A 71,585-nucleotide genomic window follows, 5' to 3' on the forward strand; every position below is an offset into this window, starting at 1 on the left:
CTTCTTCAATTACCTCTGTTCTTGAAATAAGCTCTGCATTTAAAGTAGCTTCCAGAGAGGTATTTTGAAGTGACAATATAGGGGTGTTATCGTGTACTGGCACTTCATGTGAATATTCCCCCCCAATTGATGGTCTGATTTCACCATCAATTTGGTCTCTAAATTCATCCCTTGTAGGGTCCAAATTTTTTTTTTTTGACTTTTGACCATATAACGTGATGAGGAAGTTTTGTTCATTTTTGGTCCTTTTAAATGGGGTAGGAAATACGATTTGTTCCAAACACAGCCAACCAAACATTTTTAATTATTACTCCTTTAATCAGGAGTACAAGAGAGAGGATCACAAGAGACATTCCTTTTTGACAATACAACCACATCAACTGCGATTAGTAGAACAACATTCATCTTCACTGTTGTCTTCGTCAGTGTGTGGAGGAGATGGGCAGTACCCTGGTCCGGAATCTTCACTGTGCATGTTCGAGCTTGAGGACGAGTACGTTGCATTGAAGAACCTCGTGTAGTCCACAGGTGGACGGATGCGGGGATTCACCGGTGGAGGAGCAGATGGCAGAACGAGTTCTGGTGGTACTGGTGGTAGGTCAGGTTCTGCGGCCGGTGGTGCATCAAACTAAACTGGTGGCGCAAGAGGTTCATGAGAAATTCCTTCAAAGCCCGGTGGTGGCAATACTGGTCCGAATGTCAGCTGCTTCAGATAGTGGATGTACTCGGTGTTGCTCATGTTCATGATTTCCTGGTAGATGTCCGGTTGCACAACAGGTGAAAATTTCAGAAAAGGTCCTTCAGATTCTTTTGACTTCTGTGGTTTGGCTAAGCCTTGACACGGTGGTGGCAAGCTTTTCTCAGCATCTCCTTCTTCAGCATAGATAAACCCTGGTTCTCTTGGTGGTGAAACAGGTGTATATTGTTCAGGGCCTTTCTCTTCAGATACGACAAGAGGGTCGTTTGCAGTATCTCCAACCAGATGTCCTCCAGCCTTAGCCCTTCTGGCTCGCAATTTCTGGAGTCGCACTTGATTCCAGATTCTCTTTGATGTTCTTCTTTCTTCATTGTTCTTCTCCTTCGAAACCATTGTTCTTCCTGCAAAAAAAAAATAAAATGCACTGCTTGCACGGTTTTTGGATTGCCGATATATATAGGCGGAGAATCGTCTGAGATCTTCAGGGATTATGGTCGACAGTTGGGTTCTGAACAGGTATGATTGACATCCATTAAATTTGGATGAATCTCTATTGGTTGAGGAGGACGGTGCTAGGAGGAGATTAGACAAGTAACTACTAGTGTTTAAGAGAGGATTTTATCAGATTTGAGGCATGGGTGACGATCGGGTTCTTCGAGGGAGAGAGGGTGTCGATAAGGATTAATGAAGGGATCTGATTTTGTGAGAGAGTGAGATTTTTGTGGGATTTAATTTATGAGTGGGAGATCAAGAGGTGTAGATTTGAAAGGTGAAGAGTTTTAATGGGATTGGGTTTATGGGGTAGAGGTTTAAGGGGTGGAGGTTTCAATCCAATCTGATCTCTTCCTTTTTCATCTCAAAAATATATAAACGTTAGATGTATCATTTATAAAAATATAATCACATAAATATAATCACACACAAATTACATATAATCATACACAAATATTTCGGGTAACTCACACAAAATTTTGAAACATATATGAATATTAAAAGAAATTAAATCACATCCATATATAAACAAACATACATACGGTAAACTCCTAATCACAATAGACATAGATTTAGAAAATTAGACAAATTTAAATTAGACACCAAAATTAAACATACATATATACGGTAGTTTCTAAAACACAAATAATCAAATAATCAAATATTTAGAAACTAGTCAATTATTTTAGATACCAATTAACATAAACTAATTAAAAACATTTAGTAATTAAATCATAACATCACAAATAGGCACGGCATTTTTAACATAAACAAATAAATCATAAAACACGTATTATGCCATGACTACAATTAAAAACACATAGATATGCGATTAAAACAAATAAACACAAATTTTCGAAAAATGAATTGCATGGCACATATTTTCACGTTAAATTTTACATGCAATTTTATAAGTAGATACTAAACACATTGAACTAAATTATTCATGCAACTTTCGAATAAATATATAAACGTATATATTAAAAAAAAATTATATGAGCACAAGTATCAATTTAAATCATGAGATTAAGTCCAATGATACTTAGCTCATTTCAAGCATTCCCAACTCATGCCTTAAAGTAGAAAATCTCGTTTCGCATAAAGGCTTCGTGAGAATATCTGCAACTTGGTTCTCCGTAGGGATATACTCGATTTTTAGATCTTTCTTTTCAACATGATCCCTTATGAAATGATGTCGTATGTCGATATGTTTGGTTCTTGAATGAAGCACTGGATTGTGGGTGATAGCGATTGCACTTGTATTGTCACAAAATATGCTAACATCGTCGCAATTCACTCCATAATCCTTCAATTGTTGCTTCATCCACAAAATTTGAGCACAACAACTTCCTGCAGCAATGTATTCGGCCTCGGCGGTACTAGTTGCGATGGAATTTTGCTTTTTGCTAAACCAAGAAACAAGCCTTCCTCCCAAGAATTGACACGTTCCGGAGGTGCTTTTTCTGTCTATTTTACAACCTGCAAAATCCGCATCTGAAAAACCAGTTAGCGTAAAATCTGTACCTTTAGGATACCACAATCCAACATTGATTGTTCCCTTCAAGTATTTTATGATTTTCTTTGTTGCGGTGAGGTGGTTTTCTTTTGGATTTGCTTGGAATCTTGCACACACTCCCACAGCATAAGAAATGTCCGGCCTGCTTGCAGTGAGGTATAGTAGTGAACCAATCATTCCTCTATACTTCGTTTGTTCGACATCTTTTCCATCTTCGTCTTTGTCTAGCCTTATTGATGTACTCATAGGAATTTTGATCGATGATTTTCAATCAAGGCAAAACTTCTTTATCAAGTCGCGGGTGTACTTTGCTTGATTGATGAATATTCCTTCCTTCAATTGTTTGACTTGTAAGCCCAAGAAATAATTCAATTCACCCATCATGCTCATTTCAAATTTATTCTGCATAAGCTTCGAAAATTTCTCACACAAAGAATTGTTAGTGCTTCCAAAAATAATGTCATCAACATATATTTGCACTAATAAAATATGATCACCATCTTGAATTCTAAAGAGAGTTTTGTCAACAAGGCCTTTGGTGAATCCACAGCTTATCAAGAACATTGACAAGGTATCATACCAAGCTCTAGGTGCTTGTTTCAACCCATACAATGCCTTTTTAAGTTTGTAGACTTTATCACCTTCGCCTTTTACCTCAAAACCTGGGGGTTGTTCGACATAAACTTCTTCTTCGAGTAGTCCATTCAAGAATGCGCTTTTCACGTCCATTTGATAAACGGTGAAATCTTTGTGTGCGGCATAGGCTAGGAAAATCCTTATAGCTTCGAGTCTGGCTACCGGTGCAAAGGTTTCATCAAAATCTATTCCTTCTTCTTGAGAGTATCCTTTTGCAACGAGCCTAGCTTTATTCCTAACAATCACGCGTTCTTCGTTTGCTTTGTTCCGGAAGACCCATTTAGTTCCTACAACATTGTGGTTCATTGGTCTTGGAACAAGTTCCCAAACGTCATTTCTTTTGAATTGATCGAGTTCCTCTTGCATGGCGTCAATCCAACTTGGATCATTTAGAGCTTCGTCCACTTCTTTTGGTTCAATCTGAGATAGATAACATGTGAACAATGCTTCCATGGTAGATGATCTTGTTTTCACGCCATCTCGAACATTTCCGATCACTAATTCTGGTGGGTGATTTTTGAGCCATCTTAAGTCTGGTTCAAAAGGGTGCATGGTACTGGGTGGATTTACTGGCTGAGAAGAGGTAGTACTGGTTCGAATTTCTGCTTCATTTTCTAGATTTCCAACTTCTCCAGTAATTACATCCAAGGGCTGATTTGCAATTTCCACTTCAACTGCATCCCTGGGTTGATTAGCAATTTCAATACCAATTGCATCCCTGGGTTGATTTGCAATTTCAATACCAATTGCATCCCGCATTTCATTTCTTACTGGATGAGAGATGGGATTTTCTAGAGAATTAATTTCCAACTCATCCATTCCCTGCAAAATATTTTCTTCACACGTATCATCAGTATCACAAAAATCAATATGACACTTGTTACCATTTTGCTCAATATTTTTGCCATTTTCGTCCAGAGCATCAATATTGACGTGTGATTTTTCATCAAATACCACGTGTATGGATTCTTCAACCACCATTGTTCTTTTGTTCAACACTCTGAATGCTTTGCTGGTAGTCGAATATCCTAGAAAAATTCCTTCATCTGCACGCTCATCAAAAGCTTTTAGATGCAATTTATCATTAATATGAATAAAGCACTTGCATCCAAAAATATGAAAATAACCAATATTTGGTTTTCTCCCTTTATATAGCTCATATGGTGTCTTGCTATACTGCTTATGGATCATGCTTCGATTTTGAGTATAACAGGCAGTGTTGATAGCTTCCGCCCAATATCTTTTCGGGAGACCGGCTGCACTAATCATCACTCGTGCGGCTTCTTTAAGCGTCCGGTTTCTTCTTTCGGCAACACCGTTTTGTTGTGGTGTTCTAGCGGCAGATAATTGATGAGAAATTCCATGTGAATTGCAAAAAGCTTGTATAACTCCATTCACGAACTCGGTTCCACGATCGGTTCGGATTTTTGATGTTTGCAATTTTGTAGTTGCTTCAACAGCTTCGGCAACACTTGTTCAACTTCATTTTTCTTCTTGAGAAACACGGTCCAAGTGTACCTGGAAAAATCATCAACAACAACAGGAGTATATTTCTTACCACTTACACTTATTGGATCAACCGGTCCAAATAAGTCCATGTGTAGCAAGCTTAGCGGTCTTGATGTTGATTCGTGCGTCTTAGACTTGAATGATGATTTGATTTGCTTTCCGTGTTGGCATGCATCACACACTTGGTCCTTCTTGAAGATAATACTTGGTAGTCCTTCAACTAGATTTTTCTTTGCAAGCTGATTGATGGTCTTGAAGTTTAAATGGTTGAGCTTTCTGTGTCATTCCCAATTTGCTTCATTCGAATTTCTAGCCATTAAGCATACTGAATCTTTGCTTGTGCTCCAATCAACAACATACATGTTCTTTCGCCTTTTTCCAGTGAGCACAACTTCATTTGAGAGCTCATTTTTGATTTGGCAATTATCTTTGGAAAATTCCACAAGATAGCCTTTATCACAAAATTGACTAGTGCTCAACAAATTGAATTTTAGGCCTTCAACAAATGAAACATCTTCGATCTTCAAACCATTTCTTTCAATTGTACCAACTCCTTTTGTAGTTCCATAATTTTGATTTCCTCCAAATATAACTTTTGGTCCATCGATTTTCTTGAAATTCACTAGACAATATTTATAGCAAAGGATTTGGCAACGAATAAAACAACTCAACATGCGGAGTAGCAACAATAGGCATTGTCTCGGCTAAGCTCGGTACGGCAGTGTTGACATTGGTGTAGCAAATTAATAATGGTGTGGCATTTCTTCGGTTGTTGTTGTCAACTATGTCACATCTTGTTGGCAATGTGTTAGATTCATCCAAATTCAAGGACATTTGATTGCTAGGTATGCTCATATCTTCTTGAATGGATCCCGTAATCTCCGTAGCGGGATGAGGAAAACAAGAATAAAAACTCAAATTCTCATCACCAAAGGTAGCTGGGTACGGCTCCAACTCTGCCAAGCATGCATCATCTTCCCTTAAAATTGATATTTCACCGGGAGCTCTTCGGGTCTCATTCAAAGAATTGAGAGTGGCTCGGTGAACTTCATTTGGATCAAAATCTCCATGGGGTGCAACTGGTGCGGCCTCAGCAAGAACACTCTTTTCTGTCCTTCTTTTCTGCGCAACCTTAGTCAAAAAACAACTGTTAATAACAGATAATCTCGTGGCCTGCGCAAGGTCACGAGTTCCTAACCAACTTAGGACAAGCTCCTCCCTATGTAATGTGTTTGGCCCAATGGTATCGACCAATTTCTTGTGGTCAGACAATCCCCAAAGTCTCCAAGATTTTGCACGTTCGAATTCCTCAAGCAACGTACTATCCGCACCAATAGTGGGTACATCATCCACACTTCCAACCTCCACTCTATCAACCGACAAGGGTGGATCATTTGGGTATAAGGAATTTATGATGGGTGCGTGTAAGTTGGTTAAAGGGTGGCTAGATGCATCTTCATTTGATATTATGGCAGGGGTGTTAGATCCCTCATTACTCGCATCGCGAATAATGGGTCTAATAGCTAAGGTAGGGTTTGGAGGGTTGAGGTTTTTTCTTTTTCTGGAGGGTTTTGGTACGGTGGGGGCTTTGGGTTCGGATGAATTAGGCCTAAAAAGGTAGTTGTGGTTTTGGATTAGTTTGGCTTTGGATAAGGGTACATTTTTTTTTCTTAGAATCTCACCCACAGCAAAACCATAACCAATCTCCTGTTGAAACCATCCCTCCAACAAAAGGTTTGGCTTTCACAATATAATCACACAACTTCTCAAATAGAAACAATCCCCAATCAACACAAACATTGTTCGTAATCACACACATAATCATAAGCTTCTCCTTAGACAACTTATCACGGCAATTATATTTGGACTCAACACACTTGTGAATAATGTCCAACAAGAGTCCATATTCCCTTTTTAGATCAATCTTTTTGCCGTTTAACTTCGGAGTTAGCGGTGCGTCGGCACCGCGTACCTCGGCCCATATGGCATTCAAGTCAAAATCGTGAGTCTCAACTCTTAAGTTCGACTCTACGAGATTGAACACTCTCCGAAAATCATCAACATTAATTTCCACTTCTACACCTTTCACACTAGACTTGATCGAATTGTTCTCAATAGTTCCATGCAAATACAATTCGGTCACTTCATCCTTATAGAATCCAATATATCTAAAGGTGCAAAAATTTAACAACCCACAATTTTCTAGAGAGTTGATAATTTTTACCCGTAAATTTTTGTCTTGGACTTGATTGGAGAAGTTGGTGGTGTCGAGGATCATCCCACTTAGAACTCGGCTTGACCTCCTTGTTCCTCCGGCGGTGATTGTCTCAGTCTCCATTTGACCTAGATCAACCTCCATTGGCTTGAACTTGATTTGAGTGAAAATGGTGAGAATGATTTGGTTTTTGGCAGTGAAGGTCCGAAAAGTTGAGGGGTTTGGGTTTTGGGTTTTAGATGGTTTTTGGGTGTGATTGTAGTGTTGGGTAATGGGTATTTATGGGTAGAAATGTTTTGAGTAGAAGATTTAGGATGGGTGCAGAAGCATTTGAAGTATATTTGAATTCTACCTCCTTCTTGAAGTCGACCTGCGAAAATGGAGAAGAAGAAATGAGTTCAATCTTACAACTTTTTAGGTTTTCTTCTCCTACCCGTTAGAAATGGGGATAAAGCCTTGTGAATTTACAACCTTGCCCCTTAGTGGATGGAAAGAGACTATTGATCTCTTTGAGGATAAATTCGACCTTCTACACGATTTAAATCTGCCAACTCAGATTTAAATACTCCATTTGTAGGTACATGGCGCCAAAAATTGTGCTTCAAATAACCGCCAACCTGGAGAAATTCAAGAGAAAAAAAAATCTGGAAAATAATTTGTTAGTGTAATAAATATATTCCAGCTAAATATTATCACCTCGATTTCAGTTTTCAATAAAGCTGATAATTCCTCTGAATGTCATATATATGTCTAACAAACTGAAAAAGGGTCATTCTAATTTCCAAAAGAATTAAAATGAATTTGACTTTCTACATAATTGAACCTAACATTTCTCTTTGACTTTTGAGGGTTCAATCTTATGAAAAAGGTTTGGACAAATTTACAAGTAGAAAATTCATTAGAAAGTTCCCCCTAAATTATATGCTCATCTAAACATTAACCCAACCAAAATAAATTCCCCCTAAATTGCATACACTTAAAGACATAAAGCTTAATTAAATCATTCTCATTAATGCACACTTAGAGATAAAATAGCAATTAAATCATGCAAATTAATTATGCAAAATTCGTGACAATTAAGCAGGCATGTCCAACACAAATTTAAGACACATAAACACATGCTTTATGAAAACATGTACGCAAACTTTTTCATGCAATTAACCACATAACACACGTACACAAATTTCGTAAGACACAATTAACATAACTTGCATAGAATATAAGCATCTTAAAATTACTAAATCACTAAGATCACATAAGTAACACATTTCACATAAAGTACGTACACATTTCAAAAATTAAAAGTTTCGAAATACTTAGCTCATTTCGATCATTCACATTTCATTCTTTAGAGTTGCAAAGCGAGATTCACACAATGGTTTTGTGAGAATGTCGGCAATTTGATTTTTCGTGGGAACATGATCGATTTTTAAATCCTTCTTTTCGATGTGGTCTCGGATAAAATGGTGTCGATTATGATCGCACTAGTATTATCACATAAAATGCTAACAATTTTGCACTTAATCCCGTAGTCCAATAATTGTTGCTTCATCCACAAGATTTGTGCGCAACAACTCCCAGTTGCAATGTATTCGGCTTCGGCAGTGCTCGTTGTTATGGAGTTTTGCTTTTTGCTGAACCAAGAGACCAATCTTCCCCCTAAGAACTGGCATGTCCCTGATGTACTTTTTTGGTCTATTTTACAACCTGCAAAATCTGCATCTGAATAACTGGTTAGTGTAAAATTTCCTTATTTGGGATACCATAATCCCACATTGATTGTTCCTTTGAGATATCAAATTATCTTCTTGGTTGCGATCAGATGACTTTCTTTGGGCTTTGATTGGAATCTTGCACATATCCCAACTGAGTAGGATATGTCTGGTCTGCTTGCGATTAAGTATAGTAATGATCCAATCATCCCTCGATATATCGTTTGGTCGACATCTTTTCCTTCATCATCTTTATCCAATTTTTTAGATGTACTCATGGGAATTTTGACTGAAGATTTTCCATCTAAGTCAAATTTCTTGATAAGATCTCGTGTACTTGGCTTATTTATGAAAATTCCTTCATCAAGTTGCTTGATTGTAACCCCAAAAAGTAATTTAATTCTCACATCATACTCATCTCGAACCTGTTCTGCATGAGCTTAGAAACTTTCTCACATAAAGATTTATTAGTACTTCCAAAGATAATATCATCAACATAAATTTGTACTAATAAAATGTGATTATTTTCTTGAATACGAAAGAGGGTTTTATCGACTAGACCTTTGGTGAATCCACAACTATTTAAGAACATTGACAAGATTTCGTACCAAGCTCGCGGAGATTGTTTTAACCCATACAATGCCTTCTTTAATTTGTAGACTTGATCACCGAGGCCTTTTACCTCAAAGCCGGGCGGTTGTTCGACGTAAACTTCTTCTTCAAGTAAGCCATTGAGAAACGCACTCTTTACGTCCATTTGATATACAATGAAATTCTTGTAGGCTGCATATGCTAGGAATATTCGAATTGCTTCGAGTCGTGCGACGGGGGCGAATGTCTCATCAAAATCTATGTTTTTTTCTTGAGAATATCCCTTCGCGACTAATCTTGCTTTATTCCTAACAATGATGCCATCTTCGTTTGCTTTGTTCCTAAAGACCCATTTAGTGCCAATTACATTTTGGTGCGTTGGTCTCGGAACAAGTTCCCATACGTCATTGCGTTTGAATTGATCTAATTCATCTTGCATTGCATCTATCTAACTTGGATCGGCTAAAGCTTCGTCAATTTCTTTTGGTTCCAATTGCGATAGAAAACAAGAGAACATTGCATCCCATGTAGATGATCGTGTTCTAACTCCGTCTCTCGGATCTCCAATGACTAACTCATGTTGGTGATTTCCTAGCCACTTTCGATTTGGTTGAAAATTCGTTGGATTCTCAGAGTTTCTTTCTTATTGAAATACCACTTGTTGTGAATTGTTGATGGGTACATCTTTGGGTATTTCGACTTGAATTTCTTCCGTCGGTATTCCGGGTACAATTTCGATTGTGGATGTGGGTGATACTTCGGGTGTCACATTGGATATTGTCTTAATTTGCTGAGTACCCATATCACTTGATTCTTCCACCTCCTGCAACACATTATCTTCGAAAATATCGTTAGAATTTAAATCACGATTACCTCCATTATCTTGGCCATTTTTGTCGTGTTTTTCGTCGAACACAACATGAATTGACTCTTCTACCACCATGGTTGATTTGTTGAATATTCTGTACGCCTTGCTAGAAGATGAATATCCCAAGAATGTTCCTTCGTCTGCTCGCTCGTCAAAAGTCTTTAAATGAGACTTTCCATTAACAAGTACAAAACATTTACAACCAAATGTATGAAAATAGGTGAGATTGGGTTTTCTCCCTTTCCATAACTCATATGGTGTTTTGTTATAGGACTTGTGGATTAGACTACAATTTTGAGTGTAGCACGCCGTATTGATTGCTTCTGCCCAAAATCTTTTTGGTAGTCCGGCGGTTGATATCATGACTCGTGCGGCTTCCTTGAGTGTTCTTTTAAGACCCCTGAATTTTGAAATAATTAAAACTTATAAAATAAAGGCAAATCCATTGATCAAATCCCAAACAGGGCATAGAGCTAACCATAAGTGTAGGGGTGCTATGCCACACCTAGGTTTGAGAACCTAGGTGCACAGGCTGAGTTAACTAAACATCATAAAATCTTAATTCAATACTCAAATACAATCCCAAGGAACGCAAGCCAACTATTGAGCTAAGGATAATTAATCTAAGTCCAGGGCTCTGACTAGCGCGCTCCGAAGCTAATGCTCATTACCTGAAAAACATTCGGTGTAACAACCATCAGCGAATAATGCTGGTAACCCACTCCAACGCGTTAAGTACAATATAGGTAGATATAAGAAACTCATTTTGAAAATGGAATACATATATACTTACGAGACTCTAATTTAAATCCAAGATCAAGACTCAAGACACGTTAACAGACTCAACAGTATAAAATAATCATAAATACTAACATGCATCCTAAGAATGCAATACAAGGCATACCAGGCAGATAAGCATATAAAAATAGCAATTAGAGGCAACGAAGGCATTCAAGACAATCAATTAACAAGTAGTCATCAAAGCACACAATTCATCCTCCAACCTTATACCAAGTTCCAACCTTGTAGCTCCCCGGCCTCCGTCCTTATATCAGTTCCAACCTGTTGGTCCCGAAAGGGTGGCGAGAAGTCTAGAGGGGGGGGGGGGGTGAATAGACTTCTCTAACTTTTTCAAACTTCTTCTGCAAACAACACTTTGTAACTTCAACTCTAAGTAACAAGCATAAACAAGTATAACAACTTAGAGTGTGCATAGCAGAAAATGTAACGGCAAAGTGTTGTGCTTTAAATTGTGTCGTGCTCAAGAGAGATTCTATACATGCATCACGTTAGAAACACTTGATATAGATGTAGGATGATGTATATAAAATTTTACTTGCATGCAAACGAGGGAACTATCAAACCCAGACAGATAAAGATACGCAATAAACCGTAACGGGTTAGTTCACAGATAATATAAGCATGCACGAAATATATATGAGCAGTAAGTAAATAGAGAGAGAGATTTATAGTGGTTCAGAGGTGGTGTAATCCTCCTAGTCCACTCTTCTCTTTTCACTTCAAGGAGGAAATTCACTATTCTTCGATCACCCAGATACAATAGTGAATAAGTGCCCAACGACACTTCTCCGAGTGCTTCGCACAAAGCTACACTCCACCAAGGTTTTTCGCAAGCTCCTCTTGTTACTCCGCCTTCCTGAGTACTTCGCACAAAGCTGTACTCCTACACCACGAGAACTACGCACAAAGCTACGCTCTCACCGGGTTTTCACAAGCTCCCCTTGTTACTCTGCCCGTTACAACCGAGTGCTACGCACAAAGCAACACTCCAACTGGGTTTTTCACTCTCTCCAGTTACTCTAACCCTTTTCTACACTCAGTAGAAGATTTACAAAGAAATACAATTTTTCTCTCACTCAGACTTGAATTTAATCGTGTATAGCTCAATATATCACTTGATGATTGATTGGATAATTTTCTTCGTTGTTCAAGTGTATTGTGAATCTCTTCAAGTGTTGTTATGTCTTCAAGTCTGCTTGGGCATTTTATAGCCAAAGAAAGCTATTTGCCCGTTGATCAACTTTCGATCTCGATCGTCCAATTTGAAATGTAGTTGATCAATTAATTTTGCCAACTTGGTCTGCAAAAATTATTTCGCCGTCTGTCAGAAGATTTAAATAAATTTGTCGTTGCTCCTCTTTAATTTGACAAAGCTTTTTCCTTGGCATGGGTAGCCTCCAAATTTGAATTTCTCTGGCATGACTTTTGTTGAATTATTGATCTGATGTGCCAAGTTGATCAAATAATTTATTTGTTGATTCTTGCTTGAGTATTAAAAAGATCTCCTTCGTATATCAGCTTCTTCTTCTTCTTCGACTTCTTCTGCAGAAATAGAGCTTCAAAATAATGTTTCTGTCTAATTCTATCATGATGTCATAGCTCCTTTTGATGAAGTCATGTCCCAATAGTATATCATGTTCCACCTTGTATCATGGACTATATATCATGTTCCACCTTGTATCATGGACCATATATATCATGTTCCATTTCATATCATGAGCTAGCTATCATGTTCCACCTTGTATCATGGACCATATATATCATGTTCCATTTCATATCATGAGCTAGCTATCATGGACCATGTATCACGAATTCATAAAATAGCTTCGAGTGGGAATTGAACTATAAACCATCTACTTTGCTTAGCAAGGCTTCTTCCACCTCAACTGGGTGTCCAATTAATAAAATCCAAAACTTAAATTCTTTTGACTTATCTCTCCCACGTGTTCTCCACTAGCTTTATCACATTGTGATGTCATTACCAGATAGTCGTGACGTCATCATTCGATAATTCTCAACTATTATTACTATCATGATGACATCATCTCCTGATATTGCTACTTCACGATAGCAATTCATCTTTACACCAAAATTACTTCTAATGAGAATTGAACCGTGATCATCTTGCATTAAGCATGCTTCAACAAGTCTTCTACCATCTCGTCCATCTCAAGCTTTAGTAACTTGATGCTTCATAAATGTGTTAAGCTATGATCTCGCTTTCATTTATTCTTCCTCCAAACTGCTTTCACGTAGACTTCATGTAGGCTTCATGGCAGTGGTGCACTATACTTTGTGAACCAGAACTGACTCAAATAAAATAAAATTGGGGTCTACAAAATACATTTGGCTCATCAAAACTTATACAATATATTCCTAACAATTTTCCCCTTTTTGATGATGCCGAAACTTATACCTAAGTCATTTGGCTATGTCAAATTTTTGAAAAATAATCTTTTTGTCCAATTTTATTGCGACTAGCCATTTGACTGGTTTAACACATTTAAGACCTAGAGATTTTAATTTTGGACGGTCCTAAACGTATATTGAGACTATAACGCGGGGTTGCGTATTTATTTTTATCTTTTGATTTTTCTTCCCCCTTTCAATTTTATTTTCTCAATTATACGCCTCACATGCAATTACTAAGTCCAATTTAAAATCTTGAGACTTTAAAGCAATAAACATACTAGTCACAATAAAGAAATAAACCATATGCTAGCAATTTATATTATGTACCAAAAGGCATAATTCGAACAAGCTAGCTATTATGTACACCAAAAAATTGAGGCTTCAAAATTTTACCTGTTGTCAATTAAGGCATTCACGTGTGCCCTTAATTTCTTGAAGTCTTGTTCTCCTCCTTCGAGTTGGTATGGTGCGGTGACTTGCTCGGTAACATAATTTCCATAAGCTTCTTGAATATTGTCACCCCGTAACACTCCGGCTTGGTACCAAGCAACGCATTCTTCAAATGATCTTCCATCCACCATTTCGTTGCTTGTGTGCCCAAAGATTGTCTCCAACTCTCGTATAAGCTTTAATTTGTTTTCTTCATAAATTGATCTTGAAGGTGATGATCTTTGGCATTCTTGTTGGCTAGGAAAGTCCGAGCTTTGAGCGGTCACAAGATAATCCATTATCCTCCTTTTTCCTCGGCCTTGAACTCTCGGTGTGGGTGTGACTCCTCTCGGTGCTCCTGGCGGTCTAACAAGTTCAACTAGTGACCGTTGTGACGACGGTCCAATCAAGTGGTTCACCAAATGGCTTGGGGCACCTCTAGCTCTTTCCCCCTTTTCGGCAGCATCCACATAACTTTGGAAACTCGCCGAAGCTTTGTCTTGGCTTGTTTTGACTCCAATTAATAGATCATTGTTCATGCCAACTTGGTGTAGTAGAGCTTTCAATTGACTCTCCACCAATCGTAGCCTCGATTCACACTCTGTTCCTTTCTTCCCTAAGTCAAGGAACATCTTCAAGACTTCCCTATTACGCTCTTCTTGCTTAGTAGACATTGTGGCCATATCACCTTGGATTGATCCTTGTCCAAGTAACAAGGATTCGGCCCTTTCATAAGCTTGCTTGTGAAAATCATCTAATTTGGTATCAACATTACCAAATTGATTTTGGACTTTCTCAAACTCTTGAAAGACATCTCCTCTCAATTTTTGAATTTCTTTTCGTACATCCCCAATAATATTTTCTTTCAAAGCATTAATATCAATGGGAGTAGAATGTACCTCCTTGTGTGGTTCCTTTCGTGGTTGTCTCGGCATGGATGATTCCGGTGGTTCCACATAAGGTGTATTGTCAAGACACAAGGGCTCATCAAGTGTAGGAATGAGTGGTTCGGCAGTGGCAATTGGTTCGGCACGGCTTAGTGACACTTCAATTTGTAGTACATTTTCTTGTTCCTTCATTCGGTTTTCATCACCAACATTTGCTTCCAAATTTTCATTCACCGAATTCGTCACATCCATAGCTGTGTGGGGTGAAATAGCATCAAAACTAAGGTTGTCATCCCCAACATTCGAAGGAAATGGGTCCAATTCTTGCAAGCTTCCACCTTCGGTCTCCTTCAAGTGTGATGCTTCCCCATGTGTGCCGTGCACTACTTCTCTAGAAATGACCAATGCTTGGGCAATATCATCATGAGCAAATCCATCTATTGTCTCAACGGCATCTTCGGGAACCTCTTGAGCCACTTCCTTGCCCCGATTAATGGCAACTTTCTTAACAAAGCACTCATTAATCACCGAAAGCCTAGTTGCGGTAGCAAGATTTCTTGTTCCAATCCATTGTAGAGCAAACTCCTCCAACTCTAGAGTATCCGGTCCTATTGTTGTAGCAACCGATTTGTGATCACTTAGTCTTCAATTCCTCCAAACTTTCACACGTTCATACTCCTTCAACAACTCACTACTTGCCCCATAAGTTGGAATGTCATCTACACTCCCAACTTTACTTGGAATTCTCTCTTCTTCATTCGGGTTTGGGGTGTGGGTTACGGGTATGGGTATGGTAACAAATTGATGGCTACAAGCATCATCACTACCCCTTCCATGAGTATTGGATTCCCCGTGACTAGTAGCTCGGTTAGAAGGAGGCTTTTTGGCTAAGGAAGGGGTTGATGCATTTGCTGGTTTTCGTTTTCGGATATTGGCTAGGGAAGGATCAACCGGGATTGGGGTTCGAAAAAGATAATTTTGGTTTTGTATGGGTTTTGATTTGGATAGGGCAACACCTTTCAACTTCAACAACTCCCCAACAACAAAACTGTATCCAATGTCATTAGGAAACCATCCATTCACCAATGGTTTTGCTAGCCTAATTTGATCAACCATTCGGCCATATATAAACCGTCCCCAATCTACGGCAACAACATTCACAATGGCATGCATCAAAGGCAAATTCTTCTTTGTAAAATAATTCCTACTAGAATATTTGCACTCAATTGTTTTATGCACTATATCAAGTAGTATTCCATATTCGTGCTTCAACATAACCTTAAAGCCATTAGTACACGTCTCGACTTGTGCGGTTTTGTGTCTAATTTCACTCCAAATATCATTTAAATCAAAGCCGTGATCTTCCACTTTCAACAATTTTTCCTCCAATCCAAAATGAGTTCTCACATCATCTAACTCAATTTTTAACACAACTCCTCCAACAGTAGAATTTATAACACCATGTTCGACAAATGTGTGTCTATAAAATTCTACTACTTCATTCAAATAGAAACCATCATACTTGAAAGAGCAAAACTTCAATAACCCACTACTTTCAAGAGAGGTTAAGATTTTTACCCCCAAGTCTTGGTTTTGGATGAACTTGTTGTAGTCCTCAAGGTCCATGATCATCCCTCGAATCACCCAAGTGAGTTTCCTCGATCCTTCTGCTCCAATTGGGTTTTGAGCTCCTTCCATCTTGATAGAACAAAAATTAGGGAATTTTGAGATGGGTTTCGGGTAGGGGTTTCGGCAGTCCGAAAAAAAATGGGTAGAAGGAAATGGGTTTTTGGTTGTGAGAGGTTTCAAGGACAATGGTGAGGGTGGGTAATGGGTATTTGGGTGTAGAATGGATTTTTGTGGGAAATTTGGGATGGGTAGGTTTGATTTGAGAGATTTTTAAGCTTTTTATTCTTCTTGCATGCGTGCGCCGGCGTGAGGGAGGGAGGAAGAATGAGATGATCTTCTTTCTTCCTCTTCTTCTTGTTGGAGGCAAATTAAATGCCTTTGCAAAATTACCATCTTGCCCTTTAGTGGATAGATAGAGATTGTAGAACAATTGAGGGCAACTTCGAACTTTCACTGATTTAAATTTGCCAACTCAGATTTTAATACTCCATTTGTGGGTACATAGCGCCAAAAATTAAGCTTTAATTCGCTGCCACCTGTAGATGTTCATGGAGCAAAAATTTCTTCGACGCAAAATTGTTAGTGCAATAAATCTATTCATGCTAACAATTTAATTTCGACATCTGATAAATCTGAAAATTAAAATTGATCGACCAATAAAATTAATTTAAACAGATAAGATCAAAATTGATGCCAGATACATTTCTAAGAAATTACATCAGATTGACTTAAGCAGGTGAAAATTAAAATTAAAGCTGATGACCATTCGGACTGACAAAACAATTTGCATGCACTGTTATCAACTTTTAGCATAGCTTATCAGAACATTCCCCCTAAATCATATAATCCCTCCACTATCATGATGCATTCCCCCTAACTTTTATAACCCTTTAAAAACAATAAAAACAAATAACCAATTTCTACGTACCTAAGTTCGTAAGATAATATTACTAACATGTACACAAATAAATTGTAACACATTAATTAAATTAAATCACGTAGAACACATAGGTAACAAATTTCATGCAATTTCATGCAAATCACGTACACAAATTTTTCGAATTTCAAAGTTTCGAAATACTTAGCTCATTTCGATCATTCCCATTTCGTGCCTTAGAGTTGCAAAACGAGATTCACACAACGGTTTTGTGAGAATGTCGGCAATTTGATTTTCTGTGGGAACATGATCGATCTTCAAATCTTTCTTCTCGACGTGGTCTCGTATGAAGTGATGTCGGACGTCGATGTGTTTGGTTCGCGAGTGGAGCACAGGATTTTGGGTTATTGCAATTGCGCAAGTATTATCACATAAAATACTAACATTTTCGCATTTAATGCCATAGTCCAACAATTGTTGCTTCATCCACAAAATTTGTGCACAACAACTCCCAGCTGCAATATATTCGGCCTCGGCAGTGCTCGTAGCTATGGAGTTTTGTTTCTTGCTGAACCAAGAGACCAATCTTCCCCCTAAGAACTGGCATGTCCCTGAGGTACTTTTTCGGTCTATTTTACACCCTGCAAAATCTGCATCTGAATAACCAGTTAGTGTAAAATCTCCTTCTTTGGGATACTATAATCCCACATTGATTGTTCCTTTGAGATATCGAATTATCTTCTTGGTTGCAATCAAATGACTTTCTTTGGGCTTTGATTGGAATCTTGCACATACGCCAACCGAGTAAGATATGTCTGGTCTGCTTGCGGTTAAGTATAGTAACGATCCAATCATCCCTCGATACATCGTTTGATCGATGTCTTTTCCTTCATCATCTTTATCCAATTTTTGAGATGTACTCATGGGAATTTTGACTGAGGATTTTCCATCTATGCCAAACTTCTTGATAAGATCTCTTGTGTACTTGGCTTGATTTATGAAAATTCCTTCTTCAAGTTGCTTGACTTACAGTCCCAAAAAGTAATTTAATTCTCCCATCATACTCATCTCGAACCTGTTCTGCATGAGCTTAGAAAATTTCTCACATAAAGATTTATCAGTACTTCCAAAGATAATATCATCAACATAAATTTGTACTAATAAAATGTGATTATTTTCTTGAATTCTAAAGAGGTTTTTATCGACTAGACCTTTGGTGAATCCACAACTAATTAAGAACATTGACAAGGTGTCGTACCAAGCTCGCGGAGCTTGTTTTAACCCATACAATGCCTTCTTTAATTTGTAGGCTTGATCACCAACGTCTTTTACCTCAAAACCGGGTGGTTGTTCGACGTAAACTTCTTCTTCAAGTAAGCCATTAAGAAATGCGCTCTTTACGTCCATTTGATATACGATGAAATTCTTGTGCGCTGCGTATGCTAGGAATATTCGGATTGCTTCGAGTCGTGCGACAGGGGCAAATGTCTCATCAAAATCAATGCCTTCTTCTTGTGAATACCCCTTCGCAACCAATCTTGCTTTATTCCTAACAATGATGCCGTTTTCGTTTGCTTTGTTCCTAAAAACCCATTTAGTGTCAATTACATTTTGGTGCGTTGGTCTTGGAACAAGTTTCCATACGTCGTTGCGCTTGAATTGATCTAATTCCTCTTGCATGGCATCTATCCAACTTGGATCGGCTAATGCTTCGTCAATTTCCTTTGGCTCCAGTTGTGATAGAAAGCATGAGAACATTGCATCTTGTTGTTGGTTCCTAGTAGATGATCGCGTCTTTACTCCGTCACTTGGATTTCCAATGACTAAGTCATGTGTGTGACTTCTTAGCCATTTTCGATTTGGTTGGAAACTTGTTGGATTCTCAGAGTTTCCTTCTTGTTGGAATACTTGTTGTGATTCCACTTGTTGTGAATTGTTGACGGTTGCATCTTCATCTACTGGAGTTCCTTCTTCTTGAATTCTGGGTGCAGTTTCGGTTGTAGGTGTGCTTGATATTTCGAGTGTCACATAGGATATTGCCTCAATTTGGTGAATACCCATATCACTTGATTCTTCTACTTCCTGCAACACATTATCTTCCAACATATCGTTAGAAATAATTAAATTACGATTAACTTTACTATCTTTGCCATTTTTGTCGTGATTTTCATCGAACACAACGTGAATCGATTCTTCTACCACCATGGTTGATTTGTTGAATATTCTGTACGCCTTGCTGGTGGATGAATATCCTAAGAATATTCCTTCGTTCGCACGTTCGTCAAAAGTCTTTAAATAGGACTTTCCATTAACAAGTACAAAACATTTACACCCAAATGTATGAAAATACGTGAGGTTGGGTTTCCTCCCTTTTCATAATTCGTATGGTGTTTTGTTATATGACTTGTGGATTAGACTGCGATTTTGAGTATAACACGCCGTATTGATAGCTTCTGCCCAAAATCTCTTTGGTAGTTCTGCAGCTGATATCATGACACGTCCAGCTTCTTTGAGTGTCCTGTTTCTTCTTTCAGCTACTCCATTTTGTTGCGGCGTTCGTGCGACAGATAGTTGGTGTAGAATCCCTTGTGAATTGCAATAGGATTGAATCACGCCATTCACAAATTCGATTCCTCGATCGGTTCGAATTGTTGCAATCTTCATATCTTTTTCGACTTGTAGTTGCTTTAGCAGCTCCGGCAACTTTGATTCAACTTCACTCTTTTTCTATATGAATATTGTCCATGTGTACCTGGAAAAATCATCAACAACAACCAAAGTATATTTCCTACCACTTATACTTACTAGGTCTACTGGACCAAATAAATCCATGTGCAGTAGACTTAAGGGTCTTGATGTTGACTCTTGAGCTTTGGCTTTGAATGATGCTTTGATTTGTTTTCCTTTCTGGCATGCATCGCATATTTGATCCTTTTTGAACGCAATGTTGGGTAGTCCTTCGACTAACTTCTTTTTGGCAAGCTTGTTGATGGTTTTGAAATTCAAATGATTTAGCCTTCTGTGCCATTCCCAACTAGCTTCATTCGAATTATTTGCCATCAAGCATACAGAATCTTTTGTTGTACTCCAATCTACAACATACATGTTTTTCTTTCTTGATCCGGCGAGTACGACTTCTTTCGTGGATTCGTCTTTGACTTGACATTTGCCTTTGTAAAATTCTACGAGATATCCTTTGTCACAAAATTGACTTGTACTAAACAAGTTAAATTTTAATCCTTCGACATAAGATACGTCATCAATTCGTAGACCATTTTTCACAATTGCGCCAGTTCCTTTTGTCATTCCATATCGATCGTTTCCACCGAAAACTACTTTTGGTCCTTCGATACTTTTGAACTCAACTAGACTAGCTTTATTGCCGGTCATATGTCGAGAGCATCCGCTATCGAAATACCAAACTTCCTGCAAAAAAGATTAATTTCTTTTAGGTACCCATACTTGTTTGGGTCCTTTTGTGTTAGTAATTTTTGGCATCCAAATCCACCTAGATCCCATTGATCCAAGAGTAGGTGATTTGTAACCATTAAAAACTTTATAATTATAACGCACTTTCGAATAATGATTCGGTGGGGGTTGAGAAGCTGATAGTTGCTTGATTCTATGAAATAGAGCAAATCTGGACTTGGTCCATGGTTTGATTTCAAGCGACCAATCTTCTTCTGAGGGATATAATCTCCCAGCCCCAATTCTCGGAATTCTTCCCATATTCCTATGAGGTTTTATTGCACTAGACTCGTTGGTTCTCCTTTGAGATACAAATTTTTGCCTTTTAAAATTTTGTTGTCTTGCCAAGATATCACTGTGTTGATTCGGCCTTGCAACAATTTTCTGGGCATTAATTTTGTTTCCAACTCCTTGTCTCATTGTGCTGTGTTGACTTTTTACAAATTTTACCACTGGAACATTATTAATTAAAGTAGTAGTAGAATTAGTCAACTTTTGAGCGGTTTTAGAACATGATGGATTGTAGCCTAGTCCGGCTTTATCTCCAGCGGGTTTTTGCATGTTTACCATTTTATTCATTATTTTGGATGAATGCGTAAATGATGCGATTACTTCCCGAAGGTTATGTTCTCGAACCTCTCTAGCTTTGCACTCTTCTTGAAGTCGAACATTTTCGGCTTTCAAATTACTCATTTCATTTAGAGCATTTTGCAATTTTTGTGACATTTCTTCCTTTTCAAGAATTAACGTATTATTGCGCTCTTTGATTTGAGTATGAGTGGCCATGACCTTTTGACAATCTTTCATAAGACTTTGAAAAGATTTTTGAGTCTCAAAAGAAGTGTCAACAGAACTAAAAGAACTAGAAGATACCCAGACTTGTTTGGGTCCTTTTGTGTTGGTAATTTTTGGCATCCAAATCCACCTAGATCCCACTGATCCAAGAATATGTGATTTGTAACCATTGAAAACTCTATAATCATAACGCACTCGCGAATAATGATTCGGTGTGGTTTGGAAAGCAGATAGTTGCTTGAACCTAAGAAAGGTAACAAATTTGGACTTGGTCTATGGTTTGTCTACAAGCAACCAATCTTGTTCTGAATGATATAATCTCCCAGCCCCAATTCTCGGAATTCTTCCCATATTCCTATGAGGTTTTATTGCACTTGACTCATTGGTTCTCTTTTGAGATACAAATTTTTGCCTTTTTAAATTTTGTTGCCTTACCGAGATATTATTATTTGGATTCGGCCTCGCAACATTTTTTCGGGCATTTATGTGATTACCAACTCCTTGTCTCATTATGATATGCTGACTTTTCACAAATTTTTCCACTGGAACTTTATTGATTAAAGTAGTAGTAGAATTAGTCAGCTTCTCAGGGGTTTGAGAACATGATGGATCGTAGCCCAGTCCAGCTTTATCTCCAGCGGATTTTTGCATACTTACCGTTTTATCCATTATTTAGGATGAATGTGTAAATGATGCGATTACTTCCCGAAGGTTATGTTCTCGAACCTCTCTAGCTTTGCACTCTTCTTGAAGTCGAATATTTTCGGCTTTCAAGTTGCTCAATTCAAGTAGAGCATTTTGCAATTTTTGTGCCATTTCTTCCTTTTCAAGGATTAACAAGTTATTGCGCTCTTTGAATTGAGTATGAGTGACCATGACCTCTTGACAATCTTTCATGAGACTTAGAAATGATTCTTGAGTCTGGAAAGAGGTGTCAACTGAACTAAAGGAACTAGAAGATACCTCTTCGTCGGTTTCACGCGTCATCAAGCATTCCTCATGTTCGGATGTCTTGCCTACTAAGCATAGTAGCACCGTATCTTCTTGTGATGAATCACTCTCGTCACTAGATGATTCTTCGGATTCACTTGTTTCTAGCGGATCGCTTATTAGTGCCTTCCGCTTGTCCTTTTTGAATTTCTTCTCTTTCGACTTGTATTCAACCTGTGGAGAGTTAGAGTTGTTCGAATTTTTGTTCACCTTGGGGTGTGGACATTCGGCTATAAAGTGTCCTCGCTTCCTACAATTGTAACACACATTTGTGTTGTCTTCGGCAGATTCTCTTCTTGATCTTCTATTTTCTCGAAAAGAACTTCATTGTGGTGATCCTTTGTTCTTTCGCATGAACTTCTTGAATTTTCTAACAAATAAGGAAAATTGTTCGTCAGATAAAAAATCATTATTTCCTATTGACCTTGATGAGGATGGTTGTTCGGCCATCAATGCCGATGTTCGTTCATCGCGTTCTTCTTCGACTCGTGTCTTCATCTCAAACTCGTAAGCCTTAAGATCACTAAAGAGTTTATCCGTAGATAATGTCCTTAGATCTCTATGGTCACGCATTGCGGTCACCTTCATATCCCAACTTGTAGGTAGTCCGCGTAACACTTTGAGCGATATTTCCTTCTGGGTAATGGCCTTTCCCAGATCCGTGATCTCTCCAAGGATTTTGATCAATCGAGCTTCCATATCAGTAATGCTTTCGCTTGGAAGCATTTTGAAATCTTCGAACCTCTTCATAGCGATGGTTAGTTTGTTGTCTTTTTCTTGTTCGTCGCCTTCACCGATGCTAATGAGAGTATCCTATATTTCTTTTGCTGTAGTGCACTTTCTAATCTTTGGGAATATGGTGTCATCTACGGCTTTGAACAAAATATATTTGGCAATGTCGTCCAAATTATTTCGTCCTCTATCTTCACTCGTCCACTCCATTTTTGGCTTTGGAATATATTGTGGACGCGTTTGGAGTTAGTGCGGCGACAGTATTGACTTGCATAATCGAGATAGGACCATTTGTGATGACTTCCCACATTTCATCATTTAGAACAAATAAGTGCACCTGCATGCGTATTTTCCAATCATCAAATTTGTCAAGTGAGAAAAGCAAATTTTGAGCAAGAACCATATCTCTCTTCATTTTGAAGTTTTGAGATCTATCTAGCAGTCACAAATGACTCAAAAGACAACTGCTCTGATACCACTTGTTGGTCCCGAATGGGTGGCGAAAAGTCTAGCGGGGGGTGTAACACCCCACTTTTCTAAACTTAATTAAGGTACTAAAGCCAAATTAAGATAAACTAAGAAGCTGAAATAAAAACAACTAAATAACATAAGAGGTGTCACCGCCACAATCACCGCCCATGGTGACTGCACAGGCTACAAAAGGGATCTAAGAGTCAAGCTCAAAGTAACTAGAACCAAGTATCTAGGGGATGAAACCGCAGTGTCCAGCACCAACAAAAGGATAGTCGACTACAACCCAAACATAACAAGGAGTTTAGACTACAAAGTTATGTAAATTAAACTAGTCTAACTCGTGCTCTCTTTCTTACGAACTGGGCCCACCTGAAAGGGGTTAACAAACAAAAAATAGCAAACAAAACCCGTTAGCACGAAACTAAGTATAACGCCACTCAACCCTATAAAGTAATACAATATATACTCTTGGAAACAGCAGTTTCACATTCTTAGATCAAACAAGTGTAAACACTTAAACATACTTTGGCGTTAACTTCTAGATGCTTGCAACCTAATAAACATATAGGCACGTTCTTACCATAAACAACTCATCACATTCTCAACTTATGAACAATCTAAAGCTTTCTCAAGTACTCAACAATCTCATGCTTTCTCATATAATCAAATAAGCAATCTCATGCTATCAAATACTCGTCGTGCAATCTCGTGCAAGGCATATAACTCATAAGTAATCTCATACTATCAAATGCTACTCATGCAATCTCATGCAAGACATATCTCATAGGAAAACTAGTGCTATCATATACTACTCATGCAATCTCGTGCAAGACATATCTCATAAGCAACTCATGTCATCATATATTACTCATGCAATCTCGTGCAAGACATATCTCATAAGCAAACTAGTGCTATCATATACTACTCATGTAATCTCGTGTAAGACATATCTCATAAGCAAACTCATGCCATCATATACTACTCATGCAATCTCGTGCAAGACATATCTCATAAGCAAACTCATGCCATCATATACTACTCATGCAATCTCGTGCAAGACATATCTCATAAGCAAACTCATGCCATCATATACTACTCATGCAATCTCGTGCAAGACATATCTCATAAGCAAACTCATGCCATCATATACTACTCATGCAATCTCGTGCAAGACATATCTCATAAGAAAACTCATGCTTTTATATAAGTATAGATAGATATACATATATACTCTTTTGTAAAAGAAGTGCTTTTTTTGTGGAGGTTTCTTAGAGCAAAAAATGACTCGCTTTGCTCTTCTTTTCTTAGAGTCTCAATGACTCGCTTTCTTAGAGTCTCAATGACTCGCTTTCTTTCTCTTGAGTCTCTTGACTCGCTTTCTCTTTACTCGTGGGCGAGGCAGGACTTCACCATAATGTGAATGTACCTATTGGGCTCGGCGTCTAGCCGGCCAATCTCTCATCCCGCCCACAGAACCAATCTTGTGGTTCTAAACTCAAACTCTGTGGATTCAGGTATCGAACTATCAGTGTGCACACCCCCTAACTAGGATTCCAAGCCTGGCGGGCAGTTTCTAACCTCGTAACGTGGAATATGCCACGTTACATGATATCGGATCGCAATATCCGTTGCTTTTTCTTTTACTCCAAAAAGACATAGTCCAAACGGGTCCTCTAAAACAAGATTTTCCTCACAATAGATATATATAGATATCACTCATGCAATCCAAACATGCACAACTTTTCTTATGCAAATATGCACATAACTTCTCAACTCATTCTCAATATGGCAAGATAGTGACTTTCCTACATGGATATGAGTTTTTGGAAAATAATACTTAGGCTCACGTTGGCCACTTATGCACTTTTAAAACATGATATGTTCAACAATGCCATTTATTGTAAAACAATGCTTCCTTTTCTAATCACTGTGAAAACTCAATAAATACTTAAATCATGCTTGTTAACCATAACTTGACAAATCTTCTCATCAAACACTTAGCATGCAATTCAATATGTACTTAGAACTCAAAATACACATCTCGTACTCATTTACTGCAATTTATTCTTTCAAGATAAACATGCTCTAAACAATTGGAATCTTGACAGTAAACTCAATAAATCATGACACACACTCGAGGCATGCTCTTCTAACTAAACTCAATAATTAAAGCTCATACATCTCTACTTAGCAATCAGATAAAAACATACTCAGCAAATAAATATTCAAGTCTGATGCTTCTCAATTTCATTTACTAGAACAACATCTGTAGGAAAATCTTCTACAAAAACTAACACCAAGAGCTCATTTCTTAAACAAACTTAACACTATCAAAGTCAAAACGTGCGTCAAGACGGCCCTGAGGTACCGAGCCACAAGGGCCCACGACTCCTCGTCCAAAATGACACGTAGCTAAGCCACAAAGGCCCGGCCACTACACAGAGAACTCTCAACGGGGCTTGGGGCGGGGCTTAGCTTGGCCCGCCCCTTGGACCGCCTAAGACGCGGATCTGGGCAACGACCCTCCTCTAGGGCCGTCCCCTAGAGCCGGTCTACTACGGTGCTAGCCAACGATCTCCTTTGTGAGCCGTTGGCTAGGGTCGTGAGGCTTATTGGTGCACACTGTCTGTGCACCAGTGGGCTTCTTCTCATCTGCAAATAAAATTTCAAGCATTTCCTACACATCCAAACCATCAACAACACCATCATAAATCAACAATAGTTCACTTAATAGCTCAAACACTTCAATAATCTAACATTTTTACTCATTTCTACTCAACAGTAGACTTCACAGAGTCTAGAAAATAGCTTGGGAGTCCATGGGTTATACCTTTGAAGCTTTCTTCTTCTTGCTTGGATTCCACCTTCTTCCTTAGCTAGCTGCAACCTCCTTCACCTCCTAAACATCTCAAACAACCCACACAACCATCTTAAAACTAGAACCTCAGAGATACAAGATGAAGGGAAACAGAGAAAGAATGAATGGCCAAGTTTAGCTGTGAACTTACTGGGATTTCTTCTGGATGTCTTGTAAAGCTTTTGGGAGGAAGACAAGGTTGGGAATCAAGAGGCAAAGTCTGATAATGGCTCAATATATAGTAGCACAAAACCCTAGGATGATTCCTCATGATTGGTGGAGGGTAGAAGAGTAAAAATCTTGGCTAAAAGATATTATCAGACAAATTTGGTTGCTTGTGGTCCACCATGCTCCATGAACCAATGGCTAGAATTGCTATTTTAAGATAGTTTGGGGTTGAAAAAGGAATTTTTCCAAAACGATTTCTAGATAAACACTTGATTTAGGCTTCTCAGATTTCTCCCGATTTCACTCAGATAGGTTTCTCAATTCAAAACTTGGCACGCAATGTACCCGAAAATTTAGGATGTTGGTTTTAAATCAAGTCTTGGTGTTGAATTTAATTTAAAGTGGCTCAAAATATTTTATTCAACACCGATTTCATCGCAAAAATTTTTATGGAGTGAAAATTGACTATTTTGGATTTTCTTAAAACTGGATTATAAAATGAAATTTTGGGTTGTCACAGTTATACCGTTGCAAAACCTATTTTGTATATAAAAGTATATCTACGTAGTTTTACGTGTTGGAGTGGGTTTACTTAGCATTATTCGCTAATTTTGTAAAAATGTGTTTTCAGGATCTGGATCTTGTGGCTAGTTGAGAGCGCGGCGTAGAGTTTGTACCTCAATTATGGTATAGTTGTTTGGATTAAGACATTTGTATTAGGCAAACCTTGTATTTGGATTTGAGTAGAAAACTGTTGTAGCCTGTGCATTTAGGTTTAAAATAACCTAAGTGTGACATAAACCCCATTGGTTTAAAGTTTTTGAATTCGCTTCCGCATTTCTTTGGGTTTTCTGTGTTTAGAATTTGGGGGTGTTACACCCTGTTCTTCAATGGTAAAGGCAACATTTTTTTGCTTTTTGGTGTGATCAGCGAGTATTTCCATTTCATAAGTTTGCAAATTTCTGATTAATTGAGCAACAAAATTGTTTTCCCAACCTGCATTTTCTTGAATAGCAGTTACCTTCATCCTGAAATACTTAGCACACCGTGACAATGAACAAAGAAGCAAAAAGAACACAAATATTAATAACTGCTGAAAACTTGAGTTCAAGAAGCACGGAATAGCCAAATCGATAGACTAATAACTTAAATCTCCGGGCTCTGATACCAATTGAAGTTATACGGTGGGTCTTGAATGTAAGTTAAAACATATAGTTCTACTTAATTTTAGTTAACACATTAACATACCATTCATTAAGGTGTTTTTCGAATAAACAAAAACATATTAAAAGTAAGAAAGTAGAACCAAGAACATAGCAATTGTTTACACAGTTCAGAGCTAAACTCCTATGTCTGCGGGGCAACTTACGTCAGCCCAATCCACTAGATGTTCACCAAGATTACAAGGGGTTTGAATACAAAAAGGCCTCAGCCACATAAACCGACTTTAATCTTCACAACATCTGATTTAGGAGAGGTGCGTGCATGTCGTTTTTCTTCTTCAAGCTTCAACATTGCTGCGTCAGCTTTAGGGTGACTGATCCAGCGAGATTATAGATTGTTAAACTGATTTAATATAAAGAGAATAACCCTTACAATGTTACCATATAAAATCGTGGGGAATAATGATAGAAAACCAATGCATTTATACTAGTTGAGATGTAACCAACTTTCCAAGTGAATGCTGCCCACAATTCCTTTGATAAAAGAGATCCACACACTTTAATCCAGGCTGAATACCAGTTCAGTCCAACTGAAGTTGGTTAGAGAAAACCGCCAAAAGATATATGCTGACTCTGATCCAGCGTAAATAGAGATTGAGGCAGAATATAATACTGAGACAGAAGTTGATAGGAGTGCGGTCCAACAATTTTAGCTAATTATATTCTAACCTATGTCAAATAAATTAGCCAATTACAATAAGGTTAAACGTGTATCTACACTTACAATTACTTAATAATTATTGTGATAATTATGAAATTAATTACACAGATATTAGTATAATTGATTAATAATTATTATGCTAATTAAGCTGATAATTACACAAATATTTGTATAGTTACAATTAAACATGGGTTTTGAATTTTTATAATAATTACAATTAATTCATTCTGATATGAAGGATGAGGAAAAAATTAATTGTGATAAGGTGAAAATGAATATACTTAAGGTATAAAAGTATAATCACACCTATATTAGTATGATTGATTAATAGTAATTGCCTAATAATTATTACTCCGTATATTAATTATTAAGCTAAACATTAGTGGTTTGATTTATTTTTATAATAATTATAATTAAATTATTTCTCATTTTTTTCCACATTTATTTTAGTAAAAATATAATTACATAAATTATATTACATATCGATCTTTTTAAGATAATTGCAGATAAACGAGTCATATATTATTTAATTAATTGAGTGATACTTTTGCACTAATCTTATAATCAAATAAATGTACACGTTCAATATTAAATTTTTTAGTAATTTTATCTTTAATTTTATTATCTAAATATATAATAAAAAAGTTTATCCGTACATCGCACGAGTAATTTAGCAATTATTTGTTCGAATTCAAACAAGGATAACATCAGAAAACATAATCGATCCAACCAATATCATCAATTGCACTATATAATATTTGATGATATAATATATGTAATTGTATATCAATCTAAATATTCTTAAAATATTATAATATAATTCATTCCGTGCTACGCACGGATGAAAATATTAGTTAACATTAAAACAAAAATTTGGGAGAAGAAAATTAAAACAAAATCATGTTTAAATTACCTAATTAATCAACTAATCAAACGAATTACCGGAACGTGAGGAATGGGAACAGTAACGAATCCCAGAGAATTGAAGCTCCAATCAAATTCACAATTTTGAAAACTTGAACAGATGGCAAATTATGGTCCAGCATAATAAAAAGTACATTTTTAATATACTAAATGTATATTATTTTTGTATTAAATGTATATTATATAATATAATATACACTCAGAACAAAAATAATATACATCCCTTGAATATAATATATATTATTTTATATTGAATGTATATTATTTTTGTATTGAATATACATTATTTTACAATAAACAAAATATGGTGCACACAACTTGTGTGGACTCTGATCCACCCAACAATGATTAGAACAGACAGTTTGGACTTGCAAGTTGCAACCGACCCAACTCAAACAACTATGCAGGGGAAATATTAATTCGTCACACTACATTTTAAAATATGCAATTTTACTGTAGTTTTGCTTAACCCAGAAGTCTATCACTCTCAACTCTCAAGTGGCAATGGGTCCCACCCAACAATAGTGAAATTCGCCAAATTGCCCACTTCCCATTGGCCAACGCCATTGACCACAATAGTAAAATATTTTGCATTTAATTTAGAGCCGAGTTAATACCCAAAATGGTACTCCGACTATGTCTTTTCTCTTAAATTGGTTCTTTAACTTTTAATTACACTCAAAGTGGTCTTCTGACTATTGAATTTTAAGTTAAAATTGTCCTCCATTAATTTTGGTGTAACGTGGATGTTAAAATGAGGGATAAAACTGATAATTTAGGGTTTCACTATAGTCAAAAGACTATTTTGGGTGCAATTAAAAGTCAAATGACTAATTTGAAAAAAGATCATAGTCAGGTGATCATTTTAAAAATTTTCTCTTTATAGTTCAAACATGATTTGTACTCATTTTGATTAAAAGGGATTGATCTTGTACTTATTTTTATTTTCTAAATAAACAATCTTTTTTCTTTAATTGTTAGCTAGAAAATTATTTTTAAAAAAATAATTTTGAATAATAATTTTAATTATTAACCTAGTACTTATATATAGTTGTACAAACTAACATTAACTTTGAATTAACTATTTACGGAGTATTATTTAGGAATAATAATTCCCATATCAAAACCAATTTTTGTAATTAATAGGTTGAGAAAGTCTCTTTGTGCTTGGGATGGTTGAAATTTAAAAATGAATTTTGGTCAAATAAAAATTTCTTTTTCTAGAGTTATCATTTTCCTAAAATGTCAACTGTAACAAGGAAGGAAAGACGGAAAGTTCCCGTCTGAAAATATCTGGTGAACTGGCCCCACCTGTCTTCTTCCCCTCCACAAAACCCCATGTCAAACCCTGATGAGTAGCAGAGAATCTCCCAGGTCGGCTCCTCCCCAGATTTTATTTCTTTTTTTAAATGAATCGTGTGTTGTTGTTATTAAAACTTATACGTCATTTTACTGTTTGCCGATCCCGTGTTTTGAACAGGAAATGGCGGGTTGAGGGAGGACTACTTATTAGAATCCTCCACCGCCTTACTTTCTACTGATATTTTCAGTTTCTCCAATGTCGGCTTTTACCTTGTCCGTACCAACATCTGTCTGTATATATGTATACACATACATACATTCTTCTTCCCCAAGATTTCATTTCTTCCATCTCCCCTCTTATCGTCGTCTTCTTCTCAATTTACTCTGTTTTTTTTTTCCGTAAAAGAGAAAAAGAAAAGGGAAATGAACCCAGAAGAGAAAAACCCATTTTCTTCTTCTTCTTCTTCTTCTTCTTCTTCTTCTTTTTCGACTTTCCGGAGACCTGAAACTCCTCCGCTACCGTCCAATACGACACCGTTTTCATCTGAGATGGATCCCGGGTTCCCTGTTTTGTCTCCTCTGTCTATGGCGTTTCCGGACCCGCATTTTTTGGGCTCCGGGTCGTTTCCCGACCCGATAAGCCAGCACCAATACGGTGCCGTGTCGTCGGCGGAGGGATTCAGTATGCCGCAGCCGCTGGAGTGTTTGCAGGAGACGCCTATACCGCCGTTTCTGTCGAAGACGTTCGATCTGGTGGAGGAGCCGTCGCTGGACCCGATCATATCGTGGGGCCCCAAAGGGGAGAGCTTCGTGGTGTGGGACCCGGTGGACTTCGCCAGGGTGATTCTGCCTCGGAACTTCAAGCACAACAATTTCTCCAGCTTTGTTCGTCAGCTCAATACATATGTGGGTATTGCCTTAACATGCAGCAGCAGCAGCTAACACATGTGGCTGCTGTGCTGTTTCTTCCCCTCTTCTCTTTTTTTCTATGTAATTCTGTCTTCGGGAAATTTCCATGTATTTTTTTTTTTTTTTTTTTGAATTTTTCTTGTAATTCATTTTGGTTTTTGAATTTTGTAAATGGAATCAAGATGATGAGGTGCAGTAGATGTTTTAGGGGAGGTTTGGCTCTGTGTAATAGTTTTAGTAAAAATAAAGAAATCTTGTACTGTAATTAAACTTGGGAGCTTTGGGGGATGATGAGCTGCAGTATAGCTTGGAAGCTTCATCTATCTTATGCAGGTAGATTCTATGGTTCTGATAAAAACATACTACATACTACATGTTACTGTTCTTTAATTTCTTCTTATGCTTATTACCAGTGAAAAATATGACTTGTTGAGAAGATTGTGTCTGTGTTGTTGTTTTGTGTCCAGAGAAATGCAGCTTCTGGTATTCATGAAACTGAGGGCCTGGTTTTGCTTTTGTTTTGTTTTGTTTTTTTTTTTGTGTAACAATTGACACAGTTTTATTTGGACTGGAAAGTTAAGATTTTGAATCTCATGTTTTTATGATAAATTGGATTGGATGGTGCTGCAGGGGTTTCGAAAAATTGACGCTGACAGGTGGGAATTCGCTAATGAGGGGTTCTTGAGAGGGAAGAGGCAGCTGTTGAAGCACATCCAGAGGCGAAAGTCTCCCGGGGGCGGGGGTTGTTCTCAACAGCACACGGGTGGAGTGGAAGGGGAGGTGGAGAAATTGAGGAAGGAGAAGAGAGTGATGATGCAGGAGGTGATTGAGTTGCAGCAGCAGCAGCGTGGCACGGTTCAGCACATGGAAGCAGTAAATGAGAAGTTGCAGGCTGCAGAGCAGAGGCAGAAGCAAATGGTTTCTTTCCTGGCTAAGGTGTTTCAGAATCCCAAAGTGTTGGCCCGGCTTCAGGAGCAAAGGACCATTGCAGCCTCTGCGAGAACAATGAAGAAGAAGTTTGTGAAGCATCAGCCACACAATAATCCCGAGCCTTCCATGGAAGAAGGGCAGATTGTCAAGTACAAGCCTCAAGTGGTGGAAGAAACAAATATGAGTACAAGCATGCCAATGCCATTTTCAGATGAACATGAATACCTAGCTGAAGAAGAGGAGGGGGTTTTCGGACTGGATCCTATATTCAAAGGGAAGAATGTTGCAAGTTCTCCACCACCCGAGTACTTAGTTTCTTTCCCCGGCGACCAATGCGAATCAGGGAAGGAGAACAACATCCCAGAATTGGTTCCAGCAGAGCTAGAGAGTATTATGGTTAAAGAAGAGGAAATTTGGAATATGGGATTTCAAGCTTCAGCTGGTATGCCAAGTTCTAGCCATGAGTTGTGGGGCAATCTTGGGAGCAGCTACACTGATATTGCAATTTCAGATATGTGGGATATTGATCCATTGCACACTACCACAAGTTCAGGTATAATAGAACAGTGGCTGGGTGATGATTCTCCTCTTGCCCAGCCTCAGCCTCAGCCCAGAGATGATAATTCTAAGAAATCCGATCCTTAAGGCCGGCCTTCAGCTTCCATACTTAAGCTTGATTATATAACTTTTTATTATGATCTCAGGTCGTTCAGTTGATAATTTGATATCTTTAAAAGAAGAAAAAAAAAAAAAAAAAAAAAAAAAAAAAAAAAAAAAAAAAAAAAAACTAGTATTGCCTTCTAATTTAGTGCAGCAATAGATTGGTTTTGATATGGGAGCGCATTAGTCAAATTTATTTAACTTTCAATGCGTAACAATTGTAAAGGATCAGAGGACCAAAAAAATAGTTAACATTAACGATCTCTCAGAAAGAAGTTGCATGAAATCTTTCACCATTCCGGCGCTTGAATGGTGTGAATTTCCCAACCCAATTTAAAATTGCAGTGTTTATTGATACAAAATCAGTAGTTAAATTTTGAAAGAGAGAAAAAAATAATTATAAATGATTGCTGGAGTAGTACAACATTCGGCAAATCGGTGTCTTAATGGAAGAAATTATACATGCACGCTGCTGCTGATTGTTTCTCAACGGGCTACCTGAACTAGTATTTACAAAATTCAGCCTGCAAAACACGCATTGAAACACAAGTCAAATTCTGGAACCCGAGGTACAAAAACTAGCAGCATAACTATATCTCATGCCTCCTCAATCCTCATGTCTAGAAGCCTATATATCTATCACACCCGCATCTCTAACCTTGGTAAACATATCCCTCAACTTATAGCAAGTCAAGTCAATTGAATATATTATGCTTCTAAGATTCCCCAATAAAACTCTTTGAGCACGCTAGATAAGAAAAGACATCAAGTTCTTTGAAGGTACAGTAAAGAAACAACGACAAGCCCATAATCGTAGGATATGGAATGCAATCGTTACTCCATTCCATTCCGCTCTCTACTCTTTTCGCACCACAAACTAATATAGGTATCATATTGATTTGGAAAAAGGGAAATAGTTTTACAGGTTTCAATATATAATACCTACCTCACATAATTGAAGCAGCATCCCTCCAAAAGAAGCTGAAAAACAAAGAATGCCAAACACTATGTGCAGATATCCAACTTCGTATGTACTTTCATGCATTCATGTGAGCAATTGCATGTCAGTACGACCTGGCTGGGGTGTTACAGGAAGTTTAATCAACGGTCTCAACAAATCCATAATAGTTGAAAAGGAAGGGCGTTTCCATGGCTCACTGCATCATGATTCAAGTGCTCGCTTAGAATACACACAAACAAACAAACAAACAAACAAACAAACTGACTGCTGATACTAGGTGTAAGAGAAACTCCAAATCAACTCACTTCGCCCAGCAAGCCTCAATAATTGCCGCAACTTGGGGATTCAAATCATGTGGAATTTCAAGCCTTTTGCCCTTAAAGCCAACAGCTGCCACAACCTGCATGATTGTAGATGTTGAGCTATATTTTATTAGCCCCTCCAACAACAACTTTCCACCCTTTCTTTCGAGATACATACCTGTGCAGGATTCAAATTACCCCAGGGCTGTTGCAATGTAGCCAGCTCCCATAAAATTACTCCAAAACTATACACATCTGATTTTTCATTAGATGGTTCATCGCGGAGAACTTCAGGTGCCATCCACTCTGGCTGTGAAAGAAATTACAGTTGAGGGAGGTTTCAACATATATAATTATTTAATTATCAAAAGCAGTAGTCATACACTCAAACATGAAGCAGAGAGGTATTGAAACTTACAGTTCCAGCAGCCGACTTTGATGAAAGAAATGTGTTTGCTTTTAAGCGGGAAAGGCCAAAATCACACACCTGATCAAAACATACGTCAGGTAACTTGCACACCCATAAACTGAGAACGAGAGACTTCAGTTTCAACTTCAAAATAGACTCTACAACTCCACGTGATACACAGTATAAATAAATAAATAATAAAAAAGACAGACTGAATATATGTAAAACAGATAAATTTAGAATGCCCAGCACTTGATGCAGAAGCAATTACACTGCAATAGATAAAATAGTTGGCCACAATATCTACACGGGAAATCTGAAAAAAGTCACTAAATCATGCTGCTAACCTCATCAATAATCCCAACACATATTGCATGTTCATGGTTTTTGAAAAGGAAATTATCTCACCTTCACTGTATACTTCTTGTCAACTAAAAGATTTGGAGATTTTAAATCTCGATGAACAATCGGTGGATTTCGTTTATGAAGATAATTCATCCCCTTCGCCTGTGCAAGTTGATACCAAAATATTAGGCCAGAAACAGAAGTTTATGGAGCAGGCGCAGCGATACAGATACAGACACAGACAGAAAGAAACATGCATTCATATATACCACATCATAAGCCATACAAAGCCGCCGCTTCTCATCCAATGCCTCCCTTGCACCATGTTTGTGTAGAAGTCTATATAAACTACCTCTGAAATATGAAATACAACCAAACAGAACATTTAAATCAGTCTGCTAAGCTAATAGTACTACAAATAGGAGGAAGTTTCTTCTGAAGAAGCTACAAGATGAGACCTTGATAAATATTCTGTAACTATTGACAAATTTGGAGGCTGTGTAACAGCACCCATGAAAAGAACAATATTTGGATGGCGCAAGCGTTTCATGATTGCAACCTAATCCAACAAATTAAAAGATAAAACAAAATTAAAATTCAGACAATAAAGTATAGCTAATATCCCTCAGATGGGGGAAGAGAACATGAGACCCAGTGCAGACTCTTACCTCCCGCAAAAATTCATGGTATCGCTCAGGATGAAAATCTTGTTCCATGAGAATCTTCACAGCAACATCCTGAATGATAAAGGTCACAGTGAATTGCATGATGCCAAAATAAGTAGAAGGAAGTACCATAAAGTACTCTGAAATCTGAAAAAAAAACAACTGAAATGCCACAATTTAATAGCAGGACATATTTGAACTCAGCAATTGAGGCAAGCTTGAAGAAAGCATTTCAGAAGAAAAGCAAAGTGCGTACACAATGAAAAATCCTACACATTTAAATGCACTTTTAAAAGCCAAGATAAGATACTCAATGGGTGGGCTCCAAATGAGGTGAATTTAAAGAATATAGGTCTTACAGATCCATGCCAATCAGCACGATGAACTGTACCAAAAGAACCTGAAAATAAGAAAGCCATGTCAGCTGCAGAATGCACTAAACTGTAATCACCATACAAAATATAAGGCCATGAGATTCATTATACACCACTGTATAGAAGCATCCAGAATTACCTGCACCAATTCTCTCTTTCAGAACAAGGTCAGTCCAAGGAATATCCAGGTCTTCTACATCAATTACAAGCTCCTTTGGTTTACGCAGAGCTAGTTGACCTCCATCTGTAAACCTTGTGTCTTTAGTTGAATCTAACCTTGGGTCAGGTCGAATTATAGGCAGTTGAACATCTCTGCCCACGTTCATTGAGTTTATGATATTAGGACCATACATTCCGGCTCGTTGTGATTCTACACCACCCCCCATTCTCTGGGCATTAGTTGGTGGTAGAGGAAACCTAGAAATTTCCTCTTGATTGCTCGAACTAGGAATAAAGCAGTTCCTATCCATGCCACCACTATCTGCCTGTTTAGGAAAAACTGGAACACCAGCATCTCCACTAACAGTAGTCCCTAGCATACATTATGAAATTCAGATATTATTGAATATATGAATCGATCAAAGAATCCCGTTAAATAATGCAATCAATACCAGATAATAATCTGAAGCTCATGCCAAAAACATTCACAATCATATACATGCAACTAAATTTACTAAGAGCAGTTTCTCAATTCATCTAAACCATCTTGAATGGGAGATAAATATTATTCGTTTTTGCCTCCTAAATTCTTAGGGAAGAAATCAACTATACTTATAACTCAGGTGACAAAAAAAAATACATTTATAGAAGCAATTAAAAGTTTAAAAGAAACAAAATTTTAATTAAATAAATAAAAGTAAAAGATTCATTAGAACTTCCAAAACACAAGATTGGAAACAAGAAAAATACTCCAGCCAAAACTGTGACCCATGTTCAAAGGGAAAAACACATGTACCACTCAGAAATTTTAACAATACCACCCTGGGGTATGGGGAGATGGAGAGGATAAGGAAATTACATTTATAATGAAAAATTATACCCCACCCCACCCCCCAACCACCAAAAAAAAAAAAAAAAAAAAACCATTTAAGGTAGCTTAACATTTCTTTTAAGCATATTGAATCCAAAAAACACATTCTCTTAAATTTTAACAGTCCAAACCTGCCTTTCTTTTTATTGTGAAAGGGGGTTCCAAACTGTGTTTATCTATCTACATTCTACAGCAAATTCTAGATCTATTATGTGAAACTCAAAACTGCTTGCACTGACACAGCATAATAAATAAATAAGATACTAAGAACAAAAGGAGAATTTCAGTATGTACCCACCTGTAGAAGAATCATTGAACACAAGATTAAGTGATTGGCAATCTGAGAAATACTGCTTGGCCAATAACTTGAAATCAATCCAAGGTTCAACTTGTTTGAATCTGGGGAAGCGTAATGGAGAAGAAATCGAAATGGAAGATGGACCATTTAGCATTGAATCGGGTTCGCATAAACATCCTGGCATTCCAACCAAATCAACAAGGTATTCCCTGTGGTAACATAAATTTTCATCTCAGCACAATTTATTAGATTTAACATCTAATTAGCAGGTAAAATACTTGATAAGAACACCATCGAAGTCTTCATTAACTGTACACATTTTTTTTATTAGTTAAATGCGTAAACCTAATATCAACATGTGAAATCATGTCCTGACAGTCAACTTATCATCAGTTTCCTTCTGATGTCATTTGCTTTTCAGCATTCTTAGTTTCCCCTTCTTTGCCACCATTAGGTTTGGTAAAACAGAATTACTCACATCAGTATACAGCCACAACATTTGTTTTACCACTAACTAGTGAAGAATGTGACAACTCAAAGCCTATGATGAATTAAGATCGCAAATCCCCTGAAGTCGGCACCCAACAGGCCAACACCTCCATAAAGAAAATCTCTCAAATGAAAAAACTGAAAATGGTAAAGGATATCAGCGCAGGTCCCACACTTTACCTGTCAAGGCCAAATCGAACAAGACAGGAGGAAGCATCATCCCGATTACAATACCTACAACCCTTGGCAATTCGACAAGGCAAATCAATAGTGTCAGCAAGTACCTGCAGTAACCATAGTTCAAGAGCACATCAAAAGAAGAATCTTTCAAGAGAAATCTTACCATCATTTCACAAACTAATTGAGCCTCAAAAGAGTTGTCATGACTCATGTGGATATGGATATGGATATTTAAGAGTTTACTGTTTAAGTATTTAGACTGACATGCCCAAAGGAAAAAAAAAAAAAAAAATCAAGTGGGCCATGGACCAATAGGAATTTGTTCACTATATAATGCCTAATATACAGAACCCAAAACTACACACCTAAACAACATTATTGCAGAATGATTTACCAAAAACATACTTTGAACAGCAAAGAGCGGTGCCTGCAAAGGCCAACAGACAAGTTACCAATGGGAATCACTATGGATCCTAAACAATCCTTTAGGTCATCTCTGCACTCCTTCCAGATAGGAACCAAGTCAGTTTCTCCAGCAGAAGCTGCGCCCCTTATGAATGCAATAAAAATTATTTAGAAAAAGGATAGAAACCAAAATCATATTGCTTGAGAATTTATTTGTAAGACCTGTTTCTCAGTTTCTCACCCCATGTGATTGCAAACAAGCTTTGCAAGCTGGTCAACAACCTCTTTTGTTGTGATGCAACTAGGGGACAGATTATGAATGCGATTTTGTAATTCCTTTAAGCTGGGATCAGTACGTCGATCAATCAAAGTCACTTCAACTGAAGGTAGTATGGATGGATCAGCAGCCTTTAATGATTCAAGTGATGGAATACGCCCACTTTCTTGCAGATCAGAGCAAACAATCCACACATATGGATCCATCCCATGAATCAAGTAAAAGCCATCAGGAATTTTGTCAAAGTATGATAAGCATCCATTTACCTGATGATCAATAAATTTTAATAGCCACAAAAGTTTAAGGAGAAAGAACAGGGGGAAGGCTGAGATTATCATAAATTAAACTCTCTTTATTTGGACCCCAAAAACAAACACATATAGAACCTGTTTTCTTTGTATATAAAATAACCAAATGGAACTTCGACTTGATCTATGAACGCCAAAATTAAGAATAGCGACATGGAAATCACATAGGGAAAGATGTTGGATACTAACTCCAAGAACTTAATGTATTCATGATAGTCCAACTCAAGTGTTAGTCCCTTGCTAATTGGGGTAGACATTTGTTCAAGATACATCAAGAAATGGAGTAACACATAAAGGGTTAGATAAATAAAGAGAAGTTTCTGTCAGCTGTAAGTTCATTGTATTGTCAACTGTCAAGAGTAAAGACACTAGTCACACCTTGGGTAGAGCTTCAGAAAAGTTTTGTGGATACTACTAGGTACCATCTACATGGTCTAAAGTCAGAACAATCCCTAATATTCTTTTGGAAACAGGAAGGAGGAGGAGAGGGAGTATGGGGTTGGGACGTGGGGTGACTGATAATTTCCTTTTATTTTTGAATTTCTACTGTGACAAAACATAGAGCTTATCCTACACTGAAGTTATTGTGATTCTTGAGCCTTTTGAGAATCAAGATAATATCAGTTTTGCCAAGCACAAGCAAAAAAAAACTAAGCTTTGTAGGGACTTAGTAATAGAACAGATAAATTGCACCCCAGTTTTGAGGGGTTGCCACTTGCCATCATTTTCAAAAAAGGTCAAACCCAAACTTTGAAGCACTAAGCCAATCTAAATAAGTAGCAAAACAACAAAAATGGAACGCATGAATTCATTACAATAAAGATCACTATTCCACCACTTCTTTCCACAGCCTTCAAGTTGGCTTTTTTTATGGAACACAATTCATTACAATGAAGATTACTATTCAAACACTTCTTTCCACAGCCTTCAAGTTAGTATGTTTTTTTTATTAGTAAGCAGTTACAAACTAGTTGGAGTAGGGATTTTCCACCTAACCTTCAAAGATTCCAATTAGCAGTTCTTGCAGACTTCTGCTTAGTTATCTTCAATACTGTGTTCCATTTTATAGAACTCAATTTTTTAATCTACAGTGGATATTATTAGGATCAGAAGTAATGCTTCAACCACCCAGGCTGCAGAATACATATTGTTGAATCCTATTCATCTCTCTATGTGTTACCAATATGAATCCTCTACATTTCAGAATCCCCAAAATTTTGGTAAAGGACAAAAAGTGAGCCAAAAAAGGAAGAGGTATAATGTAAGTTGATAATTTGATTGACATAATTGATACAAGGAGTATATAAGTATACTCCGTCTATGAATGAATATACAGACTTACCCAGAATCTATGCGACATGGCCTCTGCTGAGACAGTTAAAGCTGAAGACCTTGATGCCGGCTCATCTGGCACGGGATCCAAAAAGTTGGGATCCTCTGCACAGGTAGCTTCTGAGGAAAGCCGTAACGCCAGCGCGAGCTGCATCTGATAACTCTCTTCAGTTTGCTGCGCCCAACTCTTGGACGAAGATGAGCCACCACCGCCTACGGAGGAGACTTCCGCCGCTTTTAGCCCACCAATACCGTCATTCAATTGCCCATAAGATGCATCGGGATTCGATAGCGACGGTATGCAGTATTCCCCGGAGATGGAGCTCTCCCCGAAACTACTCCCGCTAGACTGCCTCTGCAGAGCGATGGAAACCGGGTACCCGGAAGCCCCGATCCGACTCTGAGCTTGATTCATCCGATTATCAATCAAGTCAGAATCGGATCCTTTCCCCTTACTCTTCTCCCCAGACAGAGACTCGTGATACGGCGCCCCAGCTGCAGCCCCCGCAATCTTGGGCAAAAGATGAGGCGGCGGCTGGTGGAAGTTATCGTCCGGAATCTGATTCAACAAAGTATAATTCGATCGCCTACCCGGCATTTCCATCGAAAAAAAAAAAAAGTAAACCACTGAAATCCGAAATCAAAAAACCCTAGAAACCCTAGCAATCACCATCTCAGTATCACTGATCCTCATCAGTCATCACCTCCTCTCACTGTCCAGCTCTTATGGCGTTCACACTTGTCGGAGAGAGGAAAGAAATTACTATGACGTTTTCAGTTGGTGGCGCAATCGTAATATTCTGAGAATTCGGGTGGTACGATGATAATAATAATAATAATAATAATAATAATAATAATAATAATAATATAATAATAATAAAGGCCAGAATTCTTTGTTTTTTTTGCTTCTACGTTAAATTGTTTGAGGCAGGCAAAAAAAGAAAAAGAGAAAAGTGTGCTGTGTGCGCGTGAACGCGTGAACCCTGGAATTTTTGTTCCCACCTTTATTTTTGCCTCAGCTCGCAGCTCGCTGCTCGCTACAGAGGTTGGGTGCGTTGAATTCAGACTTACTGCAGGCAGTTGGACTAATTACATTTCATACAACCAATTCCATCCACATAATTAAATCCACGCTTATGAATCAATGCGATGCTGAGACCAGGGGGCGTCAATTTTGCCCACCATTAAAATGCCGCCTAATACAGGACAGAGTCAGAAAATTATTAGATTGAGGGTGAAATTTAAATAATGATAAAAATATTCATTACAAAATATCAAACAGGCACAATAAAGTTAAAATACAAGATACATAAATTATAATGGGGAATGTTTTTGATAGGTTACGCGATAGTTAGAGTCGGAGCTAAAAATATACTTAAGTAGGGTGACAAAATATGAAATATAATCAATTAGATAAAATAATTTGAATAACACTATATTCATAGATACTTTTTAATTTTAATTTTTTTAGTTAGATCAACTTTAAGTTTTTCTAAAGTAATTCGAATACAGTAAAATATAATATAAACTTGTATACTACATTAATTAAGTGATACATAAAAAGGATACTAAAAGGGTATTTAATTTGTTAATTAAATTAATTCATAAAAGTAGATCCTTTCAAAAAAAAAAATCATAAAAGTAGATAAAGGTAAAGTGATTCATAAAAAGTAGAATAAAAGAGCATTGAATTTGTTAATTAAATTAATTCATAAAAGTAAATAAAGAAAAATTGTTGTTAATGAGATTTGAACCTATAATCATATAATTTGTTTATATATCTAAAATAAAAACATAATAAGTGTAGATGAAAGTTATACCCTTCATTTATATCCCTTTTTTTCCGTTAAGTTTTATGATACATTATTCTATAAATGTTGTACTATACAATATTTTGGACAAACATACACCTACCGTTATAACTTCCGTTATTTTTTCTACTATTGATATCATACACATGCATCCACCATATATTTTCTTATTTTCAATAATAATAATAATAATAATAATAATAATAATGTAAAACATTTCTATAAATTTAATATTTATATTTTAAGAAATAACTAACATTTATATTTATATTTTAAGAAATAACTAACATATAACCTCAATAAAATCTAAATAAATTTAAAATTTGAATATAAAATATTAATATTGGGCACCTATTTTTTGCACATCGCGCATAAGAAATACTAATTTTAATATAAATTTAAAGTTCAACCAACTAAACTACTCAAACTATTAACTCTTTAAACATAAATATAAATTTTATATAACATTTACAGGGCATTTGGTTGGAGGGGGTATTATGTGGGAAAAGAATTGTAATTCTATGAGAGTTGAATTACTGGGAATAAAGTGGGAATTTAAATTCCAGTGTTTGGTTGACAGGAATAGAATTACTAGGAATTTCAATTCCAATGTTTGGTATACATGGGAATTGAAAGAGAATAAGTAGTATAAAGTAAAAAAATATCCATTATTGTTGTTAAACATTAATTTTAGGTTAAAAAAGGAAGGGGTCATTTTGACTCATCACTATCTTTTTTTCCCAGGAATTAAAATCCCCGGGGGGGGGGGGGGGGGGGGGGGGGACATGGGATTTTAATTCCATGAAAATGGGGGAATTGCAATTCCATGGAATTGCAATTCCCTCCAACCAAACTATGGAATTTAATGGCCTTTGGAATTAGGTGGGAATTAAGTCGGATGGGAATTTAAAATCCCTCCAACCAAACGCCCTGTAATGCTATATATGTATATACACATACATCTACTATCTACATCTACATCTACATGTATCTACAATTCTAATAAGAGCCAATAATGTCAGGCCCTTAACTGGAACAAAAAAATGTCGGTAGTATTGTTTCTTAAAATGAATAATTCATATTATTTTGATTTTAGTATTTTTTTTTTTATGATTTTCCTTAGTTACCCTCTATTTTATTATTTTCTTCCCTTAGATAACCTAAATTCCGTTAGTATAAGCTTTAGTAACGGAATATTCCGTTAACTATTTATTATTTTTAACTTACTCATTAATTTCTATAAGAAATGTCTTAGGTTCGAACTTCATCACAATTAGAGTTGGCATAATTGTTAAACATACACTACAAATATGTTAAAATGTATTAAAAATATATATATAACATAAAATTTAACATAAACTTTTGTCAAATAATTAGTGCGACTAAATACATAACATTCAAAGTTAAGAATCAAAGATTATAAATCAAAAACTTTAAAAATCATTTGATTTTTATAAATTAAAAAAAAAAAAATTTAGGTTAAGTTTTTTTTTTTTCGTTTAATTAATCTTATTTTGATTATTTAGATCAGAACAAAACTTAATATTTCAATTATACTTTTGCATTATTGGTATGATTTAGAAAATTATGGTATTAATATTTTTTGTATATATTTTTATAAGGGTACAATTGTACATTACTTTACAACTATTATACTGTTATTTTTTTATCGGACAAAATTATTCTTACATCATTGTCAGACCTGAGTGACCTAACTAAAAAGTTGTTGATCATAAATACAATTACACCTGGACTCAAAAACGGTAGGATCATTTTTCAAATAATTGACAATGTTGAAATCTCACTTGCTCCAATTGAACAAGTTTACACATCATAATTTTATCAATGTATAAAAACTTCTAAAGAAATTTGTAAGTTAATTTTTACTATATCATTATAACAATATCCATTGTAACTATATATTTTGAATTATTTATTATCATCCTCTATTTAGATTAATTGTAACAATTGTCATTCACAAACTCTCAAAACAATTTATCTCAACAACGAATGTAAATTAAAAAAATCAATGATTTTATTATTGTTGATGAAAAGTATGTATGCCACTTTATTACTCTTATTAAATTAAATAAATTAGTAGCTTCAACAAAAAATAATACATATGCATTTAATTAATTTAGAATTAGATGTCAATAATGTCTTTATTTAAAAAAAATTATTCATTATAAAAAATTTTAAAAAAGATATAATTTCATTAATTATATTATCTTTATTTTCCACAATTCAAATATTCATTACCTTCAAATTTATTAATTTATTATATTCACTACATTGTCCATTGTCTTCTTTTTACATTATCTTGTAATTAAATATCAAAGTTTTAATACAAAATATGTTTTATATATATATATATATATATATATATATATATATATATATATATATATATATATATATATATATATGTATGTATGTATTTACCAAGTATTTTATACAAATATAATAAATATTAATATTTTGTTCAATACTTTCATTGTCTTCTTTTTAATAAATTTATTAATTTATTATATTCACTACATTGTCCATTGTCTTTGATGGTTTTAGGGTTTTCGGGCCCAAGGAGGTCCAACACAACCTTTGGCTGGAGGGTGCACCTTTCAATAAAAGGTATGCCTATCTCGGAGATAATGCTAGTGCTCAGAACCTTTTTGGTATTCTCCCCCTCTGGGTGTTCAATTGTCTCCCCTTTTACAAGAATGGAGGAGCCTTTATATAGCGGCTCATCCTCTACCGACTTGAAGGCCCTTAATGGCCGACTTCAAGGCTAATCAAGATATGGAGCCATTGGACGCCATTACTTGGTAGACCAACGGCTCTTCCAGGCTTGTAACAGCCTGACCGAGTCCCGCTTTCAATGCCCTAACGGCTCCCTTTTAAACGAGCCTCTTCAATGCTCTCAACGGCTCCTTGAACCGAGTCTTCCCCTGGGCTTGGGCCTCGGTCGACTCCTCGTCTCGGCCTAAGCTCCCACTGGGCTCCTCTTTAGTAGCTCTGAACCGGGCCCCGTGCTTGGGCCTGGGCCGGCTCCCGGACTCGGCCCAATTGCTTTTCGGACCCCTCTTTACACTGGCGCACTTCTCCTATCTATTTTCTTTGGGCCCCTATCTCTTGGGCCGGGGTCCTTACCCCATCAACTAGTCCCTCACTTTTCCATACCCGGTCCGCTAGCCTGGGTTTTGAAAAGTAGCAACTGTCCATCTCCTTCAATCACCGTATCTTCGCCTTGAATAGCTTTCGGTAACGTCCGGATCCTCAGCCATTCCCTCCGGATCTCGCGGGGCCGTTTGGATTCTTCCGTCTAAACTTGGCACCTATAAATGGCGTCCTCCCTTCTCTCTCACCTTCACAAGTCCATCATGGGTCGTTCTCCTCTGAAAGGAAAACGGATTGACTTCGGGTCTCCTTGGCGTCCGCTGCCCTCCAAGCGGACTCGGCCTGAACGGGAACACAAGAAGAAGACTCCTCGCCCAGCCCCTCAGAGGTCTCCTACCGGCGCTATGTCTTCAGCTTCTCAGCCGCCGACTCCTACTCGACGCGAGGTCGCTCCGCCTTCACGCCATCCGCCTACTCCCACGACTGCCCGAGTGACTTCTCAAGATGGGTCCTTTGTTGAGGTGGCGGTTCCAGAGCAACTTACTTTCAGAATGACCTTCTCGATTCCGCTGGACGACCTGGACGGGCCGGTTACGGGCCTGATGAATGATGAGGATTACGCCCGCTGCCTGGAGGTGTATCCGAATGACGAGGAGCCAATTGCGCCACCACTCATGCCAGCTTTCTGGGACTCGTTCTGTCCATCCCCGCCTGGACCATCGGGGGGGTTCTTTGGGGCGACTCCTCCTCGCCTGGCGAGCGATCGTATGTACCGGAGTCGGCCATAGTTCGGAGGAATTTCTTTTAGGAACATTTTCATATTCCTTATTGTAATAAGCTCCTTGCCATTTGTATCCTCCTTTTTACAATATTAATAATAATAAATCCTATCCTTGCCTTATATTTTGTCGTGTTCTATTGCGTACTCATCCGGACGACTGGTCAAGGAGTCGGTCACGTCATCAGAATCTTTTCAGTCTGACACCTGCAAGATTCCCCATATCTTGAGCGAATCCAATCTTCTCTGCGTTGGCGTGCGAATCTCGCTCTTCTCGAGCGAATCTGATGGAACTAATCTCTGACAGAGATTCGCGTCATCCGTCTAATCCGGCTCAGTTATGTCAGTTATAATCTCCTCCGCGATTATCGCCTAGGTATTTGCCTTCGCTGGGCTATATAAAGGCCCTTTACAGTTGATGCAAATCGCAACATTCTCCACTTTGCGAAGGTACGGCGCTATGAGTTATAGGGATGGTAATCGCCGCTGGTCCATTCGTAACAAGGAGCATGCTCGTCTGGAGCAATTGAGGCAGAAGAGGTTGGCTAACGGAGGTCGTTTGGTGGGCGACTCGGCTTCAGACCCCATCGTGGTGCCTCCAGACATGCTGGACCTGATGTGTAGGGAGCCTATCGACGTGGAGATGGAGCTTGTGGTGGAGGATCCAGAACCAATGGTGGAAGAGAAGTGGGAGGCTCCTCCCCTTTTTGGAGTTGCCATGTCGCCGAGCGCCTTGGAGAGGCCCTTGCAAATGATCGACGACGGGAAGCCCGCCGTATATTTGGACGAAATGCCTGAGCCTGAGCCGAGTCCTCTGCCTTTCCGCTCTCAGTACCTCCTGGAAGGCCCTCCGACTGCTCGCCCGTCGACAGAGAAAGAAGCCAAGCCTTGACCTGTCTTTCTTTTGTAATTTGCATCGGCCGAGTTCTGGGCCTTGTAATCCCCGTACTAGTTAAATAAACTGTGTGTTTTTCTGTCCGACCCCACATTTTCTTAGTATTTTGTCGTCCGACCTCTGGTCTATGGGACTGATTCCTAGTCTCGCTATGGCGAGACCCTCCTGATGAGGGAGTCGCCGAGTCTGATTGCCGACCTAGTTACTGGAGTCTCTTCGTGAACTCGGCTGACATCATTCGATGAGCCGGGTTCTACCGGGTCGTTCTAGAAGCTTCCAGCTCGTATCTCGTGGGCCCAGAGGCCACGGCCCACTACGGGCTTCCGGCTTAGCAGGCCGGGTCACTGACGTTCGACCCTAGCCTAGGGCAGACGCGCCGTCTGTGGGCTAACCCTAGGCCTGAACCGTCGCCCCGCCTTTTGAGGCATTAAATGCGGCGTCCCTTCACATCCCGTCACCTCCACTTCCTCCAACGAGAAGGTGGCACGTGGCCGTCCTTTGAGATTCCTCCCCTTTCATTTCGTCACTCTTTCCATTCTTCTTCTCTAGTCTTTCCTTTCAACTTCAACTTTGAGCTTCTCCGGCCACTCTGTAGTTCCTCCGATCTCCCTCCTGACTTAGGTAATGTCTTCTTCCTCGCATTCTTCTTCTTCCCGTCGTTACTCGGTTGATAACTCGGAGGCGACCTCTCCCTCTTCTTCTTCTCCTTCTTCGTCTTCTTCTTCTCCTCCGCGTCGTATGGAACTCCCAGCGGACGTTCCATCGACGTCTTCTCCTCGTCGTATGGAACTTCCGGCGGACGTTCCATCGACGTCTTCTCTTCCTCCAACCCCCTCTTCTTCGGGGGCGGTTACTCCGTTGAGCCCCGCTCCTTTGACGACGGTGGCGGCTCTGCCAGGTGGCATCGGACGGCCGCGGGGCAAGTTCGATTCCATCGTCCGCCCTTCCGGGCCACCGTCCGTTGTTAATGCGGTGGACCTGGAAATGGCCCAATACCTTCTTGGGCCTTCAGCCGTAGTCCTCGCCCCGGAGGGCCGGCAAATTTACGACCCCCCCGAGGGTTGTGTCGGCATTCACTTGCACTCGGTTGCCTTTGGCTTCCGAGTTCCTCCGTGTCCTTTCCTTTCCCTTTTTTACCGCCATTACAACTTAGTTCCGAGCCAATTAGTGCCCAATTCTCACCGACTCCTCACCTGTTTTGTCAACCTCTGCCACTGGTGTTTGTGCGAGCCGGATCTAAACCTGTTCCGGTATCTCTTCACCGTGAACAAGGTTGGCTCGCACTCGCCTGGCTTTGTTCAAGTTGCCGATCGCCCGGGGCGACAGCTTTTCGAGGGGCTGTCCGATTCCATTAAGGACTGGAAGCTCCTCTACTTCTTCGTCCGCCCGGCTTTCTCTTCCTTCACCTTTCCGACCTTGTGGCTGGCCGCTCTATTCAAGCCTTGCTCTCGGCGTGCCGTCCCTTCCGATGATGCGGTCCTGGGCGGCGAGTTCTTGAAGGGCTTTGGGCCGTACTCCGTCAAGTACTGGTCTCGAGTCCGGGCCATGGCTAAGCGTGGCTTGCTGCCGGAGGGTGCGGCCACCGTAGGTAGTCTTCGTTACCCCTCGTTCCTCTTCTTTTCTTATCTTGTCATATTCCGACTCGGAATACTTCATGGCGTTTCCTCCCTTTCGCAGGTCCGTACGAATCCGACACCTCCAGCTCCGACGAAGCGGTTGAACAGACTCCAGTGATGGCGGATAGAGCCGAAAAGATGAGGCGTCGGCTGACCCAGCGCACTTCTGGCACTGCTGCTGCTTCCTCCTCCCAACCGTCTCCTGCCCCCAGGTCGACTCCCCCACTACCTCGTAACGTGGTGGATTTGACTCCTTCGCCCGTCGTGTCGCCCACTCGGCAGCCGCCTCCTCCTCAGACAGAGAGTCCGGGCTCTAAGCGCCCGGCCGGTCAAACTGATGAGCCGGCTCCGAAAAGGATCCGGCTGTGCCATGAGGTAGAGGAGGATGCCCAGATCTGGATGGGTGCCTCCTCCGTCCGCAAGTGGTGTGCTAACGTCCTCCTACCTAAGGACGTGTCGACGACTCAGGCTCTGGGGGATGAGTACATTATCGAGGCCTCGCTGCGTCAGTCGTACCGTGTAAGTGTTCCCGACTTAATTCTTCTCATTCTTCTTTCCTTTTATTATCTGACTTGTGGCCGTTTCGCAGAACCTCACCTTCCAGATGGAGATGAGCAAGCGGCTGTAGAACTACAGGGCCGAGAGGCGGTCTGTGACCCTCAAGCTACGCCAGACGGAGGAGGCCTTTCTGGAAGAGCAGGCGAAGCACCTCAAGGTGGTGGAGGTGCACAATTCCGAGATGCTGAGGGTCACCCGTCAGTGGGAGGAGGAGCGGGACAAGGTGGCGACGATTGCTGCGACCTCTGTTGAGGAGTACAAGAAGTCGGCCGCCTTCGAGGCGGAGGTGAAGGCGGCGATAGAGGCTCGCCAGAAAGAAATTGCTAAGGAGTGGCTGTCGACGCCGGATGGTGACGAGTTCCTCATGGACTTGGGCGAGCGTGACTATCGCCTCGGCTTTCGCGAGGCGCAAACAGAAATCCACTCTGCCTTGTTGGTCCGCGACTCCTCTTTCACTCTCGAGGGCTGGGGCCTCAAGCCCGTGATAGATGCTCTTCCGGCGACTGAAGGACCGTCGGCAGCTGTGGACCCGGCAGCCTCTGACCAGGCGACTCTTCCTTCAGCAACACCCCCCGAGCTCGCCGAGTCCTCTCTTCATGCTGAGGACCCTTCTTCTGTTCCCCTGACTGGACCAACGGCAGGGGCTCAAGTCGAGGGGATTGATGTTGACACCCCCTCCCCAGTAGTTTAGGGCTATTCTTTTGGGATAATCCATTTTGTAATGGCTGGCCTCCTTCTCGGGCCTTTTTTAACTTTAATAAAATTCTCGTTTTCTCTTCCTTTGCGTATTATCTTGGGCTCGACACTTTTTCTTTAACCTTGTTTCTTTAACTGCTCACCGAGTCCCTCAGTCGAGGCGACTCTTCATGGCTTTTCCACGGAAACGACTAAGGGTCTGGCCCCTTGTTTCCTAACTCCTTCTCGCCGAGTCCCTCAGTCGAGGCGACTCCTTAGGCTTTTTCTTTCTCAGAAACGTTTAGGGTCAGTGCCCCGTTGTTTCTTTAAATACTCGCCGAGTCCCTCAGTCGAGGCGACTCCTCTTGGCTTTTTCACGGAAACGACTAAGGGTCTGGGCCCTTGTTTCCTAACTCTTTCTCGCCGAGTCCCTCAGTCGAGGCGACTCCTTAGGCTTTTCCTTTCTCAGAAACGTTTAGGGTCAGTGCCCCGTTGTTTCTTTAAATACTCGCCGAGTCCCTCAGTCGAGGCGACTCCTCTTGGCTTTTTCACGGAAACGACTAAGGGTCTGGGCCCTTGTTTCCTAACTCTTTCTCGCCGAGTCCCTCAGTCGAGGCGACTCCTTAGGCTTTTCCTTTCTCAGAAACGTTTAGGGTCAGTGCCCCGTTGTTTCTTTAAATACTCGCCGAGTCCCTCAGTCGAGGCGACTCCTCTTGGCTTTTTCACGGAAACGACTAAGGGTCTGGGCCCTTGTTTCCTAACTCTTTCTCGCCGAGTCCCTCAGTCGAGGCGACTCCTTAGGCTTTTTCTTTCTCAGAAACGTTTAGGGTCAGTGCCCCATTGTTTCTTTAAATACTCGCCGAGTCCCTCAGTCGAGGCGACTCCTCTTGGCTTTTTCACGGAAACGACTAAGGGTATGGGCCCTTGTTTCCTAACTCTTTCTCGCTGAGTCCCTCAGTCGAGGCGACTCCTTAGGCTTTTTCTTTCTCAGAAACGTTTAGGGTCAGTGCCCCGTTGTTTCTTTAAATACTCGCCGAGTCCCTCAGACGAGGCGACTCCTCTTGGCTTTTTCACGGAAACGACTAAGGGTCTGGGCCCTTGTTTCCTAACTCTTTCTCGCCGAGTCCCTCAGTCGAGGCGACTCCTTAGGCTTTTTCTTTCTCAGAAACGTTTAGGGTCAATGCCCCGTTGTTTCGTTAAATACTCGCCGAGTCCCTCAGTCGAGGCGACTCCTCTTGGCTTTTTCACGGAAACGACTAAGGGTCTGGGCCCTTGTTTCCTAACTCTTTCTCGCCGAGTCCCTCAGTCGAGGCGACTCCTTAGGCTTTTTCTTTCTCAGAAACGTTTAGGGTCGGTGCCCCGTTGTTTCTTTAAATACTCGCCGAGTCCCTCAGTCGAGGCGACTCCTCTTGGCTTTTTCACGGAAACGACTAAGGGTCTGGGCCCTTGTTTCCTAACTCTTTCTCGCCGAGTCCCTCAGTCGAGGCGACAGACCCAGTGAGTGAGCTCGACCACCTCAATTGGAATAGGTACGGACCCGGTGAGTGGGCTCGACCACCTCAATTGGAACCTTGGCCTCGAAGCCGTACGCGAGGGAGAACGGACTCTCTCCCGTTGCTCGTCGTTGGGTAGTGCGATAAGCCCATAGGACTCGGTCAAGCTCATCCGCCCAATTCCCTCGAATATCTTCTAATTTCTTCCGAATCCCATCCACCAGCGTTCGGTTCACGTTCTCGACTTGTTCGTTGGCCTGCGGGTATGCCACCGATACTTTAATGTGGCGGATATCATGCCGGCGGCAGAAGTCAGCGAATGCCTGACAATCGAACTATCGCCCGTTGTCGCTGACAATGTGTTCGGGCAGGCCGAAGCGGCAAATCACCCTTTTCCACAGAAAGCGTCGGCATTGGTACTCGGTTATGGTAGCCAGTGGTTCCGCCTCAACCCACTTGGTGAAGTAGTCGATAGCTACGACACAGAACTTCAAGCCTCCGGGGGCGACTGGTAATGGGCCCAGCAAATCAATCCCCCACTTGGGAAATGGGATAGCGGTGGTGACCGGCGTGTAAAAAGTAGCTGGCCGAGTGTCTTTCTTGGTGAATGCCTGGCAAACGCTGCACTTGGATATCCATTCAATACAATCTCGCATCATGGTTGGGCAATAATATCCTTGGACGACTAACTTCCGAGCAAGCGTGTGGGCGCCTTGGTGCGCGGCACAAATGCCTCTGTGGGCTTCGTCCATTATTTTCTCGGCCTCGGGCTTTAGCAAACATTTTAACAAAGGTCCTTCGAATGATCGTTTATATAGTTGCCCATCAATGATTTGGAAAGAGGGGGCTTTTCGTCGAACCCTTGCGGCGACTCCCGGGTCTAGCGGTAACTTGCCTTTTTCTATGAATCGCCGGGTGTCCTCTATCCAGAATATCTCGGGGTTTTTCTCTCGGTCCCATTCTTCGCCGGTCACTTGCTGGATCCTTAACGGTGTTTCTTCAACGCTTGGTCGACTTAGCTCCTCCCTTTGACAGATTTTTGCCAAGTGGTCCGGTACTCCCTCCAAGGCAATCTTGGATAATATGTCCGCCTCTATGTTATCCATCCGGGATATATACTCTATTTCGTAGGCTTCGAATTCTTTTAACATCTCGACTGCGCGCTCTTCTATATAGAGTCATCCGGGCATTCTTGGCTTCGTACGTGCCTGAGATCTGCCCGACTACTAACCTAGAGTCAGTCTTGACTCGTAACCTCTCGACCCCTAGGGCCCTGGCGAGTCGGAGGCCGTTTAACACAGCTTCGTACTCGGCCTCGTTGTTGGAGGCTTGGAACAGGTAGCTCAGGGCGTAGTACAGTCGGAATCCTTCGGGAGTGATGAGCACAACACCACCTCCACAGTGCTGTCGACTTGATGCTCCGTCCGCATGCATTTCCCACCACTCGCCTAAGCAGTTCTCCGTAGCGTGTTCCTTCTCTTCCTTGCTCGCCGTGCATTCGACCAAGAAGTCGGCTAAGGCTTGTCCTTTTATGGAAGGCCGGGGCTGGTACTCAATCCCATACTGGGTTAGTTCTACGACCCATTTTACCAGGCGGCTGGACGACGATGGGTTTCGCAAAACACTTCCGAGAGGTTGGTCTGTCAGTACTCGGACGGTGTGGGCTTGGAAGTAGGGCGCCAACTTGCGCACGGTGATCACCAACGCGTATACAATTTTTTCCAAGGCGGTATACCTTGACTCAGCAGCCTTCAGAGACCGGCTCACGTAATAAACCGGGTGCTGGACTCGCTCTTCCTCTCGGACCAACACCGAACTCACCGCCTTACGAGAGGCGGCTAAGTACAGAAACAAGGGCTCGCCCGCCTGGGGGGTAGACAATACCGGGGGTGTCGAGAGGTATTGTTTCAATTCTTCAAACGACTGCTGGCACTCCGGGGTCCAAGCGAATCCTTCCTTCTTCTTCATGGCTTCGAAGAAAGGCACGGTCTTATCTGCCGCCTTGCTTAGGAAGCGGCTAAGGGCGTCCAATCGGCCGGTCAGCCGTTGCAGGTCTTTTATAGTGCTGGGAGGCTGCATGTCGACGATGGCCTGTACTTTCTCAGGGTTAGGCTCGATACCTCGCTTGGTGACCATGTAGCCCAGGAACTTTCCACCTTGCACGGTGAACGCGCATTTCTTAGGGTTTAGCCGGAGGTTGTACCTTATCATTACTTTGAAGCAATCGGCCAAATCTTCTGCGTGTTTGCTCTCCTCTCGGCTCTTGACGAGCATGTCGTCGACGTACGCGGCCATCGATTTCCCCAGCAGATGCTGAAACAATCGGGCCACCATTCGGGTATATGTGGCTTCGGCGTTCTTGAGCCCGAAGGGCATGACTCGGTAACAATAAACTCCGTCCGGTGTAAAAAACGCGGTCTTTTCTTCGTCCGCCGAGTGCATGAATATCTGATGGTACCCCCTAAAGGCGTCCATAAAGCTCAACAGCGCCGACCCCGCCGTCTCGTCGACCAGTTGATCGATCCGAGTTAAGGGAAACGGATCTTTTGGGCAGGCCTTATTAAGGTCGGTGTAGTCCACGCACATCCGCCACGCCGGGGGCTTGGGTACAAGGACCACATTCGCCAACCACTCCGGGTACTTAACTTCGCGGACGTGTCCGGCTGTGAGTAGCGTGCTCACTTCCTTCTTCACAAATTCTCTTCGGTCGTTGGGCAGGTATCGCTTCTTATGCACAACCGGTCGATGCCCGGGATCCACGGCGAGTCTGTGCGATATGATCGATCGGTCGACGCCCGGCATGTCCTCCGGGCACCAGGCGAAGACCATTCGGTGTTCCCGGAGCACCTTTATAATTTCTTCCTTTACTTCCTCGGGGAGGCCGACTCCAATTCGGACCCGTCGGTCCGGCTGCGTGGAGTCGATCTCGACTTCTTCCAACTCGACGGCAGGCTCCGGACGTGGTATTATCGTCCTTTTTGGGGGCCTCTCGGTGATCTCATGGACCTGTATCTCGCGTTTGCCCATCCCCCTACATGCCTGTAGGTAGCAGTCGCGGGCGACCTTACGGTCACAGCGCACCGTGCCTATTCCGTTTGGCGTGCGGAATTTTAAACAAATATGCTCAATTGAAATCAGAGCTCCTAGATCCTCGAGACCCGGTCGGCCGAGTATAGCGTTATGCGAACAGGCCAGATTCACCACAATGAACTTCATGCTGAGTCTCTGTACGTCTGGGTAACTGCCGATCTCAACTGGAAGTGTGATCGATCCTTCCGCCTCCACCGAGTCCCCTGTGAAACCGGCGAGGGGAGTTTTGACAGGGCTCAGCTGTTCTCGAGTCATTCCCATTTTGATGAAGGTTTCTAGGTACAACACATTGACGCTGCTTCCGGTGTCTACCAGGATTCGTCGAACGACAACGCCATTGATGTCCATGGCTATAACCAACGCATCTCGATGCGGTATTTCCCCGGCTGGTAAATCTCGGTCGGTAAACACAATGGGCTCTCGGCACACCTTTTTAGGGTTCTCCTCGCGTCCGTACACCGTTCCGACGTATAACTGGCGGGCCCAGGCTTTCCTAGTGTTCGTTGAGTCACCACCTTCCGGCCCGCCGACTATCATGTTGATAACCGGCTTCTGACGCCACTGAGCCTCCTCCTCTTCGGGAGTCGGCTGCTTGCCTCGACTGTTTTCGGCAACGGCGGCGGGATCCTCATCCCCTCGATTGACCGATCTCCGCCTCCACTGATTAGGAGGCGGGGTTCCTTGCTGAATGATACCCTCCATGATCTTCTTCAGGTAGAAGCATTCCTCCGTGCTGTGAGTATAAGATTTATGATAACGACAATACTTAGAGGTCTTACCCATCTCTTCGTTCGTCGGGCGATCGTCGGTCGGCGGAGGCGGAGGCTGGGCAACCGCTTGTATCTCGTGGACCGGACGTTCGGGAATCGGCCGATAAGCGTGGACGAAGGGTCTGTCGTACGGCCGTCTGCCCTCGGGTCGCCGAGTTACGTCCGGGCGCCTTTCCTTGATTTCAACTCGCGTCCTCTTCCCGCTGGTGGATCCGCCGACTTCGCGCTGCCGCTTATACTTCATGGCCTGCTCTGTGTTGGCCATATGAATGGCTTCTGCGTAGGTGGCCGGGCGATTGTCCCTCAGGTCTCGGTATAGCTGGTCGGACCGCAAGGACTCAATGAAGAAGGTGAGCGTCGTCTGGTCCTCAACCTCCTCTATAGACTGGATTTCTTTCTGCCAGCGGGCCAGATAGGTTTTCAAGGACTCGCCTTCATCCTGACGAATATCGCCCAAGTGTGTTAGGTCCTTTTGTGGTTTGATATTAGCGGCATAATGGCTCATGAAGCGGTCTGCCAGCTCTTCAAAGTTGTGAATCGACCCCGAGGGCTGCGCTACTAGCCACCTTTGTGCTGACCCTTTCAACGTGGGTAAGAAAGCGCGGCACATGACCGGATCTCGTACCCCCAAAACCTGCATCTTAGCCTGGTAGCTCAGCAAATGTTCCCGGGGATCGCCAGTTCCATCGAACGTGGCCTGCTCCGGGAACTTGAAATCACCCGGTATCTTATAAGCCATAACCTCGTCCGAGAAGGGTAAGGCGGTCAGCAACGTACGTCCTGGGGATTTGGCTTTCCCCTCCATCCGTTCTTTTAGATTTCGCACTTCTTGTACTAAGTTCGCCACTTCGACCCTCTCCTGGGTGCGATTACCCGTGGATTCCGTGCTCTCATCGACTTCAGACTCAGCCGGTTGGTCGGGGTTGCGGGGGGGTTGCTCCACGCGACGAGTCTCAGTCCTGGCTCTTTTGGTACGGTTCTTCTCTCGTGCAGCTTGTCGATCGCGAGCGACTAACGGGGCACGACTGGGTTCCTTCCGACCCAATCGTTCTCTCGCCGATCGACGTCCCACGCTGGGGCCCAGCCGGGAATGAACGGACTGTACCGGTTGGCTTTCGGCCCGTCGGCCCTGTTGCCGGTTGTCGGGCCTATGAGGCGGCTGTAACTCGCGTTGCGGCTGGCGAGTGACGGACTGTTCTCTCATTCCTAGGCTTGCTTCGGCGCAGGCGCGTCCGATTGCACGCAGCTGCTCTGGGGTGAGCAGCACTTGGGGCAATTGTTGGTTTATCGGTGGTGTCGGCGGTGGTGTTGTCTCGTTTTCCCGGCTCCGGGCATTTCTCCGATTCAGCTGGCTTCTCAGGTCTGCCTCCCGTCCATTGTCATGACGGCTTGATTGTTCCTCACTTCCTGCCATGTCTGGAGCTTTTCTAATTCGACTGAGATTCTAATTGTCGTTCCTCAGACTCGCCTCACTCAAGAGGACACGTGACTCTTAGTTTCGATCCCCACGGACGGCGCTAGTGATGGTTTTAGGGTTTTCGGGCCCAAGGAGGTCCAACACAACCTTTGGCTGGAGGGTGCACCTTTCAATAAAAGGTATGCCTATCTCGGAGATAATGCTAGTGCTCGGAACCTTTTTGGTATTCTCCCCCTCTGGGTGTTCAATTGTCTCCCCTTTTACAAGAATGGAGGAGCCTTTATATAGCGGCTCCTCCTCTACCGACTTGAAGGCCCTTAATGGCCGACTTCATGGCTAATCAAGATATGGAGCCGTTGGACGCCATTACTTGGTCGACCAACGGCTCTTCCAGGCTTGTAACAACCTGACCGAGTCCCGCTTTCAATGCCCTAACGGCTCCCTTTTAAACGAGCCTCTTCAATGCTCTCAATGGCTCCTTGAACCGAGTCTTCCCCTGGGCTTGGGCCTCGGTCGACTCCTCGTCTCGGCCTAAGCTCCCTCCTCTTTAGTAGCTCTGAACCGGGCCCCGTGCTTGGGCCTGGGCCGGCTCCCGGACTCGGCCCAATTGCTTTTCGGACCCCTCTTTACACTGGCCCACTTCTCCTATCTATTTTCTTTGGGCCCCTATCTCTTGGGCTGGGGTCCTTACCCCATCAGTCTTCTTTTTACATTATCTTGTAATTAAATATCAAAGTTTTAATACAAAATATGTTTTATATATATATATATATATATATATATATATATATATATATATATATATATATGTGTGTGTGTGTGTGTATTTACCAAGTATTTTATACAAATATAATAAATATTAATATTTTGTTCAATACTTTCACACAACACAATCTCACAACGCATGAAACATATATGGGAAAAACTACCACTACCAAATATGGTAGTGGTAGTTTTTCCCATATATGTTTCATGCGTTGTGAGATTGTGTTGTGTGAAAGTATTGAACAAAATATTAATATTTATTATATTTGTATAAAATACTTGGTAAATACACACACACACACACACATATATATATATATATATATATATATATATATATATATATATATATATATATATATATATATATATAGGTTATTAATCAGGTGAGTACAAAGTGTTAGGTGTGGTTGTGAGGTCAGATTTACACCGTTAGATCATTAGGTTGTGCACGGTTGGGGTTGTGGCTGTGCAATCCCATATTTTGTGGGATTCTCTCGCTGGTTTTGGTAGGTGAATATTTGCACCGGGTTATTTGCGTAATCTTATCTTTTTTTTTTAAGGATCATGCGCGATATTGAGTAATGAGCCTTTAATTGCAAAGATTCCCCTGTGGGCGTTATTTCCCATCGGTCATCCGCCATCAGTCCAATGTCGACAGTACAAAATCCCTTATTTCCGTCGTTTGTGAGCCAGGGGCTTTCGATAGTTGTCGTCCGAAGACCGACATCGAGAAACAACATTGGCCGGTGGTGTGTTGTATTCGACTTGCCGCAATGTTGGCCCTCAACCGTAAGCGGACTCCGGTCACCAGTACCGCCGGCGGATCTTCCGTCCCAGGTAAGTCGTTTCCCTCTTCAATCTTCCCATATTTTCGGGCCTCAACTCGGGGGTTGTGTAATTTTGTATAGTAGTGGAAGTGTTTTAAGAGATTTTTGGTTCTGGTCTCTTAGTCTGGAGGCTGATTACAGATAGAAATCAGCGTCAGTTTAAACAATGGTTGTGTGTATTGCCCTGTTTTTATCTGTGGACATTGTGCAAATTGGTAACCACCAGTGTTGTTAGCCTCCTATTGACGGGCGTGTTAACAATTTAGTAATACTGAAATATGGTTGTCGTTTTGGATGTGTTGTGTTGTGTGTAACTGAAATAGGTATTCAGGATTGTGGTTCTATGTCAATATTTTTTTAGTTGTTTGAAGTTTGATTGCAGAGTTCGAGTTTTGGCTTGGTTTTTTAATTTTTTTTTTAATTTTTTTTTATTTTAATATCTTTATTTTTTAATTGTTGTTTTTGTTGGGGAGATGTGCCTGGGGCTAGTTTTTGGCACTATAATAAATAGTTGTGGCTGTGTGGTGGATTGCGTGTGTTGTTGTGATAATGGATCTTAGTTTTTATATAACACAGATATGAACTCAATGTGTTGTGTATAGATAGATGCATTTGACCTGCTACTACAAAAATATCTGCCATAAATTCAAATAGTAAACACCCATTAAAAACCTGGGTTTCGTATAGGTGTGCAGTGTTGATGTCGAACGGGTTTTGATGGCACCACTACGGATGAGTCTTGGTCCCTAAGCTGCACATATCGTTTAAAGATAATGTAGCACGGGGTGCATCCTTATGTCCATAGGTTATAATAACACTGCTCCCACCTATTCTTGTGTGATTATTTCTATTAATTTAATATCGGTGGCATTTTTTCCCAACGACTGTGTATATAATTTTTTTTAATGCTAAATTTAGGTGAATGTTTATCCCATTTTATTTCATGCTTTATGTGATCCGTGATGCAGTGGGACAGTACAGTGAATGAAAATGTAGACTACATTTTGGGTAATACAGTGCATGAGTATAGGGTTGTGCGAAATATGGTGTGCACTTGGGTGACGTTTCTTTTCTTAACCCCACACACACCACATACTTTCTTGTCACTATCGTTGCTGATTTTACTGCTGATGGTTATTTGTGTTCACATTTCTGCATTTTGGTTACTTTTGTTATAGGGACTAAACGACTGTGCGACAGTGTTGGGGGCGATGAGTGCGTCGTTGCTCTCCCTGGTCGTAGTGATGGAAAGATAACTAGGATATCAGTTGTTGAAGCCACCCCGCGAGCCGAGGGCACGACGGAAACCACACACGTCCCTAAACTTTCCCCTTTAGAAGAAGTTAAGTTTCCGTCATTTAACACCCGATGCACACCCAAGGACCTCATCCGTGCTATGAGTGAATTCAATGTACAACAAAGACAGGCCGTATCCGACATGGGAATGGGCGGTATTTTGTGTTTGGAAGTTAATGAGATCCCATTGCGACTAGGGTGTTGGTTGGTTAGTGTGTTCAACCCTAACAAGCTCACACTAAATGTCCAGCGCGAGATAGCTCTACCAATTACAAGAGAAGATGTTAGTGCTGTTCTGGGGCTCCCATTAGGGTCAACAGAGGTAGTGTGTCGGCCTAGTCAAAAAGTGGGGCCAGAGTTGAGGGAATGGCGGGCCAAAATTGGAAAGCGAGACAGCACAATAACCTTGAAGAAGGTATGTCAGGTGATGCTAACCTGTGAGGACGGTGGGGTTTGGTTCCAACGTCACTTTTGCGTGGCTGTTGCTACTGTTTTAATTGAAAGCACACAGAATGGTTATGTCAACCAGCAGTTTTTACACCAGCTAGAAGAAGTGGACAAGATACGGGACTTAGACTGGTGTGGGTACTTGCTTAAACGGTTAGTCAAAACTCACCATGATTGGGCAGAAGACAAGATGCAACGTTTTACGGGGCCACTCTTATTCCTATTGGTCTGAGACTGTTTTTACCATTTTTTGTGTTTAATTAACTTACCTTAAACGAGCCGGTTTATGTATGTGATTTATTCTTTCCAATTTTTTCCCTTGTTTTGATTTTGCAGTTGTTCTACATAGACAGAGTAGCGTTGGGCCCTCGGGTAATTCCTAGGAGTGTTCCTGCCTTAATTGGATGGACTGGAAAGCTTTTGAAGGAGCGTGAGTCTGCTGAGATTCGAGCGGGTGGATTTGGGATTGGTTGTGTGCTTGAACCGTTGCGGGATGTGATTGAAATAGAAGAGCACGAGGCTTTGGGCGGCAGTACAAAACAGGTCAGCGTTTTAGTTGTTAAAATATGTGGTGGAGCGAACACCTGTTTGTTTGAGGTGTGACAATGTACGGTTGTCACTGTTTCTATCGGTAGTGCATATGGTCTATATCTGGGGGTTTTGCTGCTCAAATTAGACGTAGAGTGCTTTGTGTTGGTGGGCTTTGTGCAATCCCGTAGTAGTACTCACCAATTTACCAAAGACTCGCGTTTTGTTGTGTTTGTATTTTCGTTCCACATGGAGATGTGTTTTCGTTGTGTTTCTTTGCCTTTGTTGGCACCTTTCCCTATTTGCCATTGTTGTATTATGAATAATTATTGTGTTCGCTCTTATTGTAGGGGTTTTCCGAGCTTTTAAAGGCCAAATCAAAACTCATAGTTTCCACTGTGGAAGAATTGATCGCGATGGCGAAGGAAGCCCCAGATGGGACGTTCGAAAACCCACACTTTAAAGAGGCGCTTGATGCTACCGAGAAGTTGTTCGGCATGAGACGAAGCCAACAACCACTGACTATACAGACCGGCACACAAGACGATGAAGCATTCTGGGTGGAGACTATCGCTGTAGCTGATGAGATTGAGGTTGGATACAAGACAACTGAGGAGGGGTTTGAACCACCTAGCTTTAGTTTAGGCTTGACACAAGAGTTTGGGGGGCCACAATTGGGTGTCTTAATCCAGAATCCACCAGAATGCACAGGGGGTGAGAATGCTGGCAGTTTAGATATATCATCTAGTGGGGGTGAATTGGGTGGTGTGGTCAGCGATGCACGTGGTGACAATAAAATCAAGGTCAGTGTGTTAGATTTCCAGAATTCTTTTTGTCTGTGGTGCTAGCCGTGGATTGATAAACGGTTGGAACATAGCAGGACCCAAACGGTGTTACCCCTCCAACACATGGGAGGCGCGTGATTTGTCCGGAGAATAGTGGGCCAATAGTCCAGGTACTAAACTGTTGTTGCAGTATCCTTTATGTGAGTCATTATTAATTAGTCTTGGTTTTGGTGGTGACATCTCACAGGGAAAACACACCAACAGCGATGCATTACCTATTTGTATTGGTGGATCGGCACCGAGGGCGCCTTTCAAGGAATTGCGTTGTGATGCAAGGTCAGGTGCTGAGTCTTTGGGGGGTTTGAACTTATTGAATAGGTATCCTAGGGGACAGACGGCGGTTGCTGCAATTCCCGATCCCAACCGGTTCTCTCTGTGGCAATGGTTCTTTCACCATCAAGACCGAAACTAGTTAGTACCATTTGCGTTATTCTACTTTCTACATACATTGCATGGCTATAACACTGAACACTTTTTTTTTGTGTGCTTTTAAAAACACTTTGCAGCACCGAGGAGGTTTTTTCGTATAACGGGAGGCATGTGCAGTTGAAAGACTTCATGTCTTTACAATTCGACAATGCAGTACGCATGCCAGTGGTGGACTGTTGGACGTGTGTTTTGAATGAGTTGGAGAAGGGTAGAAAGCCGGACGCCCCTAGTAGAGTGTTTGTTACGATATACACTTTGGTATGTGATGTACGACCCTTTCTTAAAGCATTATATATGTTACCTAACTATCTATGGCTCTTTGTTTCCCCTGCCACACATTGAATAGTTGAGCAATGTTATTTTCGCCACGGGTGACTGGGATGTACGCTTGGGGTGGTTTACTGAACGGCTGGATAAGGTGTTTGAGCGTGCACCACATATTGACTGCGCCACTGTAGACCTGGTAAAGTAACCAGTTACTAACACATTGTTTGTTTGAATTTTAAGTAAGTGGCCAATCATTTGCGTTTGACGAATTATAATGTTTGAGTGCAGTTTTTCTTCCCCATTCTGAAAGCAGCTCACTATTACGTCCTGTGTATCAACATGCGAAAGCGGAGGTTTGAAATCATTGACAACTCCCCGGTAGCTGGTAAAAACGAGGATAGATATGGCGCCATCCCACAGGAATTGGTAAGTGTATTGATGGAGAGTTGGTTAGCTTGGGTTGCAATGCCATTTGTGTGTGTGTTATAGCACTGTTAATTACAGGTTGAATTATCAGATTGGTATGCAATGAAACTACCTATGGTGTGATTTTGGCTAGGGGTGAGGGGGGTGGCTGGAGTCGTGATTACCTACGGTGTGATTTTGACCGTGGCTTCCACCATGGTGATTGAGTGAATTTGTTTTGAGTTATGGTTGGTGGGAATGGTGATATCTGGTCTGATTAGCTGTTGTTTTGTTATGTGTTTTTTCCCTTGATTTTGTAATTTGGTTTTTATTTGTTCCCCGACGATGCACGGCTTGACCGTATGGGTAGATATGATGGGTTTTATTGCTTTTGGTGTACTGAATTCACGTTTTGTTTCCCTGCCAGCTCGATATGCTATCAGCATATCTTCATAACAAACGCCAGGGGTTACGGTCAGCCTTTGTTGACAATATGAGGGCTATACGGATGCAGATGCCGTGGCGAGATAGTAAGCACAAAGAAGATTGCGGAGTTTACACAATGAGACACATGGAGGTGTACATGGGCGAGAAGTGCAAGGATTGGGAGTGTGGCTTGCAAAAGGGTGACCGGAATGAGCTCCGCAAGTTGCGCCAGAGATACTTGCACGACATATTGTTGTCCGAAATCAATGGGCACCGGGAAGCTATTGTTGTACGTACCAAAGCATACATTCGCCGGAACAAATGATGGCGACACTGATGTGTCGGTTGGAGGTGAAAGCGTTCCGCAATGAGATGCCTAGTTTTGGATCCCTGCATAATAAGTGGCTATACATTTTGTCAGCTTAATAATGTTATTTTCCATGTCCTGCCTCTTTATGATTTTTTTTGAATTGTTAATTAATCGAGTGGGTTGTTTTCTTCCTAGTATTGACACAGTGTTGCCTACTCGTAGTTATGAGTTGCACAAGTTAAGCATCCCTACGCCTGGCTAATTGAACTGTGCTGCTCAAACTGGGTGGGTTGTCATGTTATTTTTTAGACGTCAAAAGTAAAGTTGAATCTACTCTGATTAAGCACTACATAAATATTGACTTTGGAAAGCTAAAAGGCAAAAAAAAAAAAAAAAAAAAAAAGGGTAAAAAGATTGCGATATGATAAATGGTGGCTTGGAGGCTGCATGTAATTAAGCTAGCTGTAATATATTCTTAGGTGGCCCCTATTGCCTTGCTTTGAAATAAGTAGCAGTAGTTTTTAATTAAATTGCATGCATGTTCAATTTGTCGCATTATATTGGTGACGTGTTTGCAAATTTGCTATATTGACTTTCGATCTAATAATATGTACACACACTCACTCTCGTCTTTGAGTAGATCGAGTTTGGCGTGCACCGGCCTAGCGTACAATTAAATTTTAATAATGTGTGTTTTAATGATAAGATCTGTTAACGTGCACGGTAGTGTTTTCACTGCTTGCCCAGTACTAATCACAAGCATGCACCAACATTTAGCTTATTGCATTCAATAACACATGATTAAATATTGATAAACATCTTAGCTACCCGTGGAATTAATATGGCTCATTATAGACACTTAAAAGGCTACTAAGCATTAATTTGACTCATTTTTAATGTTAAGTAAAGTCGGTGCGGAGGGTCTGACACTTTGCCTAAAGGTTTTGCCTTATTTTAATTGCACCGAAGAAATGAAATGTAAAGAGTTAAACTTGATATGTATTTTGTGCATTACTACCACGTACACGGCACACGCCGTACTAGTAAATTAATAAAATCTTAACCTTGAGGTGTGGTTTGTGCATTACTACAACATATACGGCACAAGCATTAGTAGTAAATAAGAAACCATATACGCATGCATTGGCTATTGCGTGGCTAATATTTCTGTGGCAACAATTTTCTTTTGACTTAATCTGCCTCAGGTCCCGGGCCCCAACTCATTCCATGTCTGAAAGTCGGAATGCTTGAAGAAACAAAAATGAAGCATCATATGTGGTGTCATCTATTATTTCATGTCCACTGGGGGGTCTACATGGGCGTCTAAATGAGGGGATTGTTTTGCAGTGCAAGTGGATCCATGCTTCTACATTGCTTCCTTCATCCAACTAAATAATAATAATAAAAATAATAAAAATGGAAAAAAAAGAGGACACACGGGACGAGGTACAAATCCCACATTTATTTATTGCATTAGTAACCGAGGTTCATAGTGTATTGCAATTTAAAATAGGGGCACAATGATTTCTGATAGTGATAAGCACCCATGCAAAAAAAATTATATTGCTAGTGACTATTCAACTAACAACACCATCAGTTGTGATTAGCCATCACGAGTCCCCGGACTACTCAAAGGCTTTCTCCACCCCCCCCCCCCCCCTCCCCAATACGTGTTGCTCGAAGAACTTCACAAGTGCGACTATTGTGTCCCCCGTATTTGCCACACCCGTGACATTTCCTAACCCCCTTCAAAGACTGCTCAATGGCTTTTTCCCTTTTCCCTTTGAACCTCTTTCCACTACCTTTGTTTTTTGCAACATTTGGGGGCTTGACTGTCACTGCCAAAACCGGTTCCGATCCACAATATGATTGAATCATTGGATTATTTTTTGTGTGGTGTACTGGGCCATTGGTTTCCCCCACGAAAGAATCCTTTAGCTGGTGGATCACTTGGGTTAACCGTTCAACACGTTCTGAGCTGGTAATCGCCAACCCCACACATGCGAAGATCTCTGCCCACATTTTGTTCTCCTGAGTCTTGCTTTCATCGTCGTTGACATTTGATTGTATAGTAAGACCATCGTACTGAAACTCCGCGCGCAAACAAACCTTGCGAGTCCAGCGGTCTACTATGTATCTTGATGGGATGTTATCTACGTGGTTGTTTTTGAAAACTAAGAAAATGTGGCGGCACAACCATCCTAACCGCTGGAAAAGTGAGCACGTGCACGTTGCGCTACTGTCACTGGAGTTGTAGTGCACTTGGAACTGTTGGTTTTCACTCTCTTTTATGCCATAATTGATGACATCACCAGCACCATCAACGGACACTACCCCACACGAATAACAACCTGCATAAATTTCAGCTTGGACCTCGCGGAAAATTGTGACGGTGTACACGGCCAACGCATGACGTTCCATTTTCAAGTCCGTTTGTGTCGGTGCAAAATGACCTTCACACACCGCATTTAGCATGGTATGGATCTGACGTTGTGCATCTACTGCAGATTCGAAGTGACTGTAAAACTCCACCAAACTGGAGGTATGGGTTAAATACCTTCCAAAGAAACTGTTCTCGCCCTCGGATCGGGACGTGGTTCTAACTAGCCCACTGAGTATCATATCCTTGAAATAGGCGGGGATCCAATATCGACGTGCCTCCCACAACTGTGTGAACCAATTATGATCTAACAAGCCATACTCACCAAGCAACGCTTGCCACCTAGTCTCAAACACATCGGGCTGTTGAATTTCATCCCAAACAATAGCATTTAGCTTGCCCCGAAAGACCCCATCCTTAGACAACTCCGGACCAACCTTTTCGCCTACCTTCATCATAATATGCCACATGCAAAACCGGTGCCGAGTAGTTGGGTAAACTTCTGCTAGAGCAATCCTCATAGCAGGGTCCTGGTCTGTGACAAAACATGATGGGGCATCACCCATTGCCTCCTTGTAAGTCTCCAGCACCCAAACATATGACGCGACATCCTCTTTGGTGATCAGCGCCGCACCAAAAGTAACGCACCGCTTGTGGTTATCCACACCTGTGAAGGGTACGAAAACCATTTTGTACCTGGATCATTTGAGCAGAGTTAATAAGAGGTGCATGCATGCTATTATGAGGTGCTGTCTACTATGTATCTTGATGGGGCTTGTGAGTAAATGGGTGCTGGTCAGTGTGCTAAGATTGAACAGAGAAAGTGTGAGAATCTCTGGTTTTCAATAACCAAAAACATAACTGCAAAAAGAAATTACCTCTCCCTTTTAGACAAGTTAAAGGTAAAAAATTTGATGAAGTTCTAGATAAATCAGATTGTTAAAAATAAAATATTGAGTTCACTGCTAGCCAAACACACTTGAGTAGGATCATTTCTCCAAAGCTGTAGCAATTAGTAGTCAATTTGCACAACTATTTATTATAGTGCCAGAAACTAGCCCCAGGCACATCTCCCCAACAAAAACAAAAATAAAAAAAATAAAGATATTAAAATAAAATAAAAAAATAAAAAAATAAAAAAAATAAAAAAACCAAGCCAAAACTCGAACTCTGCAATCAAACTTCAAACAACTAAAAAAATATTGACATAGAACCACAATCCTGAATACCTATTTCAGTTACACACAACACAACACATCCAAAACGACAACCATATTTCAGTATTACTAAATTGTTAACACGCCCGTCAATAGGAGGCTAACAACACTGGTGGTTACCAATTTGCACAATGAATGTATATGATTATTCTTATTTTCCTGTTACAACATCCTTAAATAAGTAAGTTAAAACGTACCTATTCGTCGAGTACGTTGCATCGAAGGACACAATGTCGCCAAACACCGTGTGGTTGCGACGAGCTACCGGATCAGCCCAGAACACACGTCGTAATTGGTCGTTCTCATCAATGTCATGCTTATAATAAAACACGGCACACTTCTCATTTTTCCTCGACAACTTATCAAGTAAATACTGCGCATCACACCCCTCAATATACGCACGTAGGTCGCGTTTTGAGTTCTGGAAATCAACACTAGTTGCCCCAACATTTTCATATCCACCCACAAACTCACTTAAAAGCCTAACACCCTGACTTGTCCCCACGTTTGCCTTTGCGCAATTAGCCATGAACGCCTGGTGGCCAAAATCAAGTTTGCGGTTCACTTTCATGAACTGCCTAGACAGAGGAGTACACAACACATGAGTGTGCCTCTCCTCAAAGGAAAAGACCCAATACCCCCTGGTTTGGTCATTTTTAAATACGATCCTGGCCTTACACCCCACCCTATTGGAAACTCTACGACGCTTTTGAGTCACCGGGCGACTATCATCGTAAACCCCATGCCCCCCCGCATTGGGTGTGCCACCCGAGACAGACTTATATCCCTCGCGATTACAAAGCAAATGCCTCAAAATCACCTCCCCACCCCTATCCTTCTTCAGTGAACCACACCTAACATCAAACCCCACAAGAGCAGCATACTTTATATAGAATTCCTCACCCTCCGTTAGAGTTTTAAAAGTCTGACCTATGACTGGCTTACTCCCATCATCACATTGTGGCCACCAATACTTTGATGACCCAGGCGATATTTGTAGCCGACAACCTTCACCCACACCACTACAAGTAAGAAAACAAACAACCAGCATGATCATCTACACCGGAGAAAAAAACCATGTTAGAAATGAATTCAAACAGAAACGAAAGCTACAGCAAACACTACAAACCTGAACACGCACTCTACCCACTACAAGTAAGAAAACAAACAACACATCGTAAATATTAAATATATTTGGCCACACAATTGATTAAATAAACTATGATGACATAGTACACATGTTTGCACCGCATATCGACTTCATAGGGAAAGGCTTTACTATCCAAATCCTAATGTAATGAATTAAAATGAGAATAAGTCAGGTTAGAAATTTAGTTAAATCAGAGACCTAAAAGGAAAACACCAATATTGGTACATTTATATACAATGTGTTAGCGAGGTATAGAAATTATGGACATATTAGTAGACGTCCAGCAGCACTGCACCATCAACATAAAGAATAAGACACAACTACACCGGTTTAGTTACTGCTCTATAATAATTCCCCCACCCCTACAAAAAAGAGGTGTTTGAGCCTAAACCATGCGTGCTATCAAGAACGCATAAGCATATTGGACGCAAGGCTGGAATTCCCACATCGTTTAATGTATATATATTTGTCCACACAGATGAAAGAAAAAACTAAGATGACATACCAAACAAACCATCACACCAAAATAGTAATCCTTTCTTGCCGTACTAATCTGATATGCGTTTGGTGCACCACCCTAAAGCATCCATGTTCTACAGTGGTAATACACATAGCTACTAATCCCTTAAGAATTTGTATTCCTAAACACATAGTAATCTATAATTCCAACAGCACTGGGAAAAGAGAGCTTTAAGCCCTACACCCCAAAAACTGTGAAGCAAGCATATGCAATTCTTCCAGCCGTGCAAAGTGAACAGCTTCAACATAACCATGTTAAGGAAAAAAAAACACCGACTTAGGAAAAAAAAATGAGTGCACTTCTATCCAAAAACACTTGAGAAAGAATCATTTCTTCAAAGCACTACCAATTAGAAGCCAATAAAATGTAGGAAAATAAAAGAAATCAACAGGGCAGACTAGACATTCATATATGAACCTGATCCATTGAATCTCATCTGCACCCCAGGTTCAACAGAGCAGCTATGAGAATATCTTATTGAACTCCAATTTAACCAAAAAAAAAAAAAACCCACAATCTATTACTGCCTGTCCACCCCCACCCCCCGGCCCCTTTGACTGGAAAAGAAATCACAGCAAAAAGGATTAAGAAAAGAAAAGAAGAACAAACCAGTCGCCATCTGAGATCAGAACACTTTGCACGGGCAATAACTGCTGTGGAAACGAAAAGCACGATGGGAAGAAGTGACCAATGACTAGTAGTCCGGCAAGAGGGAAGTAGCACATGACGCCTTCGGGCTAGAATTGAAACGGAGTCGTCGGAGAGAACTTAGGAAAACGCCAATCCCCTCAACTTTTGGTGCGTGCAATAAATGAAATACTGAGATTACGATACTACCCACACTAGGAATACTGTGCAATTAAAAGGTCAATCTATACAGCAAATAATAAGACAGTGCAAAACGGTCAGTTAATATTGCACAACAAAAATTAACCGTTAGATTGCCTAAGATCAATGGCCACTAATCAACCACACAATCTCACCTAACAAATTATTCTCACCTGATTAGAATTCTATATATATATATATATATATATATATATATATATATATATATATATATTTAAAAATAATCATTGGGCATTATTCCATTCGCGCAAAGCGCATAAAACAACTAGTTTATATATATATATATATATATATATATATATATATATATATATATATATATATATATATATATATATATATATATATAATAGGTAAATAAATATTGAATTTGTTTATTTAAATTGGTAATTTAAAGTATATAAATGTAAGATAATATATGAGAAATTGATTCTTTTGTCACTAAAATAAATGTTTGCAACTTTGTAATAACACTAGTCTAAATACTTAGTTTAAAAACGATAGTCTAAATAAATACTACTTTTGGTTTAAATTTTTCTAATTCTTCTTAATTCTCTTTTGGGTAGCATTGTCATTGTTTTAATCTTTAGTACATGTCCTATTTATTTTTTATTTTTATTTTTATTTTTTATTTTTTATTGATAATGTGTCATGTGCAATTGGGTTACTGGTGGTAGCATAGATGGATTCATCGTGCAATGTGATTATGGTGTAGGAAGGTTTAGATTTGTCTTGTTGTGTATATGATGGGATCTTAGTTGTACTATTAACTCTTTATCTTACAAGCACCTATTGATATTGGGTAACGCACCTATTGATATTGGGTAACAATAGTTTTTCCCTTACATGTTTCATGCGTTGTGAGAAGTGTGTCGTAGGTTATCATGTGAAAGTATTGAACAAAATATTAATATTTATTATATTTATATAAAATACTTGGTAAATAAATAAATATATAAAATATATTTTGTATTATAACTTTGATATTTAATTACAAGATAATGTAAAAAGAAGACAATGGACAATGTAGTGAATATAATAAATTAATAAATTTGAAGGTAATGAATATTTGAATTGTAAAAAATAAAAATAATATGACTAATGAAATTATATATCTTTTAATTTTTTTTTTTAAAATAAAAGCATTATAGACATCTAATTCTAAATTAATTAAGTGCATATGTATTATTTTTTGTTGTAGCTACTAATTTATTATAATTTAATAAGAGTAATAAAGTGGCGTACATACTTTTCATCAACAATAATGAAATCATTGATTTTTTTTTAATTTACATTTGTTGTTGAGACAAATTGTTTTGATAGTTTGTCAATGACAATTGTTACAATTCCTGTCAATAGAAGATGATAATAAAGAATTCAGAATATATAGTTACAATAGATATTGTTATAATAATATAATAAAAATTAACATACAAATTTCTTTAGAAATTTTCACGCATTGATAAAATTATATATGATGTGTAAACTTATTCAATTAGAGCCAGTGGAATGTCAACATTGTCAATTCTTTGGAAAATGGTCCTACCGTTTTAGAGTCCAGGTGTAATTGTATTTATGATCAACAACTTTGTAGGTAGGTCGCACAAGTCTGACAATGATGTAAGAACAATTTTGTGTGATAAAAAAATAAAAGTATAATATTTGTAAAGTAATGTACAATTGTACCATTATAAAAATACATACAAAAATATTAATACCATAACGACCTAAATCATACCAATAATGCAAAAGTATAATTGAAATTTTACGTTTTGTTTTTGATAGACACCCCAAATCAGCCGCCTGGACGGGAAACCAGACTAGGCACCCGGATCTACAGGCGATGCATTACTTGATAGGAGGAAGATCCTCGGAGACCTCTTGGACACGGTATAGGACGTCTCATAAGTGGCAGCGACTCACCTTCTAGCAGCCAGCCCACCCACCAGCCGGTGAGTCCTCGGG

General features: G+C 40.3%; 5 protein-coding genes and 1 long non-coding RNA gene across 8 annotated transcripts; 3 read left to right on the plus strand and 3 right to left on the minus strand.

Moving 5' to 3' along the window:
* Nucleotides 1–6,190: 6,190 nt before the first annotated feature.
* Nucleotides 6,191–29,402, minus strand: LOC109174790. Its single transcript, XR_002053177.1, has 4 exons — nt 29,303–29,402; nt 16,312–16,317; nt 8,382–8,385; nt 6,191–6,204 (listed from the first exon to the last, which is right to left on the minus strand). It is a non-coding gene; the product is annotated as an uncharacterized LOC109174790 (long non-coding RNA).
* Nucleotides 29,403–30,904: 1,502 nt separating this feature from the next.
* LOC109174792 (heat stress transcription factor A-3) lies at nt 30,905–33,421 on the plus strand. 3 transcript variants are annotated; one of them, XM_019324031.1, is made up of 3 exons: nt 31,439–32,107; nt 32,242–32,257; nt 32,405–33,421. In XM_019324031.1, exons 2-3 carry the CDS (start codon nt 32,246–32,248, stop codon nt 33,347–33,349), a joined length of 957 nt encoding a protein of 318 aa, XP_019179576.1. In that variant the 5' UTR covers nt 31,439–32,107; nt 32,242–32,245; the 3' UTR covers nt 33,350–33,421. The 3 variants fall into 3 exon arrangements, with proteins under 3 accessions (XP_019179575.1, XP_019179576.1, XP_019179577.1); XM_019324030.1 differs by lacking the exon at nt 32,242–32,257 and having other exon boundaries at nt 30,905–31,771; XM_019324032.1 differs by lacking the exon at nt 32,242–32,257.
* Nucleotides 33,422–33,597: 176 nt separating this feature from the next.
* On the minus strand, nt 33,598–41,570 carry LOC109174791 (serine/threonine-protein kinase CTR1-like). The gene is made up of 16 exons (XM_019324029.1): nt 40,750–41,570; nt 39,064–39,365; nt 38,823–38,967; nt 38,418–38,521; nt 37,749–37,957; nt 36,560–36,952; nt 36,406–36,446; nt 36,050–36,118; nt 35,840–35,940; nt 35,651–35,735; nt 35,445–35,543; nt 35,046–35,114; nt 34,806–34,937; nt 34,631–34,725; nt 34,311–34,521; nt 33,598–33,888 (listed from the first exon to the last, which is right to left on the minus strand). Exons 1-15 carry the CDS (start codon nt 41,341–41,343, stop codon nt 34,410–34,412), a joined length of 2,550 nt encoding a protein of 849 aa, XP_019179574.1. The 5' UTR covers nt 41,344–41,570; the 3' UTR covers nt 33,598–33,888; nt 34,311–34,409.
* A 17,943-nt stretch (nt 41,571–59,513) lies between these two features.
* On the plus strand, nt 59,514–61,670 carry LOC109174777. The gene is made up of 5 exons (XM_019324020.1): nt 59,514–59,559; nt 59,730–60,262; nt 60,392–60,520; nt 60,631–60,837; nt 61,173–61,670. The coding sequence occupies exons 1-5, from the start codon at nt 59,514–59,516 to the stop codon at nt 61,668–61,670; spliced, it is 1,413 nt and encodes a 470-aa protein (XP_019179565.1).
* A 1,032-nt stretch (nt 61,671–62,702) lies between these two features.
* On the plus strand, nt 62,703–63,544 carry LOC109174778. Its single transcript, XM_019324021.1, has 2 exons — nt 62,703–62,789; nt 63,196–63,544. Exons 1-2 carry the CDS (start codon nt 62,703–62,705, stop codon nt 63,517–63,519), a joined length of 411 nt encoding a protein of 136 aa, XP_019179566.1. The 3' UTR covers nt 63,520–63,544.
* Nucleotides 63,545–64,705: 1,161 nt separating this feature from the next.
* Nucleotides 64,706–68,699, minus strand: LOC109174779 (protein FAR1-RELATED SEQUENCE 5-like). The gene is made up of 5 exons (XM_019324022.1): nt 68,643–68,699; nt 68,231–68,250; nt 67,299–68,123; nt 65,248–66,580; nt 64,706–64,735 (listed from the first exon to the last, which is right to left on the minus strand). The coding sequence occupies exons 1-5, from the start codon at nt 68,697–68,699 to the stop codon at nt 64,706–64,708; spliced, it is 2,265 nt and encodes a 754-aa protein (XP_019179567.1).
* Nucleotides 68,700–71,585: the final 2,886 nt, after the last annotated feature.

This window comes from Ipomoea nil, unplaced genomic scaffold (genome assembly GCF_001879475.1).
Source record: "Ipomoea nil cultivar Tokyo-kokei standard unplaced genomic scaffold, Asagao_1.1 scaffold0663, whole genome shotgun sequence".
Taxonomy (NCBI): Eukaryota; Viridiplantae; Streptophyta; class Magnoliopsida; order Solanales; family Convolvulaceae; genus Ipomoea; species Ipomoea nil.

Bases quoted from the DNA above. Each gene is read 5' to 3' on its own strand.
- LOC109174792 (XM_019324030.1), top strand. From the start codon at position 31,289: ATGAACCCAGAAGAGAAAAACCCATTTTCTTCTTCTTCTTCTTCTTCT. The intron at 31,772-32,404 runs GTGGGTATTGCC...ATGGTGCTGCAG, and splicing joins TTCGTCAGCTCAATACATAT to GGGTTTCGAAAAATTGACGC.
- LOC109174791 (XM_019324029.1), bottom strand. From the start codon at position 41,343: ATGGAAATGCCGGGTAGGCGATCGAATTATACTTTGTTGAATCAGATT. The intron at 36,953-37,748 runs GTGGGTACATAC...AATGTATGCTAG, and splicing joins GTTCAATGATTCTTCTACAG to GGACTACTGTTAGTGGAGAT. The intron at 36,119-36,405 runs GTAAGACCTATA...TTTATCATTCAG, and splicing joins GTGCTGATTGGCATGGATCT to GATGTTGCTGTGAAGATTCT.
- LOC109174777 (XM_019324020.1), top strand. From the start codon at position 59,514: ATGCAGTGGGACAGTACAGTGAATGAAAATGTAGACTACATTTTGG. The intron at 59,560-59,729 runs GTAATACAGTGC...CTTTTGTTATAG, and splicing joins AAATGTAGACTACATTTTGG to GGACTAAACGACTGTGCGAC. The intron at 60,838-61,172 runs GTCAGCGTTTTA...CTCTTATTGTAG, and splicing joins TGGGCGGCAGTACAAAACAG to GGGTTTTCCGAGCTTTTAAA.
- LOC109174778 (XM_019324021.1), top strand. From the start codon at position 62,703: ATGCGAAAGCGGAGGTTTGAAATCATTGACAACTCCCCGGTAGCTGGT. The intron at 62,790-63,195 runs GTAAGTGTATTG...TTTCCCTGCCAG, and splicing joins GCGCCATCCCACAGGAATTG to CTCGATATGCTATCAGCATA.
- LOC109174779 (XM_019324022.1), bottom strand. From the start codon at position 68,699: ATGTGGGAATTCCAGCCTTGCGTCCAATATGCTTATGCGTTCTTGATA. The intron at 68,251-68,642 runs GTTTAGGCTCAA...TCTTACTTGTAG, and splicing joins CGTTCTTGATAGCACGCATG to TGGGTAGAGTGCGTGTTCAG. The intron at 68,124-68,230 runs GTTTGTAGTGTT...TCTTACTTGTAG, and splicing joins TGGGTAGAGTGCGTGTTCAG to TGGTGTGGGTGAAGGTTGTC.